The 72,089-nt window shown below is 35.3% G+C and overlaps 1 protein-coding gene across 2 annotated transcripts; it reads left to right on the top strand.

The window, feature by feature from the left end:
* Positions 1-3,300: 3,300 nt before the first annotated feature.
* On the top strand, positions 3,301-11,771 carry LOC135073934 (chaoptin-like). 2 transcript variants are annotated; one of them, XM_063968187.1, is made up of 5 exons: positions 3,301-3,545; positions 7,092-7,298; positions 7,369-10,503; positions 10,575-10,831; positions 10,905-11,771. In XM_063968187.1, exons 2-5 carry the CDS (start codon positions 7,136-7,138, stop codon positions 11,472-11,474), a joined length of 4,125 nt encoding a protein of 1,374 aa, XP_063824257.1. In that variant the 5' UTR covers positions 3,301-3,545; positions 7,092-7,135; the 3' UTR covers positions 11,475-11,771. The 2 variants fall into 2 exon arrangements, with proteins under 2 accessions (XP_063824257.1, XP_063824258.1); XM_063968188.1 differs by lacking the exon at positions 3,301-3,545 and adding an exon at positions 3,620-3,700.
* Positions 11,772-72,089: the final 60,318 nt, after the last annotated feature.

The following is a 72,089-nucleotide window of genomic DNA, read 5'->3' on the forward strand; positions in this document are numbered from 1 at the left end:
ATGTATTGAAAGGGATGCTTTTAAAAGTAATAAAACTGGTTCAGATATATCGGCAGTATCATCCCCTCAAAAAGGTCTGAACTCGCGTCTGAAGTGCTCACTCGTGGAGCCCTTCAAACCTCCCAAGGACGAGGAAGTTAAAATCGCTTAATATGATACTTTCAAAGCAATTTCAACTTTAAATTCAATATCGAAATTACATTAGCATCGCATTTCGTTGTTCAGGTAAAGCGTAATTTAACAAGAAACAATAATCCCACCAAAAACATTCTGTAAAAAACTAGCCAAGTCTCGATAGAGCTGCTTGTTTATCTCTAAAAAGTAATGAAATCTAGACAAAGTCGTGCCAAGTCTATGGTTCCTTACTGCGATTTCTTTATTATTATAGTTAATGTTGTGTGACTTGGCCGTTGAAGGGTGACAAAACCAGGTGCTCCATGACACCATTGCACCAATCTGTCGCCAGAACCGCTACCCATTGACGATGGAAAATTGCCACTTGGAAAACGTTGATTAAACAATAACCAGTCAATTGTAGGTTTAGTAAAGCTGCGTATTTATAATACTTATGTATGATTATCTTAATAAAGATTGTTCAACGGCCAAGTCACACAACATTAACTATAATAATAAAGAAATCGCAGTAAGGAACCATAGACTTGGCACGACTTTGTCTAGATTTCATTACTTTTTAGAGATAAACAAGCAGCTCTATCGAGACTTGGCTAGTTTTTTACAGAATGTTTTTGGTGGGATTTCATTTCTTTTTGTAGAACGTGGCAAAATTATTTTACGTCGTCGTTTTATCGACATTTTTTTACGATATTAAACACAAATAAACTCAACGACCTTTAAAATGGACAACGAATCAGAATTGTTTTAATAACATAACCTTAGCGAACCTTACAATATAATAAACGAAATCAACGAAATTCAAATTACACAACATTCAACTTAATCGACGACTTTCTCTAGAAAGGAAAAAAATCTGGACACCGCTTGCTAGTGCTAGCGCCATCTAGCGGTGAGCGATACAGGCGAACACCCTTGCCCGGTTAGTATTGATTATGAATGTGGTGTTACTCTGGAGTAACCGAAGATCTGGATCTTCGATTTTCCTAGTTTTTATAGTTTTCCCTTTATGTGGCCATTAAACCCTAACTCTGTACCAAATTTCAGCTCTCTGAGTTTATGGGAAGTACTAGTTCTATTTTGATGATCATCAGTGAGTGAGTGAGTGAGTGTCGTAAATGCGAAACTTTGCTTTCGCTTAACTTCGGAACTAAATGACCTACAGACTTGAAATTTTGGATTTTAAGTATGTGATTATAGCTTACCAGATGACGAAAATTTCTGTGTTCTGGTCTTATCCAGAGGTTCTCAAATAGGGGCCTGAAAATGCGGCGAAATGGTTCCGGTAAAGGATGGTACGGCAGTGTTTGCTTCGCGCTCGACTTGGCGGGGGCACTGCCGTGCCCCCAGATACTGAAACCAAAGTTAAGGTCTGCTTCGGTTACTTAATTTTCTTAATCTTGAATGAAAAATAAATTAATAATTTGGGAAAAGTCTGGTGTTTTGGACCGGTTGCTAAATACCACCACCTTCATTTATGTCGTATCATATTCCATAAATGGCTACACAGTGATACGCAAAAATAATATGGCTGATAAATCAGTGTAATTAGTTTGTCGCCTTTGTAGCAATTTAAAGATTATTATTGACACAATAGCCACATTTCTTTTTTAAAATAGATAAAATGAATCATAACAATCTTAAATATCATAACCAATACTTGTCACACCGATTGTTTGTCCCGTTCCGTGACACACGGTCCATCGTCTATTTTTCGCGTGATAAAAGCAGCGATTTCTGTGACCTAGATCTAGAAGCGCGGGCGGGCTCTGCAGATATGCCTCGACGCAGCCTCAGGGTCGCGTCCGAAACTACGTCAAAGCGAGAGTGATGCTTTCAATTTGTAGTTTTTTTTAAATCGTCCATCCCCTGAGTTTTGTTTTTGGCCAGTGCGTACTTGTTAATCCTCGTTTTTTCGCTCGCAGGCAAATACTGTTTTATTTTGAAACGTTTTGCTTTTATTTCATTTTAGAAACGTTCACGTGGTCTCCGAAACAAATTAAGGATTCTCCAGACTGGCAAAATCTGTCAAACTCCATAAAAAACACCGGTTATCCTTAAAGTTACAGTCAAAGTTAGGTGATGCAACTCTTTGTTTTTTTCATTTGTTTTTTTTTTTGTGTGCCATTTAAAAATAAAAATAATAACATGCACTCGTATTAATTACTTACTTAATGTTAAATAAACTTTTTCAAATACCAGTTGGAAACGACCCATTTATCAGCATTACAATTCACAATTAAAATTTCATAATGGTGCACTTTCTAAAATTAATTTGCTGTCAAATTAATCCGAAGCTGTTTAATATTTAACAAGCCTGAAACAGTGTGTTTTGAATTTCACGTTTTGACCTACTTTATTCTGTTTTCACTTTGCAACCTTTTTCGCAACTTCCAAACTCATAACGCTGTATTAGGCATACTAATAGCATATTCTAGACCCATGTTACGTCAGAACCAAAACATCGCCTAAACAGGTTATTATGCGAAATTGTTGTCCATTTACACGTACATTGTAAAATTTGATGTGGCAAATTGAATACAAAAATAACCACAATATGGCCAATATTTCGATACTTTTATTCAATAACGGTTAATTTTTTTTATTTAAACTTGACTAGACTTTGATATTACTTAAACGTACGTATTTTGTTAATAAAATTAGTCTGTAATGAAAATATCACTGCGCATTTTATTAATAAAATGGTTTTAATAGTTAAGAAACATGTTTCCACTTCGTAAGAAACTAAATTGAAAGCGGGAATCCAGGGCAATAGCTACCTATTCAACTTGGAAAGCCTCATTTTCCACGCTGCATTATGCGATTAATAATAGAACGCCGCATAGGTGAATTACGAATTCAGCAGTTCTTCAACGACTTTAAGCGATTTATTAATAGCAATAAATAATAAACACCGCAGATATTCCTATCCGACTGTACGTGCGAAAATAGAGCGATATCGAACAATACCGTGACCCAAATATAAGAAACGCGAAAACGTGACTACGCAAAACAATGAACACGTAAAACGGACTCTAATGCTGTAAGATAAGCCCTTACACGTTTACATCGGTACAAAGCCGTTCGTATAGCAAAATCCGATTCGTCATAAAAGTATAATAATAGTGGGCCGGGGCGCCGCAACAACAGGCGGTGACCTACCGCGCGCGCCGCCACGGCAGTCTTCTGTGGCGCTTTCTAATGACCTCAAGCGTTCTCTGTTGCGCTCCGAACATTTCAAAAACCCTTAAAACGGCAAAAACCACAACGAATATCTCATAATTCGCGTAGTGACGACACGAAAAACGACAAGGACAAACCACCCGCGTCCGGCCCAGGAAAATGGACCCTAACTCTAAAGGGATAGAGTTTTATAATTAGTTAGATGCGTGTGTCGGCGCAGGAAAAGCTAGGTGAGTGTATAAATATTTCATTATAACAACTTTTGTCAGTAGTTTCGTGCCCGCGGTTTGTACTGCGATTTGCTGAATAAGGTCGTGTTCGATAAAATTAAATGTGTTTGTGTTACGATAAACCTCTTTTTAACAGGGAAAAGTAGTTTATTTATGTGAGCATTGTTTTTTAGTGTTTTGCATTGAATAATATTATTAGATATCGTTGGAAAAGTTTTCATATTTATAATTATTTAATCCAAATTGAAATATTATTTTTGAAGTAAAATGCCTACAATATCTATTTCCGGTTCGTTAAAACAGACAATCGATCCGCGACTTTTGCTTAATTGAATTCGAAGTTATTATGCGCAAATAGCCAGGCATCTGTAAAATCTGAATTAGTAAATAAGGTTTCGTCCTATTTTGGACTCTACCGGCATACAAATAAGAACTACGCGTTATTTTGCGAGCACGATGTTTACGATTGAGTGTAGATCACTTACATAAGCTCCTTGAATAATGAGCAGATGTATTTTAGATGAAATCGAGGTATTTTCTCGAAGTTTCCTTTTATTGTATAAGGATAATACAGGAAAAATCTGTTACTTTAGCAATTTACCATCAAAAAATAAACTTTCCTACCACGGGTTATAGCTTATTAATATTTATCTACGGAAGCGGAAAATTCCATTACGGAAAATTATTATAACTTTTTCAATAACAGTATGTTTTACAGGTAAAAATATTATAATTATGTAGGCAAAGAGGGCTAGGCTTAACAAAATCAAAGAAGACATAATTTAACTTAGTTGAAACTAGACATTTTTTCGTATAATTTCAGGTTTAATATTTAAATAGACCACAAACAAAATAATAATGATAACATAATTTTTTATCATCAAAAATTTAAAATAACACAAAATAAATAAATACATATTGCGTTTTTGCTATTTCAATGTTTGTTTAAAGCAAAACATGCAATATCGGAAGTAAATAACATAACTGAATAATGAAAAAAAATGCTTTCAAAAATAAAATAGAGCTACATCTGTCTTTCTCTTTCTAATGTACGGTGCTTGTTAGTATTGAAAAGAGACAGAAAGAACGGCTTCCAGATGTTTTCTTTAACATCCAGAGTAAAATACTGCCGTATTATTATATTATGATAGGACTAACAAACATCGCTTTGATCTTTTTTGGTTAGCCACACATTATTATTATAACAGTAACTTTACTGCCTAAAATTTAATAAACTTAATATTTCTATAAAAATAATTAAATTTAAAATTTTGTGGTTTCAGAGACCGACTTAGTGTAATGCTACAATTTTTTCTGTAGTTCAACTTTGGATGATTACCGATGCCAATGAGCAAATTAAAAAAAACCTGCCAAAATGGAGTCCGGAAATATAAACAAAATAATGCTTAAGTTTGGAACTGGAACGTGTTTTATTTTGGTCTATAAAAGCTTAGCTTTTCTTTAAAAGCTTCAAGACTTCACTTATTTATACTACATGTAACATAAATATGAATCCTCTTTAAAATAATATGTCGGGAATCCAAAGTTTGAGTGAATTTGTTTCTTGAAGAGAAGTATTTTTAGTAAAATCACTTTTAAGGTTCACTTCGAGCTTTATAGAAAACGAACGACCGACTTTAATGTATGCCATTTTACCTTACCTATGTATTGGTAATTTTGGATATAAAAGCTACGAATACAAACATTAATGAAAGCTTTGAGCTTCGAGTATTGATATCGCTGAAACAATGCGGTTCATAAATTGTCGATCATGTTGACAAGATAAAATATTTTGGGGCCAGTAAATTAACTGTACCTACTTATTTTGTTTTATTATTGCAAAACTTTTTTCATTTCTTCTACTATTGTAGAAATATTTTTTTATTATTCATTATTATAAAAGATTATAAAACGGTTTTAAATATTTGTCATTCTACAAATAAAACGTTAAAAAAGTAAAAATATAAATAAAGATAATATCTAAAAACGCTACTATTGTATTAAATAATTTACGTATACAAGGAACCCCCTTTGAAATGTTTTTAGCATAGTAAATATTTAGTAGGCTGCATAGAAAATACCGTCTCTCTCTACCAAACAGCCGTGGCTAACGTTAGAAAGAGACGCGTGTCACAGACCGCCCGGATACGTACAGCTGTATGATAATGGCTTTTCCAGGAAATGTCGTTGCGATGCGGCATCCGATCCACAGTTCAACTATCTGTTAGCATTGGCAACGGCGCCCATGCTAAACAGATTTCAGGTCTAATATAGTTATAGACAATCGTTATCAGACATTGATATTGTTTTATAACCAAATAGCGGCCGCCCGCGACTTCGTACGCGTTAAGACAGGACTTTCATACAAACTTCAAACCCCCGTTTTACCCCCTTAGGGGTTGAATTTTGCAAAATCCCGTCTTATTGAGTGACGTTCTAAAAGGAACACCCATGCAAAATTTGAGACTCCTAACACTTGTAGTGTAGTTTCTGAGATTTCGTGATGAGTGAGTGAGTCAGTCAGTCAATCAGTAGTAAAGAGGTACAGGCTGACCTTAAAGCCCGGTTTCTGAATTTAGATTTTTGGTTTGGGCGTGCTCATCTTGAAATCAAGTACATTCATATTAAATTCATTTTTGAGTAGGATATGAGCACGCACAAGATGGAAATCTCTATTCAGAAACCGGACCGTATGTACATATATCTATAAAAGCGAAAGGTCACTGACTGATTGACTGACTGACTCACTCACTCATCACTAAATCTCAGTAACTACAAGTCCTAAGAGTCTCAAATTTTGCATGGGTGCTCACTAAAATGGGATTTTCCAAAATTCAACCCCTAAGGGGGTAAAACGGGATCCACACGTACGAAATCGCGGGCGGCCGCTAGTCTATAAATATAACACGTCTTATAACACGGTTTTAAATCAAACACAACTTGGTATCTTTCCATTACAGCAACATCGACATTTGACAAAGAGTGACAAAGCAGTTATTAGCCAGAATCACTGTTTAATAACAGTTATCGCCCTGTTTGAATTATTTATGAATGAGGGGTGAATGTACGTAGAGTATGTAGGTGTTCAATTTTAGAAGCAATATTCATAGATATTAGTGTTACGGTTTAGGTGCCTACTTCTTAAAAGAAATATTCCATTCACGTATTTCCCGAAATCCGTGTCAATTTTCGGGATAAAAGTCCTACAAAATAATAGCTCTTTTATTATACCTACTAAAGCTACTTTTTGTGTACCGGCGAAAATAAAATCTGTACTATCTAATAGTAGCGGCACAACATATTTTTACAGCAGAAGTCGTTAAAAACATTATTTATTTTTTCGAAAATAGCCTTATATTTTGATTAAAAAAATATGTATTCGATGTAGGGTTAACAATATTTTTGCGTTATTAATTTCATTTGGAAATTGAAATGAAAAAGTGACGCGTACCAATAAGCCTACAGTGCCTAGCTTAAAAGCGCTTTTACCCTGAATTTATTACTTCAGTATTCAAAAGGCAAATAAAATGTTTATTTTTGTTTCAGATTCAAGCACCAGTAAAATGTAATATGACGAGTATAATGTAACTATGAAAAAGATTTTCTACTTCAAGGCAGCAAAAAATGATTACGATGGTTTGCAAATTATTTCATTATTACTGGTTCTACCCTCCGTTCTGCGAGCTCAAAATTCCCTGGGGTGCCCTGACTTAACAAGAAGTAATAAATGTTCGTGTTATACGTTTGAAGACGGTAAGATATCATTTTATTAAAACAAATAAGGTCTACATCAAATTATATTAACCCAGAATATATTTCACAGGGCTGTTTCTTGATTGCCAAGACACAATATTGAAAGACGTAAAAAATGCCATTAAGAGTACGTCGAAAATAAATTCATTGTCTGTTTATGATCTCGAGGACAACGAAGAGACTTTGGGACCCCATTTTATACCTCAAGGCGTTTGTATAAAGCATATTCACATGTCAAGAACGGGCATAAAAGACATTGCAGATGACACGTTTATACCGCTCCGAAAGTGCCTTGAAACGTTAAGCATTGTGTCAAGCAAAATCAAACTGGTACCGCAAAAAGCATTTTCCGGCATGCTCAAGCTAATCTCGATCGACCTAACTTCAAACTTTATCGAAGAAATACCCAGCTATAGCTTTTATGGTCTTCCTCTGATCAAACTCAACATTAAAGGCAACGTTATACGAGATATATCAGATTCCGCTTTTTCTAGTTTAGAACTTTCTCTATCAGAAATTGATTTAAGCGAAAACAATCTCACGTCGTTCCCAATAGAAGCCCTCGCTAAATTGAGACACCTCCGTTCTTTGCGATTGGCCTGGAATGAAATGTCTTCTTTCCCGATTGTCGAAAACTCAGACCTTATATCCTTAGAGTATTTAGACTTAAATTCTAATAATTTTGAATTTATTTCAGAAGACTGCCTTAAATTTTGTCCGTCCCTGATGATGTTATCGTTTCATTTCAATTTTATCAACAGTATTCACTATCGGGCGTTTCATTCCTTGGCTCACTTGAAGTCGTTAGACTTGAGCCACAATAGAATTAAAATATTAAACCCCAATCTCTTTCAAAATAATAAAAACTTAGTTTTCATCGATCTGAGTCACAATCACCTACATCATATTCACGGTCTGTTCTGTAACCTGCCATCACTTACAGAAGTAGTTTTAAGTCATAATAATATTTTGGATGTGCCAATTGATTCTTTTCTTAATTCTAATAAAATTAGTGCAATAAATCTAAATAAGAATTGCATCAGCAACATACATAGTGAGAGCTTTAGTAATTTAGGTAATTTAGCTAAGCTGCAATTAGATTCTAATTACTTAAATCAAGTGCCATACAATATTTTTATAAATAATAAGAATATAGTGAAATTAAGGCTAGACAATAATAACTTTTTCGAGCTAAATAATTACACTTTAGGGTCTCTTATAAACGTCAATGAAGTTAGATTAAATAATAACAGGCTTAAATTTATATCCAAGTATCTTTTTAAGAATTGTTTGAAAGTCATAGAAATTCATTTGAATCACAATGAAATTAATTTCATTGAACCGGGAGCATTCGTTAATATGAAAAATTTGCAGTATTTGAGTTTAAATCATAATTATCTCATCGATCTGAACGATGTATTGCCAAAGTTAGGCTCAAATTTACTTACTCTACATCTAGATTCTAATTCAATATCCTTGTTAAGTAACTTTGTTTTCTTATCTCAGGATAAGTTAAGTCATTTAAGTTTGAGGAACAACCGCCTTAAGTTTTTGACGAAAAACACATTCCGAAACATGAGTCACATAACGAGGCTTGAGTTAAATAACAACGAATTATCAATTTTAGACGATTTCTCGTTCCAACATCTAAACGCAACAAGGTATTTGAGTATACAGAATAATTTGTTACGAAATATTACAAATTATACATTTTTCGGTTTGAGTGAGTTAGAAGATTTAGATATTTCTCATAACAAGGTCATGTTTGTATTTGATATGGCTTTTGATACTTTGAAGAAACTACGAAGTCTAAATTTATCATTTAATCCTCTTAAATTACTCCAGAAAAATATATTTCAGCAAGGCTTACCTTTGAGCTCGTTGTACCTCGACAATTGTGAAATAAATTTAATAGAAAATGATACCTTTCAAGGATTGAACAACCTCAAAACTCTCTCACTCAGAAACAACTCGTTAAAGGCTAGTGATATTTTATCAATTAATATTCCCGGGCTAAAGTATTTATATCTTTCTTTTAATGTCCTTGACTATTTACCTCAAGAAGCTTTTTATCAACTCCCATTGCTGGAAGTTTTGTTTATGGAACATTGCAACATAGAACACATTATTGAGGGCACTTTCAGATTCAACAAAAACCTGCTAAGACTGAATGTGGCACAAAATATTATCAGTTCAATACCAAATAAATTATTTGACATGCAAAACTCCATTACAGAATTTAATATAAGCAACAATTTTTTAGATGTCGTACCATACAATACCTTTCACAACTTCACCCAAGTGGAAACTTTAGACATCGCGGATAATCTGATACCGCGAATTGAAATTAGTGGCTTCGAAAAAATGACTAAATTAAAATATCTTATTTTGAGGAAGAACGAAATCAAATCCATAACAGCTAAAAAGAAAATCGAATTTAGAGATCTCATGTTATTAGATATTAGCTTCAACAAATTAGACACTCTACCTTTTGTTATTTTGGAAACATTTCCGTATATTCAAAACATAAATATTTCTTACAATGATATTGTTTACTTTGATTTTTTGATCACGTTCCGTATGATGGGTTCTTCGCTCATAAACTTAGATATTAGTAAGAATCCGGCAATTTCGTGGACCTCACTCAGAAGACCAGACAATAATACACTGGTAGGGAACATATACGAATTACACATCAGTGCCACTAATATGACGAATGTCGATGACGTTGCATTTGAATATTTCACGAGCTTGCAGCACTTATATCTTACCTTCAATAAAATAAGGCGACTGTCGATAAGTCCCTTTGCAAAGTTATCATTACTAGAAAATTTGGATCTGAGTTTTAACAAAATTTCTCAACTTAAAGCGAGCAATTTTCGTGGCTTAACTAAATTGAGAACATTATGTTTATCCAACAATAACATTGAGTCAATGGAATCTTTCGCCGAAGATTTGAGCAATTTAAAACTTTTGGACCTCTCCCACAACAAGTTGCAAAACATTCTTAATGAAGATTTAATCAACTTGAAGGAACTTACAGTATTGTATTTGAGTTTCAATAACATTAAGTATATATCAGTAACAGCTTTCAGAAACTTAAATAAAATAATAGAGATAGATTTAGGGCACAATAAACTACAAAATATACCTCTAGAACTACTTACATCCGTAGAAAACCATATTGAGGATATATCCATTAAAGGTATGTACTTTTATTGACGTCGCTGAGTAAGTCAAAATTAAGACATTGTCTACATTTATATAAATTTTCAGGAAACACAATCACCTGCAACTGCCAGAAGGATAACATATGGGTGTGGATACAAGACCATCCTAAAATTATAAAATCGAATGCAATTATATGCCTAAATGAGGAGTATCCAAAAGAGAAGTGTGACATTCCCATCATATCTCAACTTTCTGTGGACAAACATAAAGATAACTCTGTATCAGTATCTTGGTTTATAAGGAATAGAACTGCCATTAAAGCCCTTCAAATTATCTACTACGACGAGGATGCCAATTTTTATGTAAGTATTATTGATTTGTTAATACTAATAATTAAAACCTCCAAAGTATTAATAATTTATATTATAATTGCAGATTAAATCTAAGTTCTTAGAAAAAAGTGAAGTTTCAACTCGCATTATCGATTTAGAGCCTAACACAAACTACGTAGTATGCGTAATTACATTGTACGAGGAACCGGTTATGAATTATGAATACGAACATGAACTCAATGTCACTGGTGCTATAGATGTTGATCTGAACGTTACTGCAAAAATCACCCAAGATATTGCAGCAGCCATACTGAATCAATCACCTTCAAGTGAATGCATTTCATTTAACACGTTCAAAAAGAAGACAGCGATGAAAATTAAACCAGTTAAAGCATTTGATATATCCTCCATTTTAAACCGTCGTATGGGCTTAATCGTTGGATGTTCGTTGGGTTTTGTAGTGTTTTTCATTATGTTCACAATTCTAGCGTATACGAAAATTAAGGAACGACAAAGAATAGCTAAATCTGATCCCACTTGGGCTGAAATGAATGACTATCATTCAATGCAAAGCAAAGAAGATATTTTACAAAACTCAACTACGGCTTCCACTGATAATATTTTACTAGGAATGACCAAAAATCGTAAACACTCTATAGACCATTTGAAGTAGCCTTAGACCTAAACTTAGATAGAAAATTAATAATAATATCTTTCTTAGATATCTGTAGTTAAATAATGTTATATTTAGAACAGACTTTTATTGTAAACATATTTCTTGAATTCTTAATTATTTACTATCTTGTTAATAGAAGCTTCACTACGACTGTTCGCTTATGACTAGCTAATACGTACAATAGAGTAGGTAGTAGAGCATAGATGCAATTTATTATAATAGATAACTAATGTTAATTATTACTGTAGATATTAAAATATTCAATTACCTATTAAATAAAGTTGTTACCCTAAATGGTTACCTATTTATTTATCAAATACGAAACATCCTAGTCTCTTTCAAAATTTTCATCTTAAAAAGAATTCTGAAATGTAATAAAAAGAAATCACTTGAGGCACTTTGGTGTGTTGAAAACTTGTTCGTTTAGAAGATCGCGATAACCAAGGGCCATTCAAAAACAATATCAATTTTCCGGGCACTTACATCTCAAATCAAAACAAAATTAATTTCTACAAGATCGTCTTATAAGTGCTCTAACAAAATAATATGATGCATAATATAAAATGTTTTAATATAATCTAAAATCTGTGGCAGGTATAATTTTCAAAGTATTTGAACATCTTTTTAGAATCATTTATTCTATTTAATAAAAACATTATTACCTCTGCTTTGGGTCTGCGATTCTGACCATAATTACTGTTTATTTTTTTATCAAAACCTATCTTTATAACTTTTGTTATTTGGAGAGGGACATGGGGAAAAACATATGACAGTCTTGCCCTAGAGAAATTATGCAATATCGTCATTGCGTATTGACACTCACGTCTAGGCAGAGATGTCCGGACTCCTGAGGGACTGCACTAGATAGGCTTATTAATTGGAATACTGGCACACTGAGTATTATCTTGTCAATCAATAGTTGGTGGTTATTATTCGGTATATCAAAGGATCTTTTAAGAAAAAAAAAGCTTAGGTTGTAACGTTTTCATTAGACTAATTCTTGAATCGGTTCCGTAGAAATTCAAAGAATGTTTGAGAAATTATAACGGATTGCTTCAACCTTGACACAATAAAAGTTTTGTAGGTTGTTAAGTTAGGCTTAATCAGAGTAAACTAAATTTATTATTATCAGCAGTCTACAAGGATGGTGCACTACGCTGCGTTGACAAGTATGGTGACATACTTTTTATGAACCTTAAAAACTTTTCACAACTTGTAAAGTCCCAATTCGCAACGCATTGTCAATATTTATTAGTTATTTATATAATTTAATGTGATTGTGTCGACACAAAAAGGAGGTAATAAATTTTCGAGGCACTCCGGAGAAACAATATTGTTATTAGAATTCCTTAATTGTCTGCAATAGTTTGACAAACAAACATTTAATCAAGAAACAAACAAGTTCCATTCCATAAACTTTGGCCCTTTGTCTGTCCAAAACTTAACTGCTAAACTAAAATGTACAGTTTGCGTAAAATCTGTTAGCCGGTTATTGTATTAGGCAATATTGTTGGGTCAACTAAGATGAATAAATTGAAAGAGAATTAGTTTTTTCAAGGATCCGTAAGAATTATTCTTACCCCTCGTATTTGTAGATCTAGTGTATATTGTGTCTCAGCTTATTTTATCAGAAATAAGGCGGAGAGACTTGAAACAAATTGATAATGATCCACAAAACTGAAATGTAAAATAATAATAATTATGTAAAATTTGTCAAAGGTCAGTAAATAAATAAAGCTCGAAAAAATATCTACTAACATAATATAACATTAGTATTTATAACACCAAATAGACTATGCATGAGACACATGGAAGTATCATCACGGAGACATAAATAAAAATAAAGGGAGCCACCAAAATAGAAGTTTGATCTCGCGTGGCGAAAACACAAAGTCCCATATGAAATATTCATACCGGCTTAATTCGACCACTAAAATGAAATCCAGTGAGATTAGGTACTTGACATGTCTCTAACGTGGGAGAGATACTAACTCAAACAAGCAGGGATTTAAAGGAATATCCACTAAATTATGGAACTTATTACTCACAGTTGACCAGTCAAACGAATCGTTTGAAGATATTTGTCCAATGAAACTGGAAACCGATATTTTTGTGAGGTCAGTGTGCCTACCATGAGTTTACGTTAGGTGTGCTCGCTAGCGACTGCGTAAAAAACTGACATTTAAATGTATGACATATTGTGCAGCGCCCCTAGTGGCTACTTTCAAGAAATAAAATCTTCATAGAATTTTTTGACGTATTCGCTAGCGAGCTCACCTAACGTAAACTCATGGTAGGCACACTGCATATTTTAGGTATTCGTGAAAGTGAACGAATTATTTGCCAAAACTACTCGTTTTCTTGTGTATCAAAGTGAAAGAATATTACCTACTTCATAGCGGTGACATGTTCGTTGAGTCGTTATCGGTTTCAGCATAGTAGGTATAGAATTAATCAAGAGATACAGTGAAGTCTAGACGAGTGAGCCTGGTACTATTACGAACTAAAGAGGACTTCTCAGCTAATTAATGAGAAGGTTTGTTGTTAGTTTTTGATATTCTTTTTGTAAATAAATCTGATGCTACAGTAGAGTCAAATAGTATTGCATTCATAATTCAATTTTGAATTGGTAAAAACAGAAATTGAAGTGTCTTTATTTCTCTATACTTTATAGACATACAGTGCCGCTCTAGTAAATTCTACAAGCTTCACTACTGCGGTGATAAAAATATTTTCGTCCCAAAAATGTTGCTTCCTTTTCAAATCAATCTAGAATTTTACTGACTCATTAATATCCAAATTATACATGAAAATGTTGCGCATGTTACAAAATACACTTGACCTGTTTTTGACATCTCCTGAGGCGAGGCTCACGTTGGCTGCTCCAGTTAATTTCGAGTACTGCACAAAGGTCAGAGTCGTCTAATTATAATTCCAAGCAGTTTTAACGCTAAATTTATTGAGGTGCAACGTCCTTTTGGGAGTTGTCGATTGAAGATGATAATTTGAATTGACATTATTTATGTCAGATTGTAGAGGTTTGATGTTTGCTGCCAGAATTGGGCGATCTGAGGAAATTGTACGAGTGGATATTTGGAGAAAAGGTAAGTAGGTATGTGCCTTTTTACTGTGATATGGATTTGGATACGCGTGCGGATCTGGTCTGCGCGTGCCGAAATCAGCATCATAGGAAAAAGGCACTTAATCTACTCGTAATAAACATGCAAAAGTCAATGTAAGGTATAAATAAATTAGGTACCAAACATTGTGTTGTTAATCTACCTAAGGTATCAATAATAGGTTACCCCAGAACATATTTTATTCTCCTATTATAATATGCATTTTATTTCAAGCTTAATATTTTATATGACAGGATATTTATTTTGTCAACATGCCGCATAAAAATATTTTCAAGATGTAGAAAGTATTTTAATAAAGTTAAACTTGGTCAAAAGTGATAACTTATGGCTCGGAAACGTGGCCTCTCACTATAGGCCTTATACAGAAGCTCAAAGTTGCACAGCGTGCTATGGAGAGGGCTATGCTTGGTGTTTCTTTGCAAGATCGAATCAGAAATGAGGAAATCCGTAAACGAACTAAAGTCGCTGACATAGCCCGACGGATTAGCAAGCTGAAGTGGCAATGGGCAGGGCATATAGTACGCAGAACTGACGGCCGATGGGGCAGCAAGGTTCTGGAATGGAGGCCGCGTACCGGAAAACGCAGCGTGGGACGTCCACCTACAAGGTGGACCGACGACATCGTAAAGGTAGCAGGGAAGCGCTGGATGCAGGCCGCTACCAATCGATCAACGTGGAAAGCATTAGGGGAGGCCTATGTTCAGCAGTGGACGTCCTATGGCTGAAATGATGATGATGATGATGGTCAAAAGCTGCCACAATTCGTCCAGTTAAAAATTTAAAACATTTTCGAAGATTGAAAGACAAAAGACGTATTTTATTGAAACTCATGACATCAATATTTTATGTTATCGACTTCACTGACCGATATTTTGGTGTCTGAATATGAAAGCGACATGTCGTGCATTCCAAAAATATTCCGACTATAAATGAAGTAACAATGAAACCGTATCACGCGACTGGTTACATTAAGAGCAGTTTTGGGTTCCGTTGTTAAAGTCAAAGTCAAGAATGTCTTTATTTGTATTTTAGTCCGTCATGTTTAATATCAAAAAATATGGGACACATATATTTTTATTTGTCAATCTAACAAATAATTACATAGTTATGGTGCGTTGAAGTTCCGCACGACGTCACAACGTGCGGCACTTTTATGCAAGCATTGACGTCACGGGCCTCTTCTTATGAACTTTGGCGCGCTTTATCTCTTTAAATTTTCATTAGTTTGAAAAAGTGAAAAATACGTGTAGAGTATTTTTTGATAAGTTAACTGACGGACTAATTAAAACTCTTGCTTTTTGACCCAGGAAACATCCCTATTGTTCAAAGATAGTTACCTGTTTAAAATAATATTAAAAAAGTAACCCTTTTTCCATAATTTAAATGCCAAATTATTTCAGTTTCAAGTCTCTATTCTTGCCAAATTAATTGCCATAATAAACCAGAAATTATTGACATTTCAATAGATATTCAATAAAATTACGGAACCCTAATCGAAGCGTGTTGATAACCACTCGAATGCTTTTTAAACTACCCGCGTGACGGACAGAACAATCGCGTCATTAACCGTTTGTGGGTGCTTGATTTTTTATGCATATGAAAATCGTCATGAGCGAGTATTCAACAAAAATGTCATCGGTAAAATGATGCTGATGCAGATGGGACAATACCTAATTGCTTGTATAAATTTTATAAAGATTGAGTTCAGTCAACGGCTGCTGGGGCAGAAAAGTTCTCGAGTGGCGACCACGAGCCGGAAGACGTAATGTGGGCAGGCCTTCCACTAGGTGGACCGTCGATCTGGTGAAGGTCGCGGAAGGTACTTAAATGCGGGCGGCGCAGGACCGGTCTTTGTGGAAATCCTTGGGGGATGGATGCCTTTGTCCAGCAGTGGACGTCATCGGCTGAAACGAACAAAAGTCAATACTCTTTCGCAGTCAATCCGAATCGCAACCGAAAGTATTTCGCAATAAATACTTTGCGTCGCCAACTCGATTTCTTTACAATGCAAATCACTCGAATGCGGTAGCATTTATGATATTTCCGATTGTCATGGGTTTTTATTTTGTTCGCTTTCTCCCTTTTTTTCAGGGACTATTTGGTAGTACTTTGCTGTTTAGTAGTACTTACCTATAAGCGTGTTAATATTATCTTTCACACGAACATCCCCTTTGCAAAATCCAATCCGTGAGCTCCGTTTACGTTAGGTGTGCTCGCTAGAGACTGCGTAAAAAAGTGACATTAAATGCATGACAAGTTGTACAGCGCCCCTAGCGGATACTAGACTAAAAGTACTACTACAAGAACTAAAATCTCCATAGGTTTTCTTGACGTACTCGCTAGCGAGCACACCTAACGTAAATTCATGGTAAGCACACCGTTCGAATTTGTAATTCGAATCCTGCATTACAGTGTGCCTACCATGAGTTTACATTAGGTGAGCTCGCTAGCGAATACGTCAAAAAATTCTATGAAGATTTTATTTCTTGAAAGGGGCGCTGCACAATATGTCATACATTTCAATGTCATTTTTTTACGCAATCGCTAGCGAGCACACCTAACGTAAACTCATGGTAGGCACACTGGTCCCGCAAAAATGGATTGCCGAGAGAAAATGCCCTAATTCTGTTTGATAATTGTGGCTGTATGTATCTGTATCAGAACTCCCACATACATCTTGGCTCGTGCCCTTATACTAACAAAAACAACACGCCCACGTAAGAGAAAGTACAACAAACGATAAGTGCCGAAGTAAAATAAACCGGTCTAAAAGGCTGTGAAAACCCACATGTGCGTTTCAGGTTCAATCCACATAAATCGAATAGGTTACGCAATTAATTATTGTTTATTTTTTTTAACAATCGGTTGTTTGCACTGTTTTTATTGATGCGCAAAGATGAAAGCAAAGAAAAGGTTTGCCCCTAACCATTCGTACATCAACACGTTTTCTTCTCACATAATTACTGTTTGTGTTTCAATAAAATTGTTATTGTAATGTAGTCTACCCGCCGACATGAGTCGTCAAATCTTGACAGGTTGTGAAAAATCGTGGACCTGATTCAGGCTTGGTTTCTAGAGTCCTTAATATTAGCTATTTAACAGTATGATATTTTATTTTCTAATAAGCCTATTAACAGTCTGTTTATAATCTCTAGCTTTATCGTTTCCTAAACAACACGTAGAAAATCACGCTGAAATTTCCAATTTCGTATATTACGCACACTTCGTCGCTGAATATTGGCTTAAAACTACGCCAGTCCGCAGCGGTCGCTTCGAACATGGCCGGCAGTTGTTCTATGCAAAACTGGACCTCCGCTGACAATACCTGATATCCATATCGCCAATACAGCTTAAGCCTGGGTAACGGCCAAATAAGCTGAAATACGGAAAATATTTTCAGTAATAAAAAGTTACTGCAGGTTATTTTTGGAATTATATTTTTTCGCAGAATGGAAATATATTTTGATTATGGATAACACATGATATGGTATTCAAAAACGTAGATCCTACTCGTAAGCTGTAAGGTAGGCCAATCCCAGCATTAGTTAAGGGGAAAAAACAAACTTTTTTAGATATTGAACAATTCTATTAAGATAAAGAAGGAAAACCACATTGATGTCCCGGTGGAGCGACACCTTGGCATGCCATAAAAATATTGTATCTTTCACAAAAGGTAATATTAGTTTAGTATTGTTTTCGTATCTTAACAAAGCTATTATTTCATAAATATTTGATACATTCTTCGGGAACGATTGGCGATTGTTATTGGTCAAGAAATAGCATTTATGATGAGACTTATATCATATAATAATCGTATTGGGCCATCTGTTGCTATTGTACCATCGTATTCAAATCGTATGTGTTCCTGAAGATTATTGTCCGTTCCATATATTCTGTGGTCACTCAACTAAGCTGTATAAATCATTGAAGTTGTGTTTACGTGTGCATATTGCGACTATAATTAGCTGATAATAGAAGAGGGCTTTGGTTTCATATCCTAGAATAAATCAGTGTATTCTTAAACTCTATAAACTTTATGCTATACTTATATTGCCAGTAAAATGATAATAAAGTGATTTTAGGTGAAATGATCTGAAAACCTCAACCATAGGCTTCTTCATCTTAACCCTATGACCTGTTTAAGTGAATGTAAACTTCTGTATTGACACAACAAAAATATTGAGAAAAAACACTACCACACCTGGCAGAATAAACCTTAACACATTTTACATAATGTCTTATCTTTGAATTTTCCGTATACCTACTGTAACATGCTCACTAACCTGGTAATCACGGCCACCCCACACAGCACAGTCGACGCCTCGTGCCAGCAGTCGGCAACCTTTGACTTAGCACCACAGATTCTGCGAGCACAGTATATGAGAAAATCAGAAGTTCACTTTTTACACTTTTCAACGTCTTTCAGTACATTCAAAGTTTTTATTAAACTTTTATAACAACACAAACACTCCACAGTATCACAAAAACTCTCAGCTCATGTTGTCTGTTAAAGCTCACAAAATAGACTGACTGTTTTTTGCCCAATTACCTTCCAATAAAAGTATGTTTAACAACTTCTCATCTCATTATTCAAAATAATAATGTAACTCTCTGTAAAAATATTTACAAACCACCTCCGCTTATGAAAATATTTGAAAACAATTTCCTGAGCTTTTTCCTACGGTACTTCCTCAAGTTGATTACCGGAAGTTTAGAATATTGTTATATCTGGTATAAATTCAAATACAAAAATATTTGTTTTAAAATTCTCATCAATATTGTTGTTCTTTTGTAGTTTCTTGTATAAATTAAAATTAATAATAAAATAAAGAACTTACTTTTGGTGGCGGCAGAATTTATGCCACCATTTTGAACTTTAGTGTTCAAAACGTAAAGTGCAAAACTAATGAAAAATTGTTTCTCTAAACTTACCAATTAACAGCTTAAGTAGTTGTAGGTACTGCCACAAGGTAGACCGACGACATCATAAAGGTGGCGGGAAGGCGCTGGACGCAGGCCGCTACCAACCAGGTAACATGGAAAGCATTGGGGGGCCTATGTTCAGCAGTCGACGTCCTATGGCTGTGAAGATGATGATGATGAGGTACTGCTACTTGGAAATATTGTTTATGAAAATAACAGCAATAACTTCTCAGGCACCAAGTATGAGTTGAAGACATTATTACTTGTTAGTTTAATCTAAATATGAATGTGAGCAAACAATGTTAAAGCTAATTTAGTTTATTCAATTAGTGTAAACCTTGAATTAGATTCAAAGCAGATTTCTAATAGGCGCGATAGCAGGTGCTTACGTACACAAATTAATATTCCGCCTCTAAATCACCACCGCACACCTGCCGTGTTGATTCAGTCCGCATTATCAGCTAACGTACGATGTCCTACGATGCATTAGTGCACTACCGACACCTACAAGGCGGTTAAAGTGAACTTTATCATGTTAGTCATAAGGCTTCAAAGCCTCTTAGTGGAGGTGTTGAAGATAATCAAAGTACACTGCATTCTAGCCGCACGATCGGATGAAAATTAATTTAGCACTGGATCTCAGAAGTGCTTGGTGCTCCAATGCGATTATCCTGGAAACTACTGACATATATTGGGATGTTCAGCAGAAATAGGTAGGGTATAACCGAAGCGATAGAAATTGTTTATTTTGCACAAACTATATTATTTAAAATAGAACAAACATGCAATATAAATGAAGGTGTGCCGAAAAGGTCTGGTGCTGAGTAGGGTAAACATTAGTCGTGAGCTCATGATGTTAGGTGGAGTGCCATAACATTGTTTCTAGCAGGTTTTGAAGCATTTAGGATTGTGATCAATGATCATAAGTTGAGTTTTGGGCTGACCCTGTTTAGGTTTGTTATCGACAAAACAAGAAAAATAATAAAATTAATGAATCAGTTACACTATCGTTCCTAAATTAACCCTACATATTCTCCTGCATCAAGAAACGTAATTTAGACTGTATTCATTTAAAAATGATGTTTTTTACCCTAACGAATTTATTCGCCAGGATAGGTAAAAAATAACACTTTTTATCGTAGTCACCATATTTTATTTGCTCATAAATTATCAGGCTACGCCAATTCGATGTTCGTTGGTAGCTGACTCAGTTCGCGAGTATTTTTTCCGCTTATCTTTTAAAAGCACTTGTTTCAAATAAAAACAAATTGCGTTATCTTTTATTGAAATATTTTCAATTTACTAGAATTCTTGCTTAGAGTAATCTTTTGTAGTGTTTTGTTCTGTTTGGTAAATAACGATCCCTTTGTGAACCTATTGTTAGATTATTGTTGTCTGAGCTTAACAAAAACTGTTAGCGTTTATCAAAATATCTCTCATTTTTTCTATTCTTTCATATTTTGAATAAGTTACTGTGATTTAAGAATTGTTTGGTTTAAATTTAAAGGATTTTAAAATAAAAATCAGACTACTGAGTGGGAAGTATATCCCCAAAGGAAGCAATTTGGTATCATCTTTTGTCTTAGACATTGCCTAATAAATTCACACCTAATTTCTCCTTACCTCCATTGTACGTTTGTTTTGTTCTAATTTGTAGCAAGAGGCGGTTACTCTAATTTTGTCCGCGATAAGGCATTCTACAATAGAAGATGTTTACAGCAAGCATTTTCCCTGGAGAATCTGTTGTACAGACAACAGCACGCAAAGCTTAAAATTGTGGGCTCTTATGTAGTTATAATAGAGATGATTTTTCATCAAAAATGTAGTCTGGTGTGCTGTCGCCTGTACATTTAAGGCGATACCGTTTAAGAGAATTATCGTCCTTTGTGATGAATGCCTGAGCAGTTTGCTAGATATATTGTTGATATTCCGGGAAGTACCCGGATAAATACACCTGCAGAGGTTTTGCTTCCATTTAGGGATAAGAAGCTGATAAATAACTACGAGAATTTCGCAATATTTGACATTTCACGACAAAATATCTTAGGCTCTTATCTGAATCGAGGAATCAGAATCAGATTGTATTGTTGCGTACAGCAAAGGATTGGAACTTGCTACCTGTGAATATATTCGAAGTGTGCTGTAACGTAGGTATGTAAGCCTTTTCAAGGCTACAAAGGCACGTAAGTCGACATAAGTGTAATTCTTGCATTTGAATACGCACTGTGGGATTACGAAGAAAAAATCGTAATAAAAAATCGAAATAAGTTTCTCGTAATCGATATTATTTTCGTTTGATATCATACCGCTTTATGTCTGTGATCTCAATATAATTTTGACAAGATAAATACTAGTAGAGCATAATAAGTAAAAATTCCTTAACATTTCCCTACCAAGTTAGTGACCGATTCCTCCCTATATTCTTAGTAACAAACATATCTCATCATATTATTCCAATTTACAGACAACTGCATATAAAGTTAAATACTATAGAAGTGTGGAATCTTATGCAGTTGTAATTGAGACTGATTTTGCAGTAAAAACCTGCTGTGCTGTGAACTGTATGGGAAACAGCAGCAATAGTACAGCTGCTGCTTAACTACCATACATTTTCCGAATACAGACTAGCTTCCGTCTTGTTAATAATTGCCTGGCCCGGACTTAGGCCCATAAGTCATAGATTTGTAGTTCCAACGGTCGTTGGCTGTGCCTCATAAACTCCCTTAGTGCTATAGTGGACCGACGTAAGCACTTAATGTTGCTTAATACATGATTGCTAGTGCTACTTACGCGATAACACCGGCAATACCCACATATAAATCTCTGATTGTGATGGGTCATATTTTCATACTTACGCTTAGGCTTTCCGGCGTGCATTCAGCGAAAAAACAATTATCCACTTCAGCAAAGGAGGTACTAAAACAAATACCAACTTATTACCCTTATAACCTTTTAATTAAATAATAATATAAGTGTTTGTTAAATGTGCAAGATTTAAACCACACCATATTCATGATTTAGAGATTTGTACCTTGTCAAGTTTTTCATTTTGGCGAAAAGTGAACTGAAATAATTCAACTGCAAATAAAAACAAATTGTAGTCAAACGGTATTGCAACTTGCGCTATACTCGTATATAGAGCTCTAAACAATAAAACCTACAGACTTTTTCACCTGTACCTATCCGTACTTATATTTAGTGCGACATAAAACGATCCCGAACCAGCATGTACAAAAATACTTTAATATATCGGCGTACACGCGCGACCGTACGTGATATTGTCGTCGATCTGCTATCTCCGCACTTTTGGATAATGGATTCATTTGTATTCAGCCTGCAAGTGGGCACTGTAACGAAGGCTGACGTTCAGAGTACAATTACCAGTGTTAATATTTACCAACTGACGCCAAGGACTAATTGTTGCGGAGCTTAGGATAGGTACCGAGTAAGCAAGCAAGTCTGAACTGACATTCTAGCAAAGGTTGCAAATGTGCGGGTCAGTTTGCTTTCAAAGAGGTCGTTTGAATTTAGAACACGTTTTAAGTATTCAAAGCCTTACCTTATTTCTAATCAATTATTTTCAGCAGTGAGTGAAGTGATTTCTTCCAAATAAGGGTGTATTTGACACACAAATACCAGTTTGAAACCAAAATTAACGGATACTTTTGTGTCAAATAAACCGTTTATCTTCAACTAGCTTTTGCCAGCGGTTTCACTCGCGTGAAATTTAGTATGTCACAGATCGTCATAAATTATAGCCTATATGTTAATCTGGGTTATAAACAGTAATACTGTAAAGTTTCAACAAAATCCGTTCAGTAGTTTTTGCGTGAAAGAGTAACAAACATCCAGACATCCAAACATCCAGACATCATGACATCCAAACTTTCGCATTTATAATATTAGTAGGAAGTAGGATAGGAAGTAGGATTACTACAACGACCTTTATTGCTTGTTTTAAATTTTTGGCCGCCCAAAAATTTAGGTCAGTTATACACTACCCTAATCAGTCAATCTATACCGCTACGGCGTCTTTCCATTCTATACATAGCCAGAACGCAAGGGTGTGAAACTAATCGAGTATAGTTTGGATATGACTTTTTTTACTAAGCTCCTCCAAACTATACACGACCAGTACGCATACGCTGCGTACTGCTCGCGTATACTTTGTAGTGACTTAGGTCAATTATCTTCCTCCAAAATATACATCGCCAGTACGCATACGGACTAATCATGTATGTATTGTAATAAGTGCGTGATTACAATTTATACGGGAGTAGTTGCATGCTAGTCATTTTGACTTATTGACCTCTCTTTCTATTACATACTAGCTTTCCGCCCGCGGCTTTGCTCGCGTGGAATTTTGTCTGTTACAGAAAAACAATATCGCGCGCGTATTTGCTCACCGTTTAGACCTACCCTGGACTACGACAAACATTTTAAAACCAAAATCAGCTCAATCGGCCCAGCCGTTCTCGAGTTTTAATCAGACTAACGAACATCAATTCATTTTTATTTATATAGATAGATTAATTCATATCTGCGTGTCTACTTTAAACATTGAATCATCTTACGACACGTGTCATTGTTTTGATAAAGGATTTTTTGGTGTTTCTTATTCTGCCATAGAAAAGATATTTGTTTTGGGGCTGATATTTCACCAATTGTAGGTATGGAAATATGTCAAAATGATTTTGTTCTTGAGATAAAAGTTAATAAATAAAATAAATAATAAATAAATATCCTTAGACATTTTACACTGCGCTTCTAGTCCCAAACTAAGCAAAGCTTGTACTATGGGTACTAGACAACGGATATAAACATAATTAAATACTTTTTTTTTGTAAATACATACTTATTATACATAGAAAACACCCAGTCCAATACAAACAAATATGTTCATGCACACAAATGTTTGTACTGTGCGGGAATCGAACCCGCTACCACTTCGAACCACTACACCAAACGGCCGACAATACAAACCTAGCATTTGAAGTCTCGCATAATATTGTATTTAATACGCGTTGAACTTTCTTCTCTCACTCTCTCTCATATTAATTAAATTGTTATTTAATTTGAAATCTACCTAATCAATTTAATTTCAAAAACCACTTACAATAGTTTTAAAAATCTAGATTTATTATAGATTCAGTAAAATAATAATATTTTATGTAATAATATCAAATAAATGTAATTTTAAATGTAGTTCCATATTTTACTGAATTTTACTAAATCAATATCAACTAAACACACTCTAGTCAAGTGTAAGTGGTGTAGTAGAAACTAATCGAGTATAGTTTGGAGATGACTTTTTTTACTAAGCTCCTCCAAACTATACACGATCAGTACGCAAAATTCGTGTATAGTTTGGAGTCACAGATTTACAAACAGGCACTCCGAAATATACACGAGCAGTTTCCTATGGGTGCGTTCTGGCCATGTATAGAACGGAAAGACGCACCGCTACGTCATCTGTTTCCCGAACACACCCCTTAATATCTTAATAGGTGGTTAAATTTTCAAATCACTTACAGCTTGTAACAACAAGCTGGCAACTTTAGACGTTATGAAGTTGAATTTACCTACTGTAGCGGGGCATGAATTAAGTATAAGCTGGCGCCTTAACGAGCTATGAAGGTGCCCTATCTCGTAACTAATTGCTATCTAAATCGTTATTAGTCAAAGAGCCATGATTAAAGAGAGTTTATTTACACATTAATTGAATGTCCGGGCCAGGGAGGCATTTAATCGGTATTTCGGAAGTAAAATACTTTAATTTTGAATCAAAGTAAAACAAATTAGAATAATGAGGTCGATGGGTGCCTGGAATAAAGCCGCAATAGCCATAGCAGCAGTTTTCCGATTAAGTGATTTTAGTAAACTGCGGGTCCCTATACTATACACCTTTTGAATTTTTTTCAGAATTTTATCTTTGAAACTGCCTGATTTACCAAAAGCACTATGGATATTGAATCGTTATTCCCATTCATCATTTAAAATTTGTTGACCGGAATAATCGTGCCATATACAATGTTAAAACTTTTATTTAAATCTTCTACAAGCAAACGGCTATTACTGTATCCTTCAGATCAGCGCCCGAGGCTGCAATACACTATTGCTGTTTGATTAATTGCACACTTTTTACCGGAATAAAACCACAATGGACTCTTACGGAACCGACTTTCAATGTATGAAGCGGCAATATGTATTTCTACCTTTTTTAAAGTATATTCTAAGCACTATAACCTTATGCACATTAAATGTTACTCCAGAAAAAATAACGCATCGTTTGATATACAAACCGTTTTGATACGCCTCGTAGTTTAGAATTATTCAAAATTGACACTAAATCTCTTCTCCTGTAAAATTGTGTTTTGTCGATTGTGGCTTTATTCCCGGCACCCATTGAGGTGATTCTCTTGACAAGTTTGGTTTGGTCGAAGTTCTTATAATGGATATGGACTCAATGTATTAAATAGCCAATGATGATTAAGAAGGGGTGATTTTTATCACAGAAGGCTAAAATCCAGATCCGCAGGAGAACCAAAGTAACCGACATAGCTCGCAGAATTGCTGAAATCAAGTGGCAGTGGGCGGGGCACATACACGTAGCTCATAGAGCTGATGGCCACGGACTGGAAGATATAGTGTAGGCAGGCCCCTACTAGGTGGACCGACAATCTGGTGAAGATCGCGGGAGGTGCCTGGATGCAGGCGGCGCGGGATCGGTCGTGGTGTTAATCCTTGGGGGAGGCCTTTGTCCAGAAGTGGACGTCATTTTGTTTAAATGAATGAAGCCTAAAAGCAAATTGAAATTAAAAAGTGCAAAGCCACACAGAGGGCAACACAGAGGAAAAAGTTCAGCCGATTTTCACAAGACAAACAAACTAAACAGCTAATTCGGGGCTCCGATAATCAGCAACTATTACAGTTCGACAGCGGACTGTATAATGAAGTATAATCGACCTTTACCGCGTCCGGGCAACCGGTTATTTATTTTGAAGTCGGATTTATTTGCGGAAATGGGTTTGACCCACATTACTCAAGGGAGATCTGCTGAATAGGATTGTAAAGTAGGTATGCCGTTCGGTAGCAGATAACTTATTGTGTTTTGAAGCACTTTTTATTTACGTCCTTTACGTATTCGGGACTTTCGGGGAACATCCGATAACTCCACTCGATCGTATCTCTTGGATTTGGGCAAGGCATACTCTCAAAAAGTTGTCAAGAGCGAGATTTAGGAGCATGCATTTGATTCTGTACATTTTCATTGGATTACGATTCTAAAACATTTACCTTGGGTTGCACCAAATGGAGTTTGAGTGACTTTTGACGTTTGTTGTAATTAATTCTGGGACGTGTAAAAGTGCTTTTTTTAAGCCTATTTACAGAAATAAATGAGTTTTAATGAGTTTTAGTTTTAATTAAAGATAGTGCAACGTGATGCAACCCAGGGTAAATGTTTTAAAACGTGAAAATATGATTGTTTTTTTGTAATATTAATTTTCATCTTAAATACATGCATTTGAAAATAATAAAAAAACATACTGAAAGTTTTCGCAAAACTGTATTCTCAACTATTATAATTATCTATCACTATATTCTCAACACACAATAAATCCTTGCAATAACTCAACAAAAAGTATCAGAGCTTCCTAAAAATGAAACCGTATGAGTATACGTCTTTTCTTTAAACTCTCACGAACCGTTCCACATTTATTACTGCCCAACTGTGACAGTTTAAATCTTGGACCAACTAAATGGTATTTGATATATTGATATTGAAGCGCAAAAGCGGTTCCTTTTCTTTGAGATTATCGGTTTCTGATAGGTCGTGGTGGGAGAGAAATAATTCAAGAGCTCAAAAATATCAATTTACTAGGTAAAGAACTTGTAATTACATAATAGAGATTTTTATAGATACTCTTCTAAATAATATAACTTGGTTCGTTCGTTTCAGTCAAATGACGTCCACTGCTGGACTAAGGCCAACCCCAAGGATTTCCATAACGAACGGTCCTGCGCCGCTTGCATCCAGACGGAAGACGTAGTGTAGGCAGGCCCCCCACTAGGTGGACCGACGATCTGGTGATGGTCGCGTGAATGCGGGCAGCGGAGGAAAATATAACTTAGTACATCTCCATTATTACATTTATTAATCGATTTTAGGTTGTAAACGGAAGGAAGTAAAAACTGCAAAGTAAATTGTGCAACACCAATAATAACATGTTAAATAAGTCAAGGAAAAACAAATAGGTACCTTAATAAAAGGCGTTAATACAAAAAACATAAAACGACCTACTTCGTATTCATAAAAACCTTTGTGAACTCGATAATAATGAAGACAAAATCCGATAATGATAAAGCTTGAAAAGATAAAATCATTATGCATGTCTCTTTGAGCTTTGGGATAAGTCTGTGAAATTGTTTGAACGGCTCTCTGTGTGAGATTTATGACATTCATTAGTCTAGCCGAATACGACACTTCTTTCAAAGACGACGGCACTAATTGTAAGGATCCCCAATTTGTCACAAAAATGTCCCGCGAAAAATTCTGTGGTATTTTACAACACTTTTGTGGGAATATTTTGGTAGCATGTTAATATTTTTTGGAGTATTTGACTAATAGTTTTTATTAGACTTTTCCGTTTGATTGTTGAAAAGGGGAAATATTTTTACAATTGACACGTTTAAGATGTATGGGAATGTGATAGAATAATTTCAAACAACGAGGTATCTAGTTATTTATCTAACCTATTTCAGTCATAAAACTAATAGAAAACCTACCTATACCAGCAAAGGAATACTTAGTATATACCTACATATTCAAAGCATTCTTCTTTTAATAAAATGGTGTCAGACTAAGGCTAGTGACTTAAAATGCAAAACACAGAATTATTTTTTTAATCAGCCGCCAACTTACTCGTATTACCTACCTTTAACCAAAGAGGGAAAATACACAAATATAAAAATAATTTTACTTAAACAAAAGAATCTAAAATAGAGCCGGGTTTAATGTTCCATACAGAAATATTAAATAGAAAATGAATATTATTTTTCTGTAAACTTCGCGTGTGGCAACGGTATAAAATGTTATAACTGTTTAGCCCTTTTGTGATTTACTGAAGGCATTTACAATCTAAGGCCACTTAAAAGATTCATGGACTTCGATTATTTATGTTTTAGTTAATCTCAATACCTAAGTAGGTACTATATTAGCGTTAGTGAAAGAAAACTCATTTACATTTTCATTTCAGAATGAACAGTGTATTTCGCGTTTGACGGTTTTGTTGAACTAGTTTAAATTTGTTAAGTCATAAACCACTGACGGTCCATTGAAACGAACGAATCCAATTTTTTACACTACGTGTTTTCGAACAGATAAACCCGAAAACAGATAGCCTCGACAAAAACTAAAAGCATCCAAAAGTTCGGAATGAAGCAACACACGTTTTCGACTTTTGCCCGTAACGTGCAAAATTTATATCACTATAAAACTACAGCGCATCTGCTTTCAATTAAAACGATTCTTTAGACTGTATTAAAAACTGAAAATCAGGACATTTTAGAAAACCGCTTTCAGATTACAATAAATAAACATGAAAGTGGTCCTGGAAATTTTTTTTCTCATAGTTAAATTGTTAATTAATGATAGCCGTTCTACGTATGAAAAGCTATTTTATTTTATTTTTCTTTATTATGGAAACAAACAGTACTTAACAAATAAAAACAGTACAGTAGCCTACTCAGTTTCCACAGATATAAACATTACAAGTTGATCGAAACTATGAACTATTTACTTATCAGTGTTAATTTTCCGTTCTCTAGATATGCATCACAATTTTTCTGTTCAAAAAGTTTAAATTAAAATGAGTATCATAAATTATCACGAAACCTTATTCATTTTTTTTTTAAATACGTGGCATTTAAACTAAAGATCTTATTGTACTTCTACTTGTATTACCCCAAAGCGTTAAGTAGAATTTCGCGGCACCAACGAAGTAGGTACTATTTTATTTTTTTAACGGAAGGCCGTGTTGCTAATGTTCGTAAGTTCCATTCACCACATGTCACTGAGGGTAGCAGTGTCCTTGACATGCAAATGCTCCATAAAAATACCTGTTGTATTGATTTAAAATACGCTTTTGGCATGAGCTTATTATAGCAGCTTGTATGAACAGTTCATTCTCGTAAAATATACCATTTAACACCAGGTTTTAGAATAAAACAGTTTTTGTGAATCAGTTTCAGCTATAGACCAAAAAAGTAAATTATTTTTCTCTGTTAGTTTTAAAAGACAGTTTTCTAAGACAAATAGACAGTTACAGAGCCAGTTTTCTACAGGATGTAAGCCCCCAAGGAGCGTCAAGGAGCACGAGTTTGAGTATGCTGTTAATTTTTACTTTTTGTAATTGTATCCTATATTTATACATTATTACTGTATTTTTAATAACGAATCGACAACTGTATTTTTTGAACGTTTTCCGCTAGGGGCGCTGTACAATACGTCATACATTTAATGTCATTTTTGACGCGCTTACTAGTGACCGCGTTTGATGTAAACTCACACTACTAGGCCTTCAGATGATCTAAGGGTCCATCAATCTCATCATTTATTTTAATAAATGTAGTCTAATTTACAAAAAAAAAATTTGTTCATCATAAACGTAGCACAAAACGACAATATTTCCTAAAACAGATATTACACAATTAGCCGGGGAGCATCGTGTAACCGCTTTTAATGTGGAGTGGATTTTTTACCCAAATTTACGCAAAGCCGGTTAATTAGTGGTAGAAACGTCGCATAACGGCCGTATAACAGCTGTTGAGAAATGCCGCAATTGCGGCCAAGTTATGGGCCTCGTTTATTTTTAGCAAGAGAAAACCCGCCTTCATTTCCTTATTTTTATTTCAAATGCGACTTAAGAAGCAAGTTATTATTCAAAACGGCGGAAATCATTCCGTAGGAATATTAAAAGAGATTTGTTTTGTATGTCAACAACACATAAAGATTCGTACTTACACAATTGGAAAATTATTAAGATCTAAGGGTTTAAAAACTTTTGTAATCTTAGCACTTCAATAGCATTTTCTTCTTAGATAAGACGGGAACAAATTAACGAAAAACATCCAAACTTTCAGCGAATAAGTCCTAAAATTATTGAATAGTCTTCGGAGATTATTTGCTTAAAAACTTGACTGGCGATTCCGAACTGAAATGAAAATTCGACTTCGCCATAGCAAGATGAAGTAGCTCTTAGTTTCTTCGCAAGTGAAACTTTTTCGATTTCAGGCGATTTTCAATTTTATGAAAATCTGTCGTGGCAATTTGGCCGATTTGAGGGCACTCATATTTTCACTTAATGCCTTTAGATAGATAGACTTTTCCCGCGGCTTCGATCGCATGGATTTGTTCAAAAGTAGATAGAGTCACAATAACAACAATATTCTCAGTTTGGCCCTAAGGTTGACTGGAGGAGAATGCAGAAAGGCATTAAGTCCGCCTTATGTAGGTACATTGGTACATACAGTGTTTTATGTGCATATAAGTCAATTCAATCAATACCCAGTAATTCAGTAGATTTACATGAAGAAGTACTCGTGCATAAAAAAACATCCATTAATTACCACATTTCCCGTTTATAGGTAATATCTGTATTTTATGGCAGTAATTATGCGAATTTAGAATTAATGCTGTAAACAGTGAATTTCAAATTGCCACGTAACGTAACACCTTTGTAAAGAACAAATGATATCGAATTAAATAACACAAGCTCATTTCATTAAGCCCGTAACATCAATATTAATGAAGTTAATTTACATTTTCCACTAGTTTAATAGTTAACGAACAGATTTTCAAGAACAACACGCCAAATGAAAAGTAAATAAAAAAAACTATCATTAATGTTTAGATAAAGCTATAGAGGTTGAAACAAGCAGATATAATGATAACTGACTTCGTGTGTTTTTGAGCAAATATTTGTTTTTATAAAACTTCTTATGCAAACTTATACCTTTTTCATTTGTTAAATAAAAGCATCGTGTAATATGTAAGTACTTATATTCCAATTTACGTACCTACTATCTTTATCGTTTGAAGAATTACCGTGTTTTTATATAATGCCAACATTCAAACAAAACATAATTCCAGTGTAGGAGCGCCGTTACCAACATAAATACTTGAGATAGGTCTCGAGCGCTCAGTCCTCTCGTTAAATTTTCACATACACTTGACAGGCCGACCTGGCTTACGTTAATTATGAAATCTCGTTTGAGTGAGAACCCGCGTTTGAGTAATGACCCCTGAAATGAGAACCTTTTGCCAAACATGAGCGTTTCGATTAAAAGTCGCGTTTTTCAACTAATGACATAGCCGTTTGAAAATTTAATTTGAAGTTTTCACTCGCTGCGATTAACATTTTTAGTAAATGGAGATTTTGTAGAGCTCAATTTACTCTAAAGTAGGATTTAATCTTGTGCAAATCTAGACTTATCTAATCATAGATCAAAAGAGAGTTATGTAGGTTAAGTACATAAGTAATAAGTCTAAGTGGACTTGAGAAATCATAATCGAAATAATTTTGTTACTTAGTTAGCACAAAAACCTAAGTAAGTAAAGGAATATAAAAGTATACTCACAGCATTGACTTACTTGACTTATGATCCTATGTCCCCTAGATGGGGCAGAGGGCGTCCACAACAGTCCTCCATCTCGTTCGGTCTTCAGCTTCTCGCTTGATCTCGCTCCAGGTCTTGCCGATCTTCTTCGCCTCGTCCGCTACAGTGCGCCGCCAAGTTTGCCTGGGTCGACCACGTTTGCGTTTTCCTTGGGGATTTCAATCCAGAGCCTGGTTAGGGATGTGATCGGGGTCCCTTCGGAGAGTGTGGCCAATCCAGTTCCACTTGCGGCGATACTCACAGCATTGGCGAATAAAAAAAATATGGTGCTGGCAAAATTATAAACTGTACTGACGACAGCGCCTAAGCTGAATATTGGATTGATTGCATTTTATGGAATTGTAATAGGTACGAATATCCAACAAAAATCTATAATATCATGTGTTGTCGATTGTCACATATAACAGTCAAAAGAATCGATACAAAATATCGTTTTCAGTACACGCTCAACCAAATCGTCTCCAAGTATCTCCCGGGGAAATATTAAACGATATTTCAGGGGACCGAAGGCCGTATTATTTTGTACCTCAGACATATAACTTCCGCGGTTCGGCCGCATGATAGATGGGCTCTTTTGCCTGATTCCCTTTTCTTCGCCATGGAATTTTTCAACTCAAACGATAAGGGTGCTTCACGACTTTGCTAGCTATAAATACACTGATTTATAACGCTCTCGTTAAGCTTTTATGACACCCTTAAAGATTGAGATAGAAAATGTAAACCGTGAATTACCGAAGATGATTTTAATCAAATTTCAGCATATTTATCTCAAGTACACACTTGATGGATGGATGTTCTAATGGAGTATTTGTCGTGCTTTTGTGTCGGTGTTTGAATACGTTAAAAAAACTACTTAGTTAATCTGGCCATAATTTCCAAAGTTAAATGAATTAGGAGAAAAACAACACAACATAATTTACGCTAACAGATTGGCGTTTTGGGATTCCCACCTTTGCTAGGGCTATGACCTCACGCTGCTTATTAGTGTCGACAGTGTAGTGATACTTACATTGAAATATAACGCGATGTGCCTCTTTTTAATACTGCATGTAAGTATAGAAATACCTTATTGTTTCTGATCATTTTTAAACACATTAAATAGCATCAATTTCAATAAGGTACGATAATCTTATCATCTTGCTAACTTGGATATTATTTCGGCCAACTCCAAGCAAATAATGTAATATTTCAGTTTTTTCCTTGTTTACTTTTCTTTCAAAGGTCTCTAAGCGGCTTACAGTAATTGGAGGTTTTTTGTTTTAGAACGGGCGACACAATTCCGAAAATAATGTCCGATAATTTTTACAGTCGTTCCCCAAGCTTTGTTCTGACAAATGAGATTTAATTGCTTTGAAATGGATTATGAAACAATTCGTTTATAACGGTATTGACTCACTCTGTATTAGGGACTTTACAAACCCAGCTGTCAGCCCGGCGGCTTGGTGTTGGTGTCGGGGCCTTTATTTCAAAAGAAACATTCGACGACTTGTACTTTAAATTACTTTTGACAACATTTCAAAAGTCGACGACTTATTCCGCGGGTTTATTGTGTAGACTGCATTAGGGTCTTGACATAGTTTTGTGAAGTGTCAAAACGCTGTGAGTTTTTATTAAAGGTTTTTATTTATCTCACCTAATCTCTAGCGAATTATCCCAGAATACGTCTATTATATTAATAGTATCTCGGAGGCCTTGAAGTTGTATGAATTTGGAAACATTGACGTCGACAGGGAATTCCACTCCAACTCTCTCCAAAGGTTAAACGAAAATATAAAGTTCCAAACACTCGAATGCTGCTATTGTTAAAGTTAAATTTAGATGTTATCTGATAGCTACTAAGCTATTTTGTTCGAATATATTTATTATTTTGCTATACAAACATGGAGGTTATGAAAAATAAGTTCCTATACAATTCTTCCTCTTAGAAAATTTTAATTAAACAATGCACTCAGTTATCCTCTGGCACCTGGCACACAGCTGGCGTAAGTGCGTCGCGATGTGAGCGTGAGGTTGTATATCCATACCATTTTTAACAAAAAATATGTACCTCAAAGTAAACAAAATATGCTTAAATAATATAGCTTGATCTAACTATCTAGGTATATAGTATAAATTTTTACAAGGTTGTACGTAAAATATAAGCGTACACGTACTTGTTTACAGCTTTTATTTTGCATGGAAAAGCTTTGCTACTAGCCTTTATTATTTAGGGCAGGTATACACCTACGAGAACCCTTACCCAACAAAAGTTTGGCGAAATCAATCCGCAAAAAGATTTCGCTCGTGTGTAGAAACTCTTTGACGTTCCTTGAAGCTGCGTTATAAATCGCGTTTGATAATGCCGAAACGAAACTTTGGAAGTGCTCCCACTTGCAAACTTCTCCCCAAAATGAACGCGTCAATATAACAAAAGCCACCTCGGGAATAATAATTAATAATCGAACACAAAGGCGCCGCTGAATAATGAAAACTCAGCCGCTGATTTATTGTAGCGATATAACCAATAAAATTATATAAAATATACAATAACCGGCCTATTAAAGACTCTACAGTCTTGTATAAACCAATAAAATTATACAGTAAGCGTTTTGAAGGGCCTAGGTCGTGTACAAACATTGAGCCCATTACCGTTTGTTAAAAATAATTTATTAGCACATTGATAAATATTTTTTCGTTGGATATTTTTTGTGCTTTTAGACAGTCCGGAAATCAGCTAAAATTTCGTAATTTCAGTAGCTTTTGAAGAACAAACATTGTTAATAACATTAATTAATCTTTTATTTCTACGATAAAACTAATTTCCTTATTGAGTGGTGAAATATACAGGGTGAAAAAATGACAAAACTATGTTGATTTCTACTACTGATCTCAGACTGTTCAATCATTGTTACAATTATTGTCACTTAATATAAACGTAATAAATGTTTTTTTGTTTATCTTTCTATCAACTGACTATTAATATTTTTTCACAGTGAGACAATATTTCCATTCTACGGGAATATTGAAAACGGCGTGGGCGTAGTCGCGCGCAAACAGCTAGTTATAAATAAATCCTTCTAACTTTTCAACTTACTTGCAACTAAATTAGAAAGCAAGTCTCGCATTCTCGATCAACTTCATTCAAAAACAGCCCTTATAGCAATGGCTTTTGGTTTCTATTACTTATATTTGCATGTACATTATTTACACAATACCTACATGCCTCGTCTTCGCAGCATTGTTCTCGTAGCGCAATTACTGTTTCAATTTAAAAGGGTTTCAAATGTTTAATTTAATTTGTACCTTTATTATGCTAGAAATATTTGGAAACATACCGAAATAGCTGAACTAAATGAAAAGGTACAGACTGAATTATGTCTTAAAAATTTAATTACTGTAATTAAAACCGAGCTTTTGAATTAAATCATTATAGGGTTATGCGAGTAAGTACTATTGTAATTGTAGTATTCCATAATTTAGCCTAATAATTCTCAATTTTAAACCTTCATGTAGGTAGGTACTCGATTTCGCAAACACCACTCAGCATTATTGAAAATGTCAATGTCAGCTGGCACTTCGCATTGTGTCAAACACGATTGGACATGTTTTGCGTTTGAAATATTGCTGACTGAAATTGCGTAGAGTGCGTTAGGATTATGTAATAGAAGGGGACATACAAACGTTTCTATTGTCTTCTAGAGTCGTTAAAATATGTAGGTACCGGGGTTCATTTGCTGAATTCTTCATAACTTTTCTGCCACTTGCTGCGTTTGTATCCTACGTTTTAGAACGCACGCATCCTTTAGCTGTGGCTCTACATAGACTCTTGCTCAGTCTGAATCCGCCTTTAACCCTTAATATGGCAGAGGGAATATGGTTACCACCATATTTTGAAATTAAAGTCCAAAAATAATGACACATTTAGACTTGCAGCGCCTTATTATGGTTTAAGAAATAGGACTGTAATACGAAGAGGTTAACATCTGGTGTAAGTAATTAATTTGATTAATGACACACAATTAACCTAATAAGATAATATCATCATTTAATCTATATTTACCCGTAATCATAACGATCATAAACCCAGCATGCAAAATTTTCTCGTACACGTATCTGCCCGTGTAACCACTAACCACTTTAAACGGTGTATACCGACATTAAGATAATTTATTACAGGGGTTGCACAACAATAATGTGGCCTTCAGGGGTTCAAAACCTGTATTAGCTGTATTGTATATTTTTTTTGCAATAGAAAAGAAAACGTGTGTGTAAAAAAAACACGTTAGCTACAAACTAACAAAGAATTTCAGACAAAGAACTATAAAGCAGGAGATATTGTTTCGTAGCCGTAGCCCACAAATTACCCTAAGGCCAAAGTTCTAAAGTTATATTGCCTAATTTGTTATTAATACACACTGTAAAACCCTGGTTTTCCTAAACAAATAAATAAATACTGTGATTTTACTAGAAATGAAAGACATCCATAGGTCAGGAAGTTCTAATAAATTAATCACTTCAGGGTATTATTAACTTAAGCTTCTATCAAACATCAGGATACGCCTATTGTATACATATCATTATCGTTTATCTATCATAGTGTAGCGATAACAGGAATGACGTCATCACATTTGACAGCCACCGCTGTAAAAGCTCAGCTGTCAAAAGTCAAAAGTTGTAACAAAACTTCGTTACATTCACACTTGCTGTTTAACAGTGGCTCAAAGCACTACTTAACACCGGTGCCCGACTTAATAAAAGCCATGCAGCTTAATATTTTCAATTTGTTCGACATTAAGCACTATATTAGTAACGTGAAGCGGGTCATTAGCAAGGCCAGCTGTGCTCCATATTTCTCCGCTATACAATTTCCGCTGTGACATTTTTGCAGCATATGAAATTTAAAAATCATGCCGGTTATTCAGAACGCTAAAGCTTTTAACCTGTGAATATTTGGGTGTTTTAGATTTCTTTTGATGTTGCAATTAGTTTTTATAATGTTACAAATCCTATTTATTTACGAAGCTATTGAAGTTTTTAATCTACATTCAAAGAGATTGGAGATGGGCCGCAAAAAATTTCAGAATGGAAAGCAGCTTTTGGTTTCAGAATGATCTAAAGAAAAATTAAACAGACAAAAATTAAATGTTGACAGATTATATCTATGACCAAGTGGTTAAAAATTACGAATCCTACGGCTAGGAGGTTGGAGTTTTTGGTAAAAATACACATAGGAGGCTCTACATTACATACTTATGATTTGTTTGATTTCAGTGAGTGTGTGTCTAAGTGCTTCCCACTTGTTTGGTTTTATATATGTCACCGGAAAATAACAAGACTCGTAAGTTGATCAATTTTCTAGGTAGTTGATCAACTCTCGGAAAATAATAAACAGCATTTGAAATGTACTATTTAACGTATGTATTTTAGTAAGTTGAATAATTTACGGCGTCTTGCCGTTAAATCATCCGACAAAGGGAAGGTGTACGTTGATTGGTTAAAAGACTCACGTGCTTTTATACCGCTCCCCGCCACCCGGCCGCCGCCATTACAGGTTTAAATGTAAACAAATCTATCTAGTCCGTACTTGCTTTTCTTTATTTACAGTAGTAAAATTAGCAATTGTTGTTTTGTTTGGTAATAATTCTCATTATAACGCGTCATTTTATTTATGATGAGTGAAATGGAGTCTGTAGTGGTAGAAATAAACGAACAATCAGTGAACAATACTAGTTTTGTCGATCGAGAACACTTTGATGCAGAGTTACAAAAGTACTACAGTGGGCTAAGTACAGAAAATAAAATATTAGATATTCAGACTGATTGTACTGACTGATTAAACTGATTATACCTAATACTTATTATTAATATAACCTACAATAATAAAACTCTGAGCTCCCAATATATTTTTTTAAACATTTTTCATTTATTTAACTATACAGGGTGTTAGGTAAATGGGTATATGAGCCGACACTAGCCCATGTTAACATAGTCATATAAATGGTATGGTGAAGTCAGAAAATTGATATCTTCATTTTAATTATTTTATTTTTCATACAAATCGATTTTTTCAAATTTATTTTGTATGAAAATTAAAAAAATTAAAATGATGATATCAAATTTCTGACTTCACCATACCATTTATATGCCCATGTTAACATGGGCTAGTGTCGGCTCATATACCCATTTACCTAACACCCTGTATAGCACAGACGAACTTTAATATCCCTATCTCTAAAATATAAATATTAAAACAACATAAATCTAAGTGTTTATAACTCTATGAATAAACAGTTGCTAAATGCTTATAATTAATGCTGTCGACCAATCAGAGAAAAGTGTATTAAGTGACGGATAATAGTGTACCGTCAAATAGTACACTGGGCAACGATTGGCCCATTTGTGGATGATTTTACTTGTTGCAATATAGTTAATTATTAAATTACGGCTAGGTACCGTAAGTTGACCAATTAGCTAAAATTCAATGCGTTAAATAGTACATTTCAACTGCCGTTTATTATTTTACGAGCGTTGATCAACTACCTAGAAAATTGATCAACTTACGAGTCTTGTTATTTTCCGGTGACATATACACGCAAGCTACATTTAAAACTCATATCCATCTTTAGGATACCTATATTATTCATATTGAGCACAAAAAGGAATCGGAAATTCACCGCGTGTTTTGCGTAAGTTTAACGCAGGTACGAAATAAACACGAAGGAAAAAAAACTGAAAAAGAGAACGTTTGCGGAATACGAACAATTGTATAAATGAAGGGAAGATTAATGCTTTGCGACCCCTATATATTTATGTACGGACGTTTTAGCAAGATTCGCACATTGAAATTTATTTATAGGTTCATATAAATGACACGCGCTTACGTGTTCCATTGCGTATGCGATTTATGGGTTGCGACGATGACACGTCGCTGTGAAATATGAATTTTTAATTTTAACGGTAACGTTTCGTAGTGGCTATTGATTTTTACGTGTTTAGCCTTCAAACGGCCTTTTGTAAATATTTTATTTTTCCGAATTCAAAAATTAGTAAAAAAGCACTAACTGTAAGTAAATAATTATGTACCTTTACTTAGAATTACTACCTTCAGTTGTGTAGGCTAAATATATTCATTATTGTTTTATATTATGATCAGAAAAAATAATAATTTTAAACACGCTTCATATTTTCTCATGAAGAAAAGTAATATGTAACAAACAGCTCTACAGGGCAAGTACATATAACATGAGAAATATACGGGTATAAAATGACTTCAATCCAGGAAGGGTACGGAATCATAGCTCCACATCAACCTTTTGATCTTCCAAGGTCTGGACACAAAAGTTCTTCCCGTGGAGATCAACAATACATCTAGGGTAAGATTAATCGTCCGAGGAACCCTCTAAGCTCGCGAAAACAATTTTTCATCTTTATCAAAATGTGTGCGAGTCCAATAGACCTTAAGACCGTTAGATACCTTATTTTTAGTGTTAATTGATGACAGTTTATCCTTTTATGACATTAGAAGGCAATCACTCATATTAGTTAAATCCGTCTTGATATTGGATTTTCAGCTAATATTAAAAAGAATACGATATTAAAAAGATATCATTTTGACTAATAGCGTCCAGACCCGTTCTTTTTCGTTTTCTTCCCTATAACATTATGCATTTGAAAAAGATCTTAATATCCATTTATTACTAATTTTTCAGATTTTTCATGTTTTCTTTTAATTTTCTTACTGCTTTGTGTGGTTCCGTAGCCGCGTAGTCCTAACAGGAACCCTTATAGTTTCGATATGTCTGTCTGTCTGTCCGAGGTTTTACTTGGAAACTATTGGCACTAGAGAGCTGTAATTTTGTGGAGGTATGTATACTTATTAATCACGCCGACAAAACGGTAAAATAAAATTATGAAAAAAAAATTTTTTAGGGCACTTCCCCTACACTTAAAGTGGGGATGATTTTATTTTTCATCTTCTACCCCATCGAGTGGGATATCGTTGGATAGGTCTTTTAAACTGGCTTAGGGGTTTCTAAGATTATTTTCCATTTAGGGATCTGTTTGCAAATTATTAAAGTTTAAAGTGCCAATTTTTGTTAGAGTAGGGCGTCTTAACTAGTAAAAATTCCTTAGAAGAAAATATTAAAAGTGACTTTAGATGAAGTAATTGCTTACTTCTGAAATATATTATGGTAACGAGGGACAACCACGGAACCCTACACTGCGCGTGGCACGACACGCACTTGGCTAATTTTTTGTCATGATAAAGGTATAATGAATGATTAACAGAAAATAACGATCGACAAACTGATAATGATAAATTTTATTATATTTTTGCTAAAGCTCTCTATGAGAGAACATGATCTATGGCATACCCCGTCGGGTGTATAGGTCTTGTGGTCGAGATTCAGAAGTTGATTATAACATGCGGCATTTCCTCACGACCGCAACTCTGTGGCTCGGACCTCAGGCCCACTTCAATTCTAAACGTTTTAATGTTCATTTTAGAAAGCTTTTCCGAAACTTTCAGCGTAAATGAATAGAGTATGATATTTTAAGGCTAAAATGATTAACAAAATTATTAAAGTACTTATGTAGGTAGTTTAAAATCGGTTTTCACGAATTTAGCTACTGTTGTTGATAACAAAAAACTAACGATGACTATAATTTGACAATCATGCACATACATACATTGATCTAAGGCTGGGTTGCACCACCTTACTTTAACTTTAACACACGTCAAAAATCTGTCATACCTACTCCATACAAAAACACTGGTTATCGTTATTGTCACGGTTAAAGTTAGATGGTGAGCGCTAAATGTAAATATTTTTACTCACCATACACCATTTTTGACCCCAGCGGCGTTTGAACCTGAAACCGCATACAGCTTTGTAGTCCGATACTTATATGAATTATTCATGTACCTACTCGTAAAATACATAAAAAAAACCTGAACACAAATCTCAATAATCCTATAAAGCTATTTTTTGATAAATTATCTCCGATTGAACTACAAAAATTCTAAACTTTATTGTTTTTGCAAACATTTCCAACACTAATCGTTTATGTATCCAATTCGTTAGCCGCCGGTAAAATAGTTTGTGCTTCCAATATTCATTTACCCAACAATTGGTTCACTGAAAAATAAAACTGTTCCAACTAATCTGTTTTTATTTCGCACTCAATTCCAAAATTTTATCATGAACTATTGAGAGAATTTTTGTATAATAAACGATTGATGTTATTGTAATTGTATTTTTAAAATACAGAAATAGACTGATCTAAATCAAAACGTCATGAATTTATTTTGAACCGTCGAAGCATAATTTTCCTTTACCAAAATATAGAAGTACCTACTTGACACACACTAGGTGCTCTTCATATATTTTGAAATATGAATAGGAAATAAGATATTAGAAGTAAAAGTAATAATTATCTCACAAGAATTCAGGATTATTTATAGCACTAGCCACTAATATTATGAATCTCTGAGAGAATTGCGTCACACATAATCATCACATAACATTGATTCATTATTAAAATTTTCTAAAGGCTACAAAATGTTTTTTGTCTTGCATTATCGCGGCCATGGCTTTTCCATTGATAAATGCAAAATGAAAGTGTCCGAACGCAAACGGTCGGTCAATTGAGATAATGCACCCTTTCAGCTCAATAGTATTATCAATAAGCCGATTGCGCGGACATGAGCAGTTAATACAATTATGGGGCAATCAACAAGTAGACTAAATAAAACGAATGATAAATAAAATTCATTTGTATGCAAATGTGTTTCTACGTGTTATACTAGACTTACCTTTGTCTCCAGATTTACTTGCTTTTAAAATGGCTACCGCGTAATTATGCTCCTGTGTGCTTACCATTTTATGTTAGGTGTGCTCGCAAGCGAGTACGTCAAAAACAACTATGAAGATTTTAGTTCTTGAAAGTAGCCGCTAGGGGCGCTGCGCAATATGTCATACATTTAATGTCATTTTTAGGGTTCCGTAGCCAAATGGCAAAAAACGGAACCCTTATAGATTCGTCATGTCTGTCTGTCTGTCCGTCCATCCGTCCGTCCGTCTGTCCGTCTGTCCGTCCGTATGTCACAGCCATTTTTTTCCGAAACTATAAGAGCTATACTATTGAAACTTGGTAAGCAGATGTATTCTGTGAACCGTATTAAGATTTTGATGAAAAAATAAAAAAATAATAATAAATATTGGGGGCTCCCCATACTTAGAACTGAAACTCAAAAAAATTTTTTTCGTCAAACACATACGTGTAGGGTATCTATGGATAGGTCTTCAAAAATGATATCGAAGTTTCTAAAATACTTTTTTTCTAAACCGAATAGTTTGCGTGACAGACGCTTCCAAAGTGGAAAAAAGGTGCCCCCCCCCCCCCTCTAACTTCTAAAATAAGAAAATGAAAAATCTAAAAAAAAACTATAAAAACTACCAACGAAAATTGTTTTGAACGAGATCTAGTAAGTAGTTTTTTTTAATACCTCGTAAATCGTAAACCGCTTATTACCGCGTAATCTTTCATACAAATAACTTAAACGAAAAAAAAAATAATTCATAAATCAATGGTACGGAACCCATTGTGCGTGAGTCCGACACGCACTTGGCCGGTTTTTTTACGTAGTCGCTAGCGAGCACACGTAACGTAAACTCATGGTAAGCACACTGCTTCTTAGATCCGGTGACTCGATTTCGAATAGCATAAACCTACGAGTATAAGAAAAATATCCTTGGGGGAGGCCTTTGTCCAGCAGTGGACGTCTTTCGGCTGAAACGAACGAAGAAAAAAATTACCACTAAGTAGTAAAGATAACTTACAACTTTACGTCAGGTAGAATCATGGGTTAGAGCTGAGAAGCCACAACAAACTCAGCCTATTACAATTTATCACCGACTTCTCCCCAGTAACAGTGTATGTGGACGACCCGTTATTATCACGATTTACTGAATCATATAAAGTTATGTGTTTGTCACAATATATTCAAGTTTTGCGAACTATTTCATTAGAGCTGCTAACTCGAGGGGAGTTCTGAGCCGATTCCATTCACTGATATCGGTGACCCATGTCGGGCGTAATGTGGCCCATGGGAGCAAGATGTGTTGCTAAGAGCGTTATTTCTTACGAATTTTCTTCCTCGTTCGCGTTACTCGTATTGTTTTATGGATCAATAAAATATACTATTTATGTATTTGTATCATTCTATAAATATATTGAAGAAGTAGGGGCGCTATTCCCTGAATAGCGTCGGTATGATAGATAGGTTCTATTTTCTGTTCTAGTAGTAGTAGTAGTAGTCTAGTAATCTGTAGAAACTATTCTATTCTTTTTTCCTTATGCTTTATTCGCCCCTCCCCCCCCCCCCCCATAAACTGAAAACTGAAACTCAAAAAACTTTTACTTACGTATTTCTGTCATAAATTCATATAAATATTCAGGTCTATACTACCTTTAAGCTGTAACAAAAATAAAGTTATACGGGGTGTTAGGTAAATGGGTATATGAGCCGACACTAGCCCATGTTATATGCTACTACTATGCCCATGGGCATATAAATTGTATGGTGAAGTCAGAGATATCATCATTTTATTTTTTTTAATTTCCATACAAAATAAATTTTATAAAATCCGATTTGTATGAAACTTAAAATAATTAAAATGAAGATATCAATTTTCTGACTTCACCATACCATTTATATGCCCATGTTAACATGGGCTAGTGTCGGCTCATATACCCATTTACCTAACACCCTGTATACCTACAGCTTTGTACGGAACCCTGGCCGGTTTTTATTAACTGGAGACTCCATAATGTAGTCTATTGCTTCAAGAAAAGACAATGTGTTTTGGCATGTGTGCCCTAATTATAATCCTACACCATTTTGTAATAGAATAAAGTTATGATCTAAATTATAATTCGAGTTTCTGTTTGTATGTTTTACCTCACTTACCCACTGAACTCATTTTATCCCTTTGAGCTGGAACTTCAAAAGGCGACTATTTGCTTATGGGTGTTTACGTAAGGAGCATATTAAAGTAAGAGAAGATTATCCCTCGCGAGTCTAAAGTTCGCGTGCATTTTACTTTAAAAACTTACCAGTTTTATTCCATTACGTTTGAGGGCAAATGTCTGAAAATAAAATGTAAGATGCAATTAATAGACGCTATTAATTTAAGGTCTTATTTGGTAAGAGAGAAATATCTCCAGGCTGCTTCTACTGAGCAAATTATTTAGTAAGATTATAGTATATTAAAGGCTGTTTCTATTCCGAAAATACGTTTCTTATATTCATTAACAATTCAATACCGTTTTAATTAACTAATTGTACCTGGGATTAAGTCTTTTACATAACAATTTGCTTGTACATTAGCACATAAATGTTTCATGTGTTTTCGTTCATTCCAATCCACGTGTATTGTAAGTCAGCGTTTGTTAACTAAGCTTTAAAGCTTACACTTGTTTATAACACAATATATTATTATTTTTATCGTCTATCACAACTTGTCTTATTAAAATAAAAAAAATTACATAAATACTTAGGCTGAGTTGTACCACCTAACTTTAACGGTAACTATAATGACAACCGGTGATTTTGGCAGATGGAGTTTGGCAGATTTTTGACGTTTGATAAGGTTAAAATAAGATGGTGCAACCCAGCCTTAGTGGCTTGCACCAACTTTAACCACAGAAAATATAATACCAGTCTTTAACTTTAACAAACGTCAAAAGACTATCAAACTCCGTACAAAAACACCGATTAAAGTTAAATGTAGACGTACCGGAAAGCGCAGCGTAGGACGTCTACCCACAAACACCCAAAAGGTGGACCGACGACCTCATAAAGGTAGCAATAAGGTGCTGTATGTAGACCGCTGCCAACCGGTCAACATGGAAGTCATTGGGGGAGTCCCATGTTCAGCACTGGACGTCCTATGGCTGAAATGATGATGAATCTAGTCTAAACAAATTTTCGCGATTGTTCAAAGATAGGTACAGACATCAAAACAAACGTCCAGTACCACAACTGAAATATGGATGACGTTTAACCAAACGTTGTTTATGTAAACTGCTGATTAATGTTGACAGATATTTAGCTTCAGTCAGACGTGATGCAATAATGAAATGTATTTTGAATAGGAAATACAGAAGCGCGAACACAGAACAATTTGATGACTTGTTAAAGCTGCACACAATTGAATGTTGCTCGTTTGTTCATCAAAGGTTTTATTGGATTTGGATACAATATTACTTGAAAAACTAATAAGTGAGTTTCCACGGCAATTAGTAGCAGAATATAGTAGTACTAGCTTTTGCCCGCGTCTTAATTTGCGTGGAATAGTTACTAGTCTTGGCGTGATAATATACAGTCTTCCTCGATAAATGGGCAGTCGAACACTGAAAGAATTTTCGAAATTGAACCAGTAGTTCCTGATATGAAGTTGTTATTTCAAGAAAATAAACAAACACTTTTCAGCTTTATAATAATAGTGTGAATATTATGGATGGTATGGATTCAGTTTTTCAGTATAATAGTCAGATGGCTCAAACGCCCAAGGCTTCATAGCTTGTGGTTTGCGTATTGCATTGCAACACCAGCTGCGTTTGTGGGTTTGAACCCAGCTCGGAGCAAGCATTATTTACACCTGGAGTCATGTAGGTATTGTATAATGTAATATTGTTAATTCAATCGATACTGATAGGATTATCATAGATGATCTTGTGTTAAAGGTACAGACGATAGCACATACCTATAACACTCTACATTTTTGTTGCTAAACAATACATACTGGGTGTTCCAAAAATAATATCAAGTCGAACCCCAGAGGAAAACCATCACTAGGGCTATCCAAATCACCCCCCTGTAAGTATAAGAGGTTACAGTATTTAGCTCGATATTCTCTTATCTGTACTACACTCTAATTAATACATTGAAGTCAGCTGAAACCACACGTGTACTAAAAATACGTATTTTAATCGTTCCATAAAGATTAGTCCACAATACATGACCCAAATAGAGCAAGCCCGACACGTGTGCTCACTCGTGTGTACTGTCAGTGTTGATTTTCCTTTTTCATAAAACAAAACTAATACAACACGGCCAATGTACATTTAGTTCTGTTTGTGGAATAAATATACGACGGTTACCGTGTAGTTTAATCGGGTGTATGTGTTTCTGGAGGTCTGTTCACATGGGCAGTCACACGGTGACGTTTCACGTGCCCCAAATATTCAAGTCCCGGACTGTCCATCCTATATTAATACATTCATAAACAATACTGGAGAATAAAAAAAACTTTAAAATAAGAATCGTAAAATGCTGTTTAAAAATTTTATTAATAGGGCATCTGGCGTTGTGTAAATGTAAAATAATACAATACATACCTCTTGCCTAGTAAGTCCTTTCCCTTGCCTTGAGAAGATCCATATTTCTTGGGGAAGACAGCATCAGGCTAGCTGTTTAAAATAAACTATACCTAACTAGAGAAACGCTTTATTTCGTCAGTATACATTTATAGAATATACCTTATTGTCTACTAAATCTGACATAATAAACATTAGAACAACCAAGCGAAACGTAGACCATCTACCCGATGGAATGATGACCGATTGAGTGTAGCAAGGAATGCAGCCTTCTATAATAGTTGGCGTCAGAGATTAATGGAGAGGACGAATACACAGCAGTTGACAGCTGTTGAGATGGTGAATGATGAGGTCACCCAATTGTTATAGTAGGTACTTGCCACACACACTCAAGTAGAACTAGATATTATCTTCAAAGTATTTACACAAGCCATGAGGATAACTGTTGAACAGTCGTTATACCTTTATACAGAGAAGGAAAAAATTGTTATCAAGTTGTAAAGTCATATAAAACTTCATTACATTTTTGAAAATTGATAAAGAATTTATTTAATTTTAGTCACTAGTAGGTGAATCAAAACGTCCACCTTGAATGATTTTTACCACCTTTTTTATTTTTTTAATAAGACGAAAAGACATGTTCCTAAATACCTTGAAATAATATGCGGAACATACCTATCTAGCACTTTTACCCTAGCCGAATAATACAGGGTCGACTTTTAACTTGTTTCATGACATTTCCTGACATTCTGCAACATGCTTTATACGTTTCAGCCTAACTGTGTCGCGCTCGTCAATGTGGACGCACTCTAACGCGTTGACTATTGACACGAATGCGAAAAAGCCGCGGAGCCTGTTTACAAAACAATTTGAGCCCGTAGTGGCACATCAAAGGCTTTTTCAAATTCAAAGTCGGTTTCACGCCTACGCTTCAGGTAGCTCCCTTTTGTACTAACTTTATCTTTTTATTACTTCGTTTATTTTAATCAGCCTCGTGTAATACCTAATTCTTGTAGACGAAGCGAAAACGGCTGCCTCATTACCGATTAATGAAGTGATTTAGTTGTTATTCTATGGAATACTCTAGATTTCGTTAGAAGTTTAATTTTGAAAAGTTTATTTAAAACATTTTAATGAACATAAATCCGATTAAAGCTGTTTCGAATGAAATATAATATTCATGAGAATTTAAAACGTTGCTTTTTCAGTTTAAAAAGAGTTCGTATATATCAGATGTTGCACATACAGAGACAGTCCGTCATTCTGGAAATGGCGTTCCACGTTTTTAAGGAAGAGCCTTCGTTGGGTCGTTAATTATTCGCGAGCTACGTAGCACGGCCCAGTTGCTCAACGTGATCTTTGAATTATTCAGTCGTACTATACAGATGTACAACGCTATACACTTGTACAAGCTGACGTTGAAAACAACGGAAGTACAGATTTATTTCCCAATGCTATGGCTGTGTTGCCGTGATTTAGGTACGCCCTAAGATTTAGCGCTTCCACTTGTATCGAAACATTAAACATTTGTTACTAACTGGAAATCTACAACCGCTTTGTTTAAGAAGAGCACGTCCATTGCAAGGGGATTTCTTACTTTCCTGGAAAAATATGTGAGAGGCAACTCGGAGTGTTTTCCACTTTTAATTAAGTCCTATTTTGTTGCTAGCGGTGCTCTTAATCTTGCAAGTCGTGATCGTAACACTAAGCAGGTTATTCCATTAAAACAATATAAGAATTTTCCTATTAGTGGATAACTTTATTATGATCGAGCTACCTCGCTGTAATTCTGTTTAGCAGTAACAGTGTTAGCTTAAAACATGATGGGTATGGACTTAATGGCAACCGAAATTAGTTTATTATCTAAGTAGCTATCTGAAAGTTTTGCGTTGGATTTTAGAGAAAGGATATTTAAGGCCTATAATAATTTCAAAAGCTAAATAGAAAAGTTACACGTTTAAGCACATTTTGGGATTCTGCTAGGAACGACTTTTCCTTTAACCCCGTTTTTCAGTTAAGGTTAAGCACACAAAGTAGCGGGGAAATCACTTAAGGTTCCCCTGTTTGGTTCAAACTTTGCACACATATCCACCTGATAACGACTAGGGTTCTTTCAAATTATTACTTTTTCGGTCATTTTTTCTCTCGGTTCTCGAATACAAGCGTACGGCATTGCCTATTAATAATAAACCATTAGCACTTCAGTGAGTAGGTAATTGCTTCTTGTACGACATACGAGTCTTTGAGAAGTCACGAATTGATAAGTTAATAAGATTATTCATATTATTTTCTTTTTTAATTTCATTTTTAGGGTTTCGTAGCCAAATGGCAAAAAACGGAACCCTTATAGATTCGTCATGTCTGTCTGTCCGTCCGTCCGTCTGTCCGTCCGTATGTCACAGCCATTTTTTTCCGAAACTATAAGAGCTATACTGTTGAAACTTGGTAAGTAGATGTATTCTGTGAACCGCATTAAGATTTTGATGTAAAAATAAAAAAATAATAATAAATATTGGGGGCTCCCCATACTTAGAACTGAAGTCTGAAACTCAAAATTTTTTTTTTTCATCAAACACATACGTGTGTGGTATCTATGGATAGGTCTTCAAAAATGATATCGAGGTTTCTAAAATATTTTTTTTTCTAAACCGAATAGTTAGAGGGCTATTGACCTTCTAACTTCTAAAATAAAAAAATGAAAAATCTAAAAAAAACATAATATGATGTACATTACTATAAAAACTACCAACGAAAATTGTTTTGAACGAGATCTAGTAAGTAGTTTTTTTTTTATACCTCGTAAATCGTAAACCGCTTATTACCGCGTAATCTTTCATACAAATAACATAAATAAAAAAAAAATTCATAAATCAATGGTACGGAACCCTTTGTGCGTCTGTCCGACACGCACTTGGCCGGTTTTGTTTTTAGTATCCCTGATAAACAGTTATTAATGTAATATGTGTTTGACAGGATTAGACTCACCTTACCTAATAGTAATTTCATTAAAATTAAACATTTTATTATTCAATTAGATCCCCAAACCATCTGGCCAGTGCCGAGTGTAGAGGCTATTTACCTCTAGTAAACCAGAGAGGGTCGTGCTCCTGCAGACAAAATGATCCGATGATGTTGAATGATTGACTGAATTAAAAAGGTGATATAGGTAGGCACTTAACGAACTTTAGCACGCCGAACTAACACTAATCTAAAAGAGCCCTAAACTATCCCGTCCTTTAGAGGCACGTTAATTAAACCGCTTTCGATCAGCTTCCGATAGTGGTTTTTACCTGAGAGAAGAAGGTCAAACGCCATCAGCCAATAAAGTTTGACACTAGGGTAATCTAAGCTTGTACGATATTATAGTTAAATGCTACTTTTAACGCCTAAACCGCTAAACTAATTTTGACAAATATTGGTGTAAAGAAAGATATGGATTTTAAACTTTTGCGTTCCATTTCAACTAAAATATGTAGAAAAACACGGGTCCCAACGCGACATTTTTATATGAGTTACACATGTACTCACTTATTAGCAGCCGAAACGTCAAACAGTGAGTACATAATATGTAATTCATTTAAAAAATGTCGCGTTGAGACCCATATTTGGATTTTTTATACTCAAACCGCTAAACTAATTTTGACGAATTTCGTTACAAAGATAGATATATTGGATCTCATAAAGGCTTTGTTTGTCACGAAAATTTAACTTGAAGGAGATAAAAATTTTCTACATTGAATACACAATGGTAATTCCTAATAACAAAGAAAACTCGGCGTGTGTGTGACATCCACCTACAAGGTGGACCGAACGAACCTTATGAAGAAGAAGAAGCAGGAAGTCGCTGGATGCACGCCGCTACCAACGGGCAATATGGAAATCATTGCTGGAGGCCTATGTTTAGCATTTCCTGTGGCTGAAGTAACCTAATAAAGCATTTTAAACGGGGGACACACGCGCTTTTTTAAGTCTGAAGCCGCGGGCATAAACCTCAGAACTAACATAAAAACATGATAAAAAGGAATCTTTTTTTATTTATAAGTATTATTTCCTTTGCTAGAAAAAACTTCATACGATCATAAAAGACAAAGAGCAAGCGTAATAAACTTCGCTACTAATTTAAATGAGGACTTCAAACGAGCGATAACGCACGCTTAGAAATATTGCGGTCGGCCGTTTACTACGTTTATTTTGTTTTTATCTTTGAGCTTAGTTCATAAAGCATATTAGAAAAATATAAGGTTAAATCCTCTTTCACTATATTATTTTGCTCTGCATTTTGACGACAATTCGCAAATTACAAGTAGTTAATTTTATCAATCCTATTCAATGTTTGTTTTGGGTAACTTTATCTCGGAAAATAACTAATTTCTTATGGGACTGAGGTAGGTACTAAATGGCATCACTATGGCTAATGACACCTTGACTTTTTTTTTTTACTAATCAAAGCGGTTCTGGTAAATAAAAAAATATTATTCCTATTAGAGTAAAAGCACAGAATAAACACAAGGTACTTTAAGAGTCGGTGACAATAGAAATGGTCACAGTTCTTCGCCACATACCTACAAAAGCAGTTACCACGCTACTTAGCACTACATAACCGTTCTAAAATCTCCATACAAACTCTCATAAAATGATAACGCCATCTACGTTTTGCTTTGAAATTTGAATAGCAAGCGAAACAAACTAGTTTGAGCGTTACATTTTCCATATGCGCAGGTAACCTGAAATAGTCGTTGTAGGCAATTTTTCATAGCAGAATAAGGCTCTTTGAGAGGATAGCACAAAGCGGAGGCCGGAATGCCTCCGCAGCTTTGGAGCGCGGGAACACAAACGAACTAGTTAATACGTTTCGATACCCAACCATCGGCGCTTTCATGCAAGATAAAAATTCTGTTTCTGAACAATAAACTGTTATCTGCAATTTTTGAAATGGAACGCCCAACTACTTCACTTGCAATTGCAGTGCACACATATCCATGCAATCGTAATCGTAGGATTCAAGAGCCGCCATGCGCCTGTCCCCTATTGGATCGTGTCGGTAGCATTAAATATTTAGGTGTTACAATTGATGACAAATTAAAATGGGACCATCACGTATCTCTAATGGCTGGAAGAACCAGGAAACTAATTTATTTATTTAAAAATCTCCGTAACATTGCTGACCATACGCTTCTAATGCAAACTTATAAAGCGCTCTGCGAGTGCCTATTAGTTTATTGTATCTGTGCGTGGGGGGGTGCAGCCACAACACATTTGCTGCAACTAGAAAGAGCTCAAAGAGCAGTGTTGAAAGTCCTACTGTTTCTTCCGAAGCGGCACCCCACAGTCTTGTTATATGAAAAAGCTGGGGTACTAACAGTGCGCAAACTGTTCGTTTACCAGTGTGTACGTAGATGGCATCGAACTACTGCCATACCTCAGTGTAACACAACAAAGAGGAATAATCGCTGTTTGAGGCCTAGAGTCAAAAGCCGGCATGCCCAGAGGTTCTTTAATTACCTGGCACCAACGCTCTATTCTAAAATTAACACCAAACTTAAGATTGACGGAAGTATAAACAATAATACATATAAAAACTTAGTTGCTAAATATCTACTACAGTGTGATCCACATGATATTGAAGATTTACTAATACCCTTGCGCTAGATATCAATAACAACACACACATACTAATCTATACCTATACACTTACATATACTCTACACCACATCACACACACTATACCACACTACACCACACCACATCACACCACACCATACACACACACACTGGGTTGCTTAATTTAATTAAACTTCATCATAATAAGAAATAAAATAAAAAATCGAGTAATTATGTACTTTGAGATGTGTAATATATATTAACAACTGTCTGTATTCACCTATTGGGAAGACAGGGAGGGAGGAGCTAGGAGCTAGGGTTTCAATATAAAATGTTACAGTGTATTACATCAATAAAAATATTCTTATTCTTATTCTATTTGAAAAATAATGCACATCGATGTATACATTGAAACTAACGTGACTAAAGATAGAGTCAAAATCTAACTTGAAAGTATCTAGGTAAGAACCAAGGTATCTAACAAAGTACGTATTCAGTGATACATTTTCCATACCTAACTATAACGATGTCATAATCGCAAGAAAATCTCTATAAGCCACACAATATGATTGATTAATGAACTACTCGTACTTAACGCTCTTAAAAACACAGAAAAGATATAGGTACATACATGTGGCTTAACATTTGTTGTGGTTGATTCGTGCAATATGTATTTAGGTATACTTACTTCTTATTTTGCACGTACCTGTATGCGCATTTAACAAGATACAATTTCAAAGTGTGGCATACATAAAACATTTATAAAACAGTCATCCCTTTAATCAGAAATGCAAGGCGGATCCCGGTGTCACAAAGATATACGGACACTTACTAAAATTACACGCCGGGACACTATCCTCATATTTAGTAAAGGATCTCCTGCGGTAATCGCATTTATGACAGTGAAATGTTAAACAGACCTTTACTTTTACGCGAGTCGGCTATTCTATTATTTAAAGGACACGCTGCCAGCAAATTCGAAATCTGGCTGGAGGCCAAATTGAATTAAACGTGAGCGTAGGCCATCCCAAAACCGAACTTTGATCGCACGGCAAATGGCGCTATGTCGCCGTTCGTTTCCCGCTGGCCTTAACTGCTGTTCTATTAAGAAAATTGAACGTTAAACAACGTATGAAATCGCCTCGTTATTTTGAACACACGCCCGGTTAATTGAGGCTTTAGCCATATTCCTAAGAATATTCCCCTTTTTCTTTCATAACGCGCAGCGTAGCTTCCTTTGAACGGGATTTCTGTGTAGTTAAGTTGAACGTTTATTTTGATTTGCCGTTACAAAAAAGGTGAAATGGTGGCTCGTGACTGGCAGTCTGATACGTGACGTGACGGAAAACATTGATGCATGATAAAATGACTGCTATACCTACAAAATTACTTTTAATTTTAATTTAATACCTACATAATAATTTACAAGAACACAAGGACTAATTCGCGCCACTTGTTAGTATAGAGCTGTTTATGGTTAAGCCGAAATTTTATATTAGGTACTTCTTAATTGATGGTAACTTTACAGTCTTTATCTTTTATCTAACGAAAATGTGTCATGTACCTATTGCAATTTTACAGCCGTTTCAACTTTTATGTCCCACCGCCGATTTTCCAGTACGGCTACCACGAAAAACTTTCGAGTTCAAATCGTTTGCGTACTCGAATCGCCATCAAAATATTTAGTAAGAAAACTACAACAGCGCCTTTGTGAACGTGTCGTAAAGTGAACTTAGTATGAGATGTGGTTGCACGAAACTAATTTTGAGAATCAAAATTGTCACGTTATCGTTTAATTCGAAGGCTGAGTATCGAATTTTATCGAATACGCAAACGATTCGAAGACGAAAGTTGTTCATGCTAGAGGTACAGATGTCATTTTCATCATCATCATCATACACCATTTTAAGCTATAGCACGTCCCGTGCTGAAAAAGACTCCCCCAATGATTTCCACAATGGCCGGTTGGTAGCGGTATGCATCAGCGCCTTCTTGCCACCTCTATGATGTCATATTACTTATTAACTTATTACCATCGAACCTAATCGTGTTCCGTTTTACAAAATAGCAGCTTGAGGATACCACGCATAATAAATAAAGCTTCTTCTTCCCAAGAACTCAACATGTCAGTTCAAGAGCGGCGCCCAGGTGGATAATAATTTAGTGTGTAAAACTTTAACGGTATCGCTTTGGAACTAAAATGCGACGTAACACCAGACAACTTCGCAAACTTCTATCCCATGGTTTTAGAGGTTTTGTTCGCGGCTGCGCTCCGAAGAGTTATTGTGGCCAATCTGGGGTAGTTTCGCAACATTTACTTACATTGACTGCTCAATTTATACAAACTTTAAAATCTGTTGTAAAACCGGCTTTCACAGGTAAGTTATGCATAAAATAACTTTAAGCTTTGTGGACATAGTTTTATGATTTCTTTTAGTTTTTTCTGGAAAAAATACTCTCAAAATTTTAAAATCCTTTGGGATTTTAAAATTTAAACATTATTTCAGCATACTTTACTTATTAGCTTTACGAAAACTTTTTAATTAAAATTCTCATTTCAGAAAACAATAAAAACGACCGATGAACTTTTTATAGATTACTTTTTAGATTTTAGCTGAATTTAGAATTTCCCCTGAGGGAAAATGAAAATTCAAAAAAGAAATTGCAAATAAAATTTAGGGATTTAAATAAAAGAAGGGATAGTAAATAAATCATCGATATAAAGGTCTGCTGCTGCCACCTCTGGGACGGCTCTGCTAAGAAACATTTGGCTGCTTTGGATTCGGTGGAAAGGCGTGCCAGAAGACTTATCGACAGCCCCACCCTTGTTGAAGCGGCGCTCCAGGAACTTAACCATCGCCGTAAGGTAGCATCCCTATCGGTTTTCTACAGGCTACACTTCGGAGAATGTGCGAAAGAATTACACGAATTACACCAGCCCCCTTCCATCATCGGGGAACCAGACGCAGGTTAGCGTGCCATCCCTATATTGTTGACATTCCACCAGCTCGCACTAAGCGTTTCGATGACTCTTTTATAATGCGAACAGCTAGGGACTGGAATTCGTTGCCTGCTGCTGTCTTTCCCGAAAACTATAATCCGGGCCTCTTCAAGGCGAGAGTGAATAGGCACTTACAGGGCAGATATGTACCATCCTAGACTGCATCCCACTTAACATCAGGTGCGATTGTGGTCAAATACCTGCCTTGTCATGCATAAAAAAAAAAGTTACTGACCGCATTAACACATTAACGTCAAAACTTTAATTTAAGACAGCTCATGACACGCCCTATTTCCATTCGTTAAGACAGAACAAAGACCTTTTTCGTAACGAAAACAGATGCTAATTTAATAAATACGTAGTCCATTTGGGAAAATAAATTATCGTCATTCCAAAAAGAAACCTTTAGCACCTTTTGGGTCGTACGTGACTTGATAGCTGAGGATCTTGTACTTTTTCTATTCGCCTTAAAAACATAAATATAAGCATTCGAGTAGGCTTTTCTTCTTTCAAATATTCGGATAATTGTTCACGGTAGAGAAACCATGCACGAAATCCGATACGTGCAATCCTATCCGTGTGTATTCCAAATTTCTTGAATATGGTTGTATCGTTCTGACTTGGTCTCTGAATAACAAACAAGTAAACTGGAAAGCAGAAATGTAAACGGTATTTTACTGCAAGACATAGTTGCTCCAGACCACTGAGAATACGGAATTAGATTGGCTGGATAAGAAAATACTGTTCCCGCATTCGCCCATTGAGATTGTTTCTTAGTTTTTAGATGCTTTGTTCTTTTTATAGCATTTGCTATTCTGTTTTGATCCGACCTTTTTAAAACTAACTTCTCTAAAACAAATGTCATGTTGCTGGGACTTTTTCCTTGAATGTATTAAGTTAGACTAGTTTGTTTTTAGTCATTAAATATAGCCGTGCCGTATATTTATAGAACTAAATTTTTTTCACTTTAACTTGGGTTGAATTTGATTTCAGTAGATTTTATTTAGATTTGATTTCATTGATTAGATTTAATATAGCTAAAGTAAGTCTATTCTTTAGAGTTGAAACTCAGTATATGTATCTTAACTCTACCAAGACTTTAGATAATATTGTCAATTAATTATCATTTCAATTATCCTACTATTACGCAGTTGAAATTCATTCGTTTTTTATTAAATCCCTGGATCTTGTTATGTTTATTATTTAAACCATTATAGTACATCCTCTAGGTATAACCAATAAAACCTTGGCCCTGCTGTAAATTTTAATCCTTCCATTTACTTCCAGCGAAAACGTCAATCCACTGAGCTACGTAGGCTAGACGCCATCGAGTCCGAAGTAAGTCCACACTACAATTCCCTTGGATGCACTTTCAAAGTTTTAAATGTATTTTTGCCTATAACAAGAATACGAAATTGGTAATATTTTACCAGTGACCGGAAAACTCACACATCGTAGTCTGCCTACAGTCCTACAGGTCTAGGATGCGCGCCGCGATAAGTGGTTATCACGTCATTTTATCGATTTTTTCCATACATTTTGACGTCGATAAAGTATATCACAATACGCAACCTAGCCCGGCTGATGAAGGTCACGAGAAATATCTGGATGTGGGTAGCGCAGGACCGGTCATTCTGAAAATGCCCAGCTGTGGACGTGCTTTGGCTGAAATGATGATGATATGAATCTATTGAATGATTAATTAAAGCGTTAAAACAAGTCATGTACCATCCTTGCGATTCAAACATTCCTCCACAAGATTTTGAACGTGTTCCATTATGTCACCACTAATAGTGACCCGTAGTTTACAGACGTTTCTTTAGATATTAGAGACTTTCATTAGCAGACTTTGCTTGGACATTTTGTGCTGAGTTTGATCAAGATACTCGTAGCTTCACTTCCAGCACGGATTTGAGTAATTCTTTGTAATAAATAGTCGAGCATCTGTGCGAACGGTCAGCCGAGGCGCGACTTGGCGGCTCTTGTTTGTTCGGAAGTGCTGTGCTGACCAACACACACGTACTTCTGTACCAGAATATGTATACGACAGCACATCGGACTGTGGTATTTTTGTTGCAATACCGCCACTATTACAAATGCATAAGGTAACACAGTGACGTGCCTTCTTCTTCCTTACATAGATGCCTAAACATTTTTGTGATATCGTTTGAGAATGACACAGATTCAGTGATCTTCAGCTCTAAGAGGATTATAGTTACCCTTGGATCTATGATAGTCTGTTGCGGGTTCAAATACCACCAGGGCTAAATGTACAATCCCAGTAATAATATTATTATTATACGTGAAAGTTTGTTACAATGTATATGTGTGGGTATTTGTTCCTCTTTAGCGATCTGTGACAAAATTAATTTCAATAGAATTTTCAAACCATCCATTTAGCCGACCATCAAGCATAATTTCACAAAATTCGAGCTAAAGAAATCATTGCTACCAATTAAATAATAGGAAGCAACAAATCCGAATACCTAATAAGTACTTAAAGCACAAATTCCCTAAGATAGACTGTTATTAATTGGCGTCATTACTTATAATCATCCTTAAATTTACACGTTGAACGTTAAATCTGGGTTATTAATTCCGCTGGAATATTTAATAACAATAAACGATAAGGCCTTTCTTTGGGGATATTTCCACGTAATAATAGGGGATCGAGCGTCTTTACAGGTCATTTTCGTCCGATATGATGGCCAAACGATTTCAATATGCCGCGTATTTCAAATAACTGCAGGCGGGCGCGTGCCTCGAAGGCCGAGGACACCGCGAGCAGTCAATGAATTACTCGAATAAAATATTAAATTAAATTCCGCAGTTTATTGACGTTTATAGAATATGGACGTGATTAAATCGGTGCTGTGCTTAATGATTTAGTGTTGAAATATAATCTTGTTGCTTAAGCCATCTGTGAGTAGATAGGTACTTTTAAGGTAGGTGAAAAACTAAGCTAGCAGACAGGAATATAAATTGTCTGGAGATTCAGGCACAGAAATAGTAAAATCTTAGGACATAAATAACCACAAGATAGTGCTTTAGATATTCTAGAAGCCCTATCTTTAGACCTTCGACTTGACACTTTCAGGCCACCGCGTAAAACGTTATACTTTATATGCTTGGCCGCCTACGTAAATTGTCGTCCATCGACCTTTGCGAAGAAGCTCTTCAAGTGATTAAGGGCAAACAAGCCCTTAGAGTTATGTCGCTCGTTGTTTTACGACCTAAAACACATTTTGACACAGATATCCTGACATAATTTAAATATAATGATTACAGCAAGAAAAGGCAATTTTAAAATGATAATACAACTTTATGTTAAAGTGTTTATCAAAATTAGCTTTTTCCGGCGGCTTCGTTCGTGTGAATTTCGATGTAAGAATTTTGCACAGGGATAATGTAACACGTTATTGATAAAATGAGTTGTGTAATTAGTCCAGAAAATTTTGAGATTATACCTTACAAACATAAAAAAATACAAATCACTCCTTTATGGGTGTGATAAGATTCATGATAATATTAGGTTGGTGGATTTAGGTAGTATTACAAGATATTAATTTAACTTTGTTTTTTTTATTATTATTTTTTATATTAATTCTCAGAAGTTCTACAACAAACTTCTTTACCAAGGCATATATTAGATTACTTGGAATGTAGGAGTTTTCTATTTTAAAAGGCCTGAGAAGAAACTAATGCCCGTTTTCACCATCAATCCCTAATTTTTAAGAGACACCTGTGGTAAATAACAGGAATTTTGTTTTCAAAATTATTAAAACGCATACTTATAAGTGAATATACCAGCTGCTATAATTGTGTTACAATAATAATAATCGATTTTTTAATATTGATATACCTATCTATAGAATGTGAATTTTGTACCGTAAAAACACGACACAAACAAAGTCACGGGGATTAGATAGTATTAATCATTAAAGAGATCATAGCAACTTCACAAGATGGCACTAACTAGATCGGTAACAAAAGAAACTTATCCAGAAGTGGCACAATACGGTCATTCTCACGATTAGGCGTTCTCAGCCTAATTACCATATCCTTTTTGAAATTTGGCTTAATTGACTTAAACGCATTTAAATATGAAACACATGAAAAGTACGAATTTAACAATCGTTAAGGCGTCAAATTATTCAAAGCGGTTTTCGCGTAAATGAGACCCAAAAATTTTATGGTCACGGTAATTAGATAAGAGGCTAATACTTAATCTAACGGTAATTAGAAAAAATATGTAAAATAGCAAGAAAACAATATCTTGTATTGATAAATTTGTATATAAATATATAGCGTCATAAAAAACGCTGTAGGTACACTTAATAACCCTTTGAAAAAAGGAAAACACTCATTTCTATTATTTATTGTATCAAGATATTTTCAGTATACTGCAATAATCGAGGCTATAACAGGAACACTTAGTTTCGGCCAGAAGGGGCTACGTGTCACATTTTTTCATCAGAATCTTAATCATCATTTATTTGATTTCAATGTGGTACAAACGATTTAACGTACAGATAATGGATCAGGAGATCTCACAAATTTGATTTTTCGGATATGCATATATCGAAAAATTAATTAATGATTTAAGTGATTTCCTCTTTTTAATCTATCTGTGATCAGCCATCACCCATTATCAGATTAAATTGAATTTGTAATAATGACAGTTCCAGCTCAGCATATCCCATGATTTGTCACCTCGATTCTTTTACAATAAGTTTTCAGATTGATGCTATTCGCTTTCTCCTGAGCCTAAATGCAGAATTCTTAGAATTTAGAAGGGATGCAGCAAATAGATTGCATGAAGGTCTAGTCTTTGGTTGTAAGCTTTACAGGATTTTACACACCCTCTTTGACGTTTGGTATCACTTCAGTGGACTTTGTAAACCAAGGTGCACAGCTCAAGATTTTTAAAACTTTATTTTGAAAACGTTAAAGTATTTCTACATTTGCGAGGCTAAGTCGATGTCATGTCTACATGGGTTTTAGGATCCATTTGTATTAGTTTGTTCTCCAAGCTTCTTCTGTCCAGTACCCATTGCATATCACGAAGTTTTTTCTATGCATAACAAAGCAGGTAGGATGCAGTTTAGGATGGTACAAAGTGCCTATACACTCTTGCCTTGAAAAGTCCCATTGTCTGTTGATTTGTTCTCTTTTGTTCTTAATGTGATCACGCCAGGTAAGTGTTACTGTTGGAAAATCTCATCTTCTTAGGGCAAAGGTATTATGAATAGATGTTAATGGTATTATATTAGAATTAATTAATGATTTAAGATGTTAATATCAATTATACTAATAGTAAAAATAAATATCTGGTACGAGACATGTTTCATGCAGGGGTGACATCTCCTGGCCATCAGAAAGCCCCGATTTCACTCCAGGTAACTTCTTTTTGTGGGTTCACCTTAGGGGTTAAAATATACTCTTAAATCCAACAACCATGCAGCAACTGAAGCTGAACATTTGTCATGAAATCGAATCTATTTCGAGGTTACTCTAACGAAAGTTTTTTTAAATTTTGATTGTCAGATTGGAAGAAAAGTCCGTACAGTTGTTATGCGAAAGTCTTGGTATATTTCATATTTTATCATCATACTTATTCAATCGTGAGTGCAATTTGTAGGTAATAATTTCATACAACGGTGATTATAAATATACGGTAATTAGTACATGGAAATTATAAAACGATAGTTTTTCTTCAAAATCTCCAAAATCTTCAGCGTATGCAAATACTGTCTTACTACAACGTATGAAGGCCAAAGTACTGAATCTATTTAAATTAACAACCTGGATCTACCTTCAAAAATCGAGTATAAAAATAAGGACATGGTAAATAGAAAAATTGAAAACCAAAGATATCCCTTTCAGGCCGGAATTCAGATTTTTTTAAATTAACATTTTTGACTACATATCATGTTTTATTATTGTATAAGGTACTCCAAAAAAATAATTTTAAAATTCCCCCTCGCCCCCCTCTGCGTGGGGGGACCCAGCACGATCGTGACGCTCAGGCTTAAATTAATTTACTGCACGAAAGTGACTGTGTCAGGTTTTGAAGTTAAAAACCTAAAAAAACAATAAAATATTTAGAAACATATAATTTTAATACTCTTAAAAGGAGAAGGAACCTTAAGTAATATATCGGATTTAAATTGCAAATCATTTTAATATAGCTAAAACGGTAGGCACTAGTAGATTTTTATTACATCTATTGATTAGGAAAAAATCCTCTCCTGATGTAAAATTGGATGCTACTAAGATGGGTTTGTTATCCATTATCCATACATTTTACAATAACAATGTTATTACTAATGAATATTTGGGATTCTTGCTTGATGTCCTTATTTTTCGTCCTAGAAATTCAGTTTTCATAATTGTGCCAGTCTCATGAAGCCCCATTTCATTAAATTTCTCGAATAAAAGTATGGATGAGAAAAACCTGTCAAAAGATACAGAGCTAACTGCTTACAATCTACTTGAGAGAGATTAAGAATTGCAAAAGTTCAAAAACCTAGAGATCTTCAAAGTTTATTGTTGCGGCCTGATAAACTTCGAAGTCAATCATCAAACAATCATGGTAAGTAGCGACGAAAGCTCCTGTGAATGTGGCTTTGTTTTTTTAATTGTCAAAGACCATGTGAACATGTCCCAGAGAATGAAATCCATTTCCTCGTCTACGGAATAAAAAAAATGTTGGCTTTCTACTTTGTCTCACGCATTCTAGACTTGAGTAAGCACAGCATGCCCATCCTTCCGAAACTCAATTCTGGTTTTCCTACTGCAGGAGCTTCATGACTGTTTACAACATGAAAAGCCACACTAAAACTCAAAAAAGATCTCTGAAAATTTTGTCATTAACTAAAGCTAATCTCATTCTATTCGACGCCAATACACGTGAATGCGTGGGGACGGAATACATCCCATGAAGAAATTAATTCAAACTACTTTTTGAACTTTTTTGCTGGGGTATTCAATACTTTTCCCGTTTTGCGAATAATTATTGGTACAAACAGCTGCATGTTCAAAAAACATATCGTCAAAAGCCTTCACTGTAGGTCAAAGGAGACTACTACTGCTGACAATAGTTCTGGATAGTAATAATCCCTCTGGTTCAATGGCATCTGTATCAAGACCCTTTGGCCAGTCGCATGGCTTTCCAACGACTTTTAGAGAGCTATTGGCACAGTAACTGACAATGGACCTGGTCTTGGAGGTGATTGAGGCTCATCAGTAGGCATCAATGACAAACCAAGACTTCTACATTGCCTTCATCATGTTCCATCTCTTCAATTTCGGAATAATTGACATGCCCAATAAGCTGAAGCAACAATTCACCCGTTAATTCTGTTCCTAAAAGCCGAAATTTAATTGAAAGCATTAAAATAGAATAGTTCACCGCCATACAAAGTATGTCACCGAATGTTGGGTTTGAGTCGGATCATCACTATCGTGCAAACAAAATTTTGAGAGGTAATATTTCCCACTGCAAAATAAATAATGCCAAAAATATTATTTACCGAATTACATTACTAACTAAACAAAATATTAAAAGCAAAATTCTAGTAAAATAGTTGAATTAATCACGAAATAATTAATACTAACGCTGACCACTCCGCTCAACAAAAGAGGTCGACATCTTTACCTCGGTGTCAAAGAACACTGACTGCCTTCTCTCTCGCACCTATACGTTTAATTCATAAACAGACTGTTGCACGATCGTTGGCTAGCGTCTTGGACCCGAAAAGATGGTTAGAAAAGGCGCGGGATTTTTTTGAAATAACGTGCACGATCGTGTTAGGTCGTCCTGAAAGGGATATGGTAATTATACTCTTACGCAATTCATCGACGGTACGCCAACGCAATAGACGTCTACTTGCTAACAGGTCTTAGAACTAACTAAGGGCTCGCGCCGCGCACGTAAATGATGTGTCAAATATTATTATTTAGGCTTGTGTGCCCAAAAACAGAAAACGTCACGGGAATTAGGACTTTCGCTCGGACAAGCAGTTTTTTTATTCTAATTATTTACAGAATGGTTCTATTGAATAGATATTTTGCTATGCGTAAGACAATCTTTTGTACTCTTTAAAATGTTGAATGGAGTAAACCAAATCTATACGACATAAAAATTACAGCCAAGTTTTAACATTAAGTCGGTGTGCGGACGCGTAACGGTAATTAGAGAACAGAGGTTCATGAAATTAATTAAGTCACAAATACTTAAAATAGAGGCCTATGATTTAATGCACAACTGGATGGGGTTGTTAAGTAACATATAAAAATAATTGCATGTCTCTTATTTGTCATTTTTAACGATTTAACAGCCCGGACACGCAAAAACTAGCTCATCTGAGAATGGCCGAATACAATTCCTATGCTAACGATCCCCTTTATTTCTTTGCCGAAATTAGGTAAACTAGTTTACTAACTCTAAACTACTCTATGTACAAAATAAATAAGAACACGGAATGTCTAAACTTTTAAGGGTCCCGTTCGCAATAGTAAAACCTTTGAGAATTAATTATGTAATTTTTATCCAATGATTTTTAAATAAGATATGAAATGGTGAAATTGAAACTTCATTTCACTGTCTTTGATAGTGTATGAAACAACTTACTGATTATATCTGGTAAAAAATCTTTCACAACCATTTTACTACAATTAAGAAATGAAACTTAAGACTCCAATCTAACTCTCGAATCATGGATTTTAGCTCTAATAGATATTTTATTTAACTTTATTATAGACCTAACATGCAAACGTGGTCGACCCAGGCAAACTTGGCGGCGCACTGTAGGGGACGAGGCGAAGAAGATCGGCAAGACCTGGAGCGAGATCAAGCGAGAAGCTCAAGACCGAACGAGATGGAGGACTGTTGTGGACGCCCTCTGCCCCATCTAGGGGACATAGGACCATAAGTCAAGTAAGTCATAGACCTAAAACTATTCTATGCAGATTACTACAAAATAATGTAAGGTAATGTCAAAAATGTCCTTGTTTGTCCAGACTACTTTATAGTCCCATAAAATTACCAAATCCCTGTGCCCTTAAGGGCCTTTACATGCCCCATTATCTTTTTGTCTCCAGCGCTTCGAGACAAACATTTGGCAATATTTTGGAAGTGACAAACAAGACTTTTTAACGATTTTCATTGCTCAATTTGTTAAAATCAGCAGACAACAAACTGTTGTGAACTGTCGACAGCTCAACATGCTGTAATTTTTTGTTGCAAAACAGCATTTATACAACAACTGCCCATAAAACCATATTGAGTAACTACTGTCCCCCGAAATAAATCACACACAGGTATTCTTCTTCTTGGCGTGTGGCCGTAAAACCCTAAGGCTGAGTTGCACCATCTTACTTTAACTTTGACAAACGTCAAAAATCTGTCAAACTCCATACAAAAAACACCGGTTAACGTCATAGTTACGGTCAAAGTTAGGTGGTGCAACTCAGCCTAAGTCAATTTTTGTGAACCGCCACAGCAAATTTCCCAAACACTATTGATTGAAAAAGAGATGCATTGTTGTCTGTGCATTGACCGAAGCCAGCTAAATTCGCGCCGAAAAATGTCCAAATCTATTACCGCTTCCATTCACCGAAAAAGACTTGAAACAGAAAATACAGAACGTCTGCTCCTGAAGTCGGGTAGTTACGACCACCGACCCTTTTTATATCACTTTTACGGCCTCCAATCCAACGAGTAACTACTGCTATAAATGTCTAAGTATAATTTCAATCGATATTGTTATGGCCTGTTTCCCCGGGTGAAACATAGTTTTTATCCGGCCCACTGTTTCGGGGAAATAACCATGGGGTCATTTGGGAACTTATCGTGTGTGGGCATTCAAATTGCTTACTTTATTTAGAGGACCGCTTATTTACTGATTGTAGGTGATTTTTATTACGGGACTATTCCCACCTCTCGTTCCCACCACTGCAACTCCTGTGTAGCCAGGATCTACAGCTTGACCGCCACAAAAACCCAACCAATGAAGGCCAAGTTTGTCCCGGGGGAAAGTTAAACTGTCATTGGACCCGCAACGAAATTAATCAGAAGAACATAGGAGGAGTTCGAAATTAAGGTTCGACTTCCCTCCATTGCAAAGCGGATGACAGGTGACAAACAAAGGTTTAAAACCTTTAAGAAAAGATTATGCACCACGGACAATAAATTAAATTAAGGGGGCCTATCTTATGAGCAATTAGCAACTACCTGCCAATAATATTTTTCACAAAATCGCTTAAAAGCACGGAAATTTTTCCTTGTCGCGACAAGATCGGTGTAATAAATTGCGGAAACAGATGTATGTTGTATTGAATTAAGCATTATATCACGTTCATGTTTCCAAAGATCACACTCCCACAAGATATGATGGGCAGACTGCTCATGACTGACATCATCAGTGGAACACTCGCAAAAAGGAGACGGAACTAGTTTGAATTCGTGAAGTTTATGTTTAAAGTTGCCATGTCCCGTGAGGAACTGCGACGAGCAATGGTCGATTTCTAACCATCGCCTAGTTAGACGTTCGCGTACATTCGGGAAGAATTTATATAAGTGACGTCCTTTGACTGACGTATCCCATCTTTTTTGCCATTCATTAAGTAAATCTTCTTCAACGACTTCTCGGGAATCAAATAATCGACTTATTTTAGAACGATCGCGGCTATTTAAGAAATCGGAGGTTATATTTTCCCTTGATGCGAAGTACATAGCCGCACGCTTTTGTACCTCTAAGTCGACCGGCAGTACACCAGCCAGGACTGGCAGAGCCTCCGTGCTCACAGTTCTGTAAGCTTTGCAAAGAAAAATCAATGCAAGGCGTTGACTTTGGAGTAGTTTCCGTCGAGCGGCTCCTATAGTAGCTCTGTCAGCCCAAACTGGTGCACCATAGCAAATGGAGCTTAAATAAGTGGCCGAATATATTACTCGGAGGATTTTAAACGTTAGACCCCACGTCGAGGTTGAAATGTGACTTAAGGCATAAAAATTCGTTTTAGCTTTTTCACCGATCTGTTTAATGTGCTCGACAAAACTAAAGTTTTTCTCTAAAATAAGTCCGAGATAGCAAACAGATTCCCGTTTTTTAACAGTTATTTCATTGAATTTAATGCGAGGCAAAACCTTAAGATTACCTTTTAATAGAAGCTGATAAGTTTTGTGAGGGGCAAACTGCAAACGATTCCTGTCTCCCCATTGAGATATTAAATTCAAGCATGTATCCGCTAGATTTTCAAGCTTTGATCTAGTGTCAGCCTCTATTAAAAGGAGACCGTCATCAGCGTACCCGGTTAACGAACAGCCTTCGGGTAATGGTAATGCTAGAAAATCATCGAAACCCAAATTCCAAAGGTAGGGCCCTAGGACCGATCCTTGGGGACAGCCGCGCGTGAGCACCTTTGATTCAGCATGATGGCCGAGTTTTAATTTAGTGATTTTTATTAGTGAATAATTTCCCTTTAATTTAACCCTTAAGTAACATCCTTATTTTTGGTTACACTTAGAACACCCTGGGGTAAAAAAAATACCCCAAACGGAAATTGAAAAATTTTAGGTAAATATTTAAAATCAATTTAATTTGTGATTTACAGTGTATTAATGGACTCACTAAATTATACTATTGTTTTAAAAGAACGTCTATCTAGCGTAAAGAAACATCTTAAATCAATCATAACAAAAAACAAATATTTTTTCATTGGCAACTAATAGTCTCCACAATGGTCTTCTAGAAAAATCTTGGAAAGTTATTGTGGGAACCAAAAACTTACACTAATCGGACATTGAATAGATGTTTTATACATATTTTAAACAGAAAATGAAATAAAACGAAAATTTCTGGCTTTATAATAAAGCAAAATAAAAAAAAACTTTTTTTTAAATAAAATTATGAAAATATATTTTTGATTTATTTTATTCCTAATTATTTTTCTCAAAACACATCAGACACGCTGAATTATTACATAATTATCACTTTTGGGCTCTATTTCTGTGTCGAATTTATGAACGCTGTGTTCTGAGGGGATGTCTTCAAAGTTCGAAAAGTATCATGTAAATCAAGCTTTATTTATTTCTCTGCATTCTCGAGACAACGTGCTACTTAATCGTCATATAAATTTTTACTCATTTTGTTTAAATATTGTAAAAACCTATTAATAAGATGTTAGGTGATGATAAATTAAAGCATGCGTAACTAACACCCTGGGGTAATTTTCCACTCCACCTACCTGTACAAGCCAAACAGATGATTTTCTTCACATCCCGCGTCTACGAGCTTAAAGCGCACACTCTGCATTGAGAATACACAAAACGACATTGCACTTGCTTCGGTAGAAAAAAAGATATGTCAATTTTTATGCGCCTGGGGTAAATAATTACCCCACGGTGTTACTTAAGGGTTAAGACCAAACGAAACCATTTTATTTACGAAGGTATAAGATATTCTTAACAGAAATATTATGAGCCAAGCTCAACATAAGTAATTAGTGTTTGTCTCTCGAGGAATCAAAGTTAATTTAAACTATTAATTGCGTTTACCTTTCAGCCTTATAAATTAATATTATTTACATCAACTAAATCATGTTTGTGATATTTCTTTGATCTGAGTTATAAATCTCTTGAGAATTACGAGCTTAAATATTTAAACATACCTACTATTTTTAGTATAGTTCAAAATGGTCACAACATGTTTTTGTACTTGCATGTACTGTCAACAGTACAATTTTCTTTTCTTACTACAATCTTCCTTCTTCTAATTAGGTACTTTTTCTTTTTCTACAATCAATTGAAAAAAATAATCGGCTTCATCATCGGAAAAATCGAGAAGCCAAACAAAACAGCATCGGAATATCGATTGGAAATTGAACAGAGTGCACACAGTCTTTTACATTGCGGAACACGCTCAAAGTGTCTGCTTGCACTTGACCGGATTTTTAATTAAACATCTGGCCACCTAAAGGAAACCCTTTGGTCTCATTAGCTTGCTAATTGCTACAAGGCTCATAAAGGAGAGTGTTTTTTTTAATTAAGTTTGCCCCTGTGATGCCGTCATCTGCGTTAAACTCTTGGACGTGTAGTTAGCAGTCAAAAATAACAACACTATCTTTACTTCTTATTACTTTATATTTTACTATACTATTAGGCAGCTTATTTATGCTGCCATAGGCGTCTTCACTAACAATATTGAAAGATCCTTTTATAAATTCCTAAAGTTCTTTGAGAGCTTTTGATAGTTGAGTTCTCCAGGGATTTAAAGATGTTCTTTTTTCTGGATTTGAAATTTTTATTTTAATAAGAGTGTATTGAAAATTAATCAATTCAACTGCAATAATGAAGACTATTAAATTTAAACCTTTCGAATGCGATTGCTTTTTAAAGCAGGCTTCTATAATATTTAAAATATTCTGTCAAAATTACGAGCCGTTGCACTTAGAGTCTATAAACGCGGACATTAAGCTGTTCAATTTATAGCTTGACACAGACGGGCTATAAAAACCCACTCTCTATTTTAGTTTAAACGTTTTAAACGGGTCAAATTGCTACCTGCAGTAACAAAATGAGCCAGCCGCGTGCTGACCATAGATTGAAGGGTTGGCCGCATGTAATTAGGACGATTGACACGACACTACACCCACACCTTTGATTTACATGAGCATGTGCAATACTAATTGTGGTCGACCAATCCTGAATTGCAAATCAAAATGTGTTTACCTAATTTATTTTAATCTTTACCTAATAAATTTATATCACGACCACTTTGCTGCTGTTTAAATATTCCGTTTATATTTTTCGAGAATGTTTCAGTAAACGATTTACTCGTATAATTTGATATACACAAATTCATTTTTATTGAAGTGACTTTGATGAGTTTGGTCGGATTACTTTATAAGGTCGGAAACTTCTAAGGCTACTACTAGAGCTCATCTTGCTTCCTTTCCCGTCCATGTCCACCTGTAGGTTTCCCGCCATGATCACCATATAACTCGGTTCACTGTTTTAATCTCTCATGATCAATAAGCCCTAAATTCTTACAACTCTTTTTGCTATCACAATTATCGTATTACTTCTGCAGTAAAGTGCTCAAAATATTTAGGCCCATTTATCCTTGTTGAAATTACATCATTGAATTTCGCTGATTGTATACGAAAACAGAATATGTGTACATATTGTTACTGAACAAGATCCCTGAGTGTAACCAACAACCTTGAGACAAAATGAAATTATATTACAAGTGCCATTAGAACTAGTCTTAATACCTTCTAAGGTTACAGTAACGATTGTATATCAAATTATATCAGATAGACCGATAAGGACACTTCTAAAACCAATAACATCAGATCACAGGCCCTTGTCACTGCAGAATTTTGAGATACATGAGACGGTCTTTGAAGATACTGGATCCCAAGAGCCGTCCCTACATAGATAAGATTAGCAAGATGTTTGAAAGGGTGTAATAAAGGGCTCCCAATGCCATATGGATAGTGCCACTCTAATCCTACTTCATAGATTAGATTAAAGCCTACGAATTAGTGTGAGGAATTCCGTTTGAGGATAGGCATTATACTAGAGCCCTAGTCTTTAGGAAATTATTTGGAATGTGAGGATAAGAAAATGTAAGAGTGAAATCATAACTTTGTACAGCAGACTAATATTGTCTGTATCATATTACCGATTTGATTTGATGGTTGTCCAGTCGCTGGACTTTTGTTTTGAGCCTATTCCTAACACAAGCATAGGTTAACAGCTGGAGGAGCTAGTGGGAGTTCACTTTTTTCTCATTAGTTTATAAAAGACAATGTCGGAAATTGGCGTCTTTTTTTTTCGCGCGGCCATCGACCAAACTTTCTTTTTTGATTACAAAATAGTGTAATAAACCAAACTTACTATGACAATTAATGACTTACTGTTGCAATTTTCTTACAAAACTTTGCGCGCAAAAAGCAAATCTAGTATGAAAATCATCAAACTTCTAATGCTCGTAACTCAGTTCAGACTGAGTTTAGAGGTATACATGTCATAGTAAGTTTGGTTTATTACACTATTTTGTAATCAAAAAAGAAAGTTTGGTCGACGGCCGCGCGAAAAAAAAAGACGCCACTTTCCATATAAAATCTGGCATTGCCATAGTTTAATAATACTAAAATTAAGATAACACATACAGCACATTAGCAAATTGCTTGTTGTGCCCTTTAGCGTGGTGGGCATCTGGGGGCACGGCAGTGCCCCCACCAAGTCGAGCAAAAAAGCGGCACGGCCGTACCATCCTTTTCTCGAAGCAATTCAGGCCATTTTCGACCGCCTGTAACTTCGTTGTGGATAAAACTAGAAGGCTGAATTTTCATTAGCTATGCAGGCATTGTAAAGACACGGTATATTTAAAATTTCATTCAATTTGAACCAGTAGTTTAAGAATTATAACGGGTCAAAGTTACTTAATTTTGTCACTCACTGACTGACTCACTGACTCACTGACTCACCGATCATCAAAACTCTAAGGCACTTCTAGCAGACCTAGAAGCTTCAAATTTGGAATATAAGTAGTGTTTGGTGTATGAATCAAGGAAAAACTAAAATATTTGGGGGCACGGTAGTGCAACCGCCAAGTCGAGTAAAATTTTTCAATTTCGGTCCAGTTTTCTAGATACATAACTGCTGTCTACAAAATACAAAAAGAAATGATATTTGGGGGCACGGTAGTGCAACCGCCAAGTCGAGTAAAATTTTTCAATTTCGGTCCAGTTTTCTAGATACATAACTGCTGTCTACAAAATACAAAAAGAAATGATATTTGGGGGCACGGTAGTGCAACCGCCAAGTCGAGTAAAATTTTTCAATTTCGGTCCAGTTTTCTAGATACATAACTGCTGTCTACAAAATACAAAAAGAAATGATATTTGGGGGCACGGTAGTGCAACCGCCAAGTCGAGTAAAATTTTTCAATTTCGGTCCAGTTTTCTAGATACATAACTGCTGTCTACAAAATACAAAAAGAAATGATATTTGGGGGCACGGTAGTGCAACCGCCAAGTCGAGTAAAATTTTTCAATTTCGGTCCAGTTTTCTAGATACATAACTGCTGTCTACAAAATACAAAAAGAAATGAGATCCCATCAAAAACAATACTTGTCAAAAAAACCAAGTCTCGCAACTCAGTTGTTCTACGGTAAAAAGTTGTGAGATCCATGTAATACCAAGTCCAGGCCAGGAAATCTTTAACGTTTTACATAAATATATTGACTTGGCCATCGCATGAAAACACGTGTAAATTAAATTATTTAGTGCGATGGCCAAGACAATAATTTATGTAAAACGTTAAAGATTTCCTGGCCTGGACTTGGTATTACATGGATCTCACAACTTTTTACCGTAGAACAACTGAGTTGCGAGACTTGGTTTTTTTGACAAGTATTGTTTTTGATGGGTTAGTTTTACTTTTAAATTAGTAGATAGTACCTCGATTAGACGACTTTATGACTTTGCCAGGTACTTACTGCGTAATTGTTTGTACGCACTGGATTTTTTGTAATATTACAAAACTTTCTGTAGATATATTTTCCCAATCACAATAGGGAAAACAAATCTTATACAAATAATGTGTTCTACAGGCTGATGAGCAAGATTAATGAACCAAAAAGACTTTGATCGATCGCGGTTTTACCTAATAAATGTCCCGGGCCCTGGAATGGGATCTCGTCAGTAAATAAATGCTCTTGTAATGGATTTGTCTAATGTAAGCGTTGTCTGACGGCAATTATCGGAAGTCGTTATCTGACTCTGATGCTCAGTGATTTAATCAAATAAATGTGCAGTACCAGAACGTTAACATTGTTGTTTTAAAATTGTTACATATTAAGCACAACCCTCTTAAATACTTAAAAAAAAAA

The sequence above is a fragment of the Ostrinia nubilalis genome, chromosome 8 (genome assembly GCF_963855985.1).
Source record: "Ostrinia nubilalis chromosome 8, ilOstNubi1.1, whole genome shotgun sequence".
NCBI classification, from domain to species: Eukaryota; Metazoa; Arthropoda; class Insecta; order Lepidoptera; family Crambidae; genus Ostrinia; species Ostrinia nubilalis.

What these genes read in the sequence shown, in the direction of transcription:
- LOC135073934 (XM_063968187.1), top strand. Translation starts at nt 7,136, where the DNA reads ATGAAAAAGATTTTCTACTTCAAGGCAGCAAAAAATGATTACGATGGT. An exon ending in GTGTTATACGTTTGAAGACG is followed by an intron (nt 7,299 to 7,368) that starts GTAAGATATCAT and finishes TATATTTCACAG; the next exon opens with GGCTGTTTCTTGATTGCCAA. An exon ending in ACGAGGATGCCAATTTTTAT is followed by an intron (nt 10,832 to 10,904) that starts GTAAGTATTATT and finishes TTATAATTGCAG; the next exon opens with ATTAAATCTAAGTTCTTAGA.